This window comes from Megalobrama amblycephala, linkage group LG24 (assembly GCF_018812025.1).
Source record: "Megalobrama amblycephala isolate DHTTF-2021 linkage group LG24, ASM1881202v1, whole genome shotgun sequence".
In the NCBI taxonomy this organism is placed as follows: Eukaryota; Metazoa; Chordata; class Actinopteri; order Cypriniformes; family Xenocyprididae; genus Megalobrama; species Megalobrama amblycephala.
Window position 1 is genome coordinate 25,428,166 of NC_063067.1, and position 57,378 is coordinate 25,485,543.

General features: G+C 37.0%; 4 protein-coding genes and 1 long non-coding RNA gene across 8 annotated transcripts in view; 3 read left to right on the forward strand and 2 right to left on the reverse strand.

Moving 5' to 3' along the window:
- LOC125260621 (ubiquitin-conjugating enzyme E2 T) overlaps positions 1–3,861 on the reverse strand; it is a 6,397-nt gene extending 2,536 nt beyond the window's left edge. Inside the window, exons 1-3 of the mRNA XM_048179092.1 lie at positions 3,729–3,861; positions 3,408–3,525; positions 3,238–3,307 (exon numbers count right to left, since the gene is read on the reverse strand). Coding sequence (XP_048035049.1) covers positions 3,238–3,307; positions 3,408–3,516 — 179 coding nt within the window. The 5' untranslated portion in view covers positions 3,517–3,525; positions 3,729–3,861. The remainder of the gene's footprint in view (positions 1–3,237; positions 3,308–3,407; positions 3,526–3,728) is intronic.
- A 7,425-nt stretch (positions 3,862–11,286) lies between these two features.
- etv7 (ETS variant transcription factor 7) lies at positions 11,287–20,885 on the forward strand. 3 transcript variants are annotated; one of them, XM_048178863.1, is made up of 9 exons: positions 11,287–11,576; positions 12,148–12,274; positions 14,366–14,530; positions 14,618–14,737; positions 15,478–15,555; positions 18,331–18,495; positions 18,651–18,793; positions 18,878–18,978; positions 20,127–20,885. In XM_048178863.1, exons 1-9 carry the CDS (start codon positions 11,541–11,543, stop codon positions 20,308–20,310), a joined length of 1,119 nt encoding a protein of 372 aa, XP_048034820.1. In that variant the 5' UTR covers positions 11,287–11,540; the 3' UTR covers positions 20,311–20,885. The 3 variants fall into 3 exon arrangements, with proteins under 3 accessions (XP_048034820.1, XP_048034818.1, XP_048034819.1); XM_048178861.1 differs by having other exon boundaries at positions 11,291–11,576; positions 15,409–15,555; positions 20,127–20,883; XM_048178862.1 differs by having other exon boundaries at positions 11,293–11,576; positions 12,154–12,274; positions 15,409–15,555; positions 20,127–20,883.
- Positions 20,886–21,339: 454 nt separating this feature from the next.
- Positions 21,340–30,276, forward strand: pnpla1 (patatin-like phospholipase domain containing 1). Its single transcript, XM_048178860.1, has 9 exons — positions 21,340–22,602; positions 23,298–23,530; positions 25,885–25,950; positions 26,072–26,281; positions 26,367–26,427; positions 27,007–27,237; positions 27,318–27,450; positions 29,496–29,618; positions 29,698–30,276. Exons 1-9 carry the CDS (start codon positions 22,398–22,400, stop codon positions 29,960–29,962), a joined length of 1,527 nt encoding a protein of 508 aa, XP_048034817.1. The 5' UTR covers positions 21,340–22,397; the 3' UTR covers positions 29,963–30,276.
- A 3,217-nt stretch (positions 30,277–33,493) lies between these two features.
- On the reverse strand, positions 33,494–44,441 carry LOC125260459. 2 transcript variants are annotated; one of them, XM_048178839.1, is made up of 6 exons: positions 43,676–44,422; positions 40,803–41,379; positions 39,486–39,626; positions 39,257–39,320; positions 35,198–35,464; positions 33,494–34,702 (listed from the first exon to the last, which is right to left on the reverse strand). In XM_048178839.1, exons 2-5 carry the CDS (start codon positions 41,368–41,370, stop codon positions 35,422–35,424), a joined length of 816 nt encoding a protein of 271 aa, XP_048034796.1. In that variant the 5' UTR covers positions 41,371–41,379; positions 43,676–44,422; the 3' UTR covers positions 33,494–34,702; positions 35,198–35,421. The 2 variants fall into 2 exon arrangements, with proteins under 2 accessions (XP_048034796.1, XP_048034797.1); XM_048178840.1 differs by lacking the exon at positions 39,257–39,320 and having other exon boundaries at positions 43,676–44,441.
- On the forward strand, positions 39,098–39,802 carry LOC125260460. Its single transcript, XR_007183048.1, has 3 exons — positions 39,098–39,334; positions 39,476–39,600; positions 39,688–39,802. It is a non-coding gene; the product is annotated as an uncharacterized LOC125260460 (long non-coding RNA).
- Positions 44,442–57,378: the final 12,937 nt, after the last annotated feature.

The following is a 57,378-nucleotide window of genomic DNA, read 5'->3' on the forward strand; positions in this document are numbered from 1 at the left end:
GTTTTATTGGAGTCTTACACACATGATGTACAGATGTCTATGCCGTACATGCATTTGTGCATTTGAAAGCACAGGAGATGCAGATAACTTGATCTTGACCCTTAAGAAACTTTAATTAATGCTGTCAAATATGCTTCAAAGGTAAATTAGTTGCTAATTACAACATTGAAATAAAAAATTGCCTGTTCAAATACTAGAAATTGTGAACATAGCCTAAATAATTTGGTAATCATGTATAAAAAAAAAAAAAAAAAAAAAAAAAAAAGTGTGCGCACATTTCATTTATCTATTATAAATGAAATGTCGTTCTTCTGTCATTTATTCGCTTGGCTGTTTCCTTATCTAATGTCTAGAAATTCATCAAGTTTTTAGTCAGGTGTCTTTTCTCATTCTATGATGTCATTACGTTGCCGTCTTGACTCCAGCCAATTGCTGCATTGCTGATCGTGGTTTCGTGTATCGATACATCTGCCCTTTTCATGGAACACGAGAACACGCAGTAACCTTAGACAACTTAATCCAGATATTTTAATCCAATCTGCAAATTCGTTTGAAGAACCAAATTAGCCAGAGTTCAGTTATCACGATTAGAAGATCTGGCATCAGTCAAATCATCTCAGATGTATTAAGCGAGGTACGAAGAATATGCCCCTGCAGCTCTTGTGGGGTGTTCCTGGTCTGCAGTGGTCAGTATCTATCAAAAGTGGTCCAAAGAAGGAACAGTGGTGAACCAGCGACAGGGTCATGGGCGGACAAGGCTCTTTGATTCACGTGGGGAGTGAAGGCTGGCCCGTGTGGTCCGATCCAACAGACAAGATACTGTAGCTCAAATTGCTCAAGAAGTTAATGCTGGTTCTGATAGAAAGGTGTCAGAATACACAGTGCATCACAGTTTGTTGCGTATGGGGCTGCAGAGCTGCAGACCAGTCAGAGTGCCCATGCTGACCCCTGTCCACCGCTGAAAGCACCAACAGTGGGGATGTGAGCATCAGAACTGGACCACGGAGCAATGGAAGAAGGTAGCCTGGTCTGATAAATGACGTTTTCTTTTACTTCACGTGGACGGCCGGGTGCGTGTGCGTCACTTACCTGGGGAACACATGGCACCAGGATGCACTATGGGAAGAAGGCAAGCCGCCGGAGGCAGTGTGATGCTTTGGGTCCTTCCATCCATGTGGATGTTACTTTGACACGTACCACCTACCTAGCCATTGTTCAGTCCCTCCAGGATTCCGCAATTCTGCGATTGCAGAATTTACCACAAAATCAAGCAAACTCCGCAAAATTCGGAGGGGCTCGCAATTTTTCTAAATTGCCGCATATTTTCTGCATATTTTGAGCCTAAACACGTCATGTGACGCCATCACAACGTACATTCAGCCAAAGGAAAGCCCACTTCGAAGTAGACTACATGCATTGAACTTGAATCGATCGATAAACAACTGTTTGCGGCATTGCTTCGGCTATGCATCTGTCAGTCAGTCAACCACCGCAACAACCCCGCTCCCGCTGTAAGCGCGCATCTCTCTCTCTCTCTCTCTCTCTCTCTCTCTCACACTCACACACACTCTGAGTGACATCGTTTCCATCAATCAGTTCAGTTTATCAACAGTGTCTGTATGTTGCCTAAGTTCACACACTCTGTAAACAGCCCCAAAATGGACAAGGAGCAAGACGGAACAAGTGAAGGAGACGCTGAATGAAAATGTATCCGATAATATTTCCAGGGTCACCCCCAAAAACAGCAGGCAACTACTTCACCTTTCTGACACCGTTTGTCTACTGATTGTTTTCATTCGAACTATATAGTTATGTTCTTTTGCACTTTGCTGCAAATTGCAGTTTGCTGCAGTTATTTATGTAAATCAATGAGATCTGTATAACAGTACAGCAGACTACTTTCATAAAATGCATATAAATATAATTTGTCACTCTATATCTCTTACAATATGTCTTGGTAAGAAGATATGCTTAGTTTTATGATGAAAGCTCTATAATTTTTATTGTAGGGGACAAAACACAATGCAATGCAATGCAAATGCATGCAATGATGATTGAGAGATGAACAAATAAATGTTGCTCAAAGCCTGTTGTATCATATTTGATATATAAAATATACAAAACCTTCTAAATGACAAACATGCCCCCATAGTTTCACAAAATCCTTTAGGAAACACTGCAATGTAACATTTCATATATATATTTTTTTGTTTTATTTGGTGTTACAAATGAAATAAAATGTTGAAATTATATTTTAAGTTATTATCAGTGTTCTCCTTTTCAAAATTACAAAGCCCAGTGGTTCTTGAGCTCAGAAAAGTAATAAAAATGTTAGATGTTAAAAATGTTAAATATTTTGAGAAATGCCACAGCAAAATCAGTCATTTTAGGCTCCAGAATTCAGAAAAAAGTCCCGCGAAATCCTGGAGGGGCTGATTGTTACAGATCATGTACACCCTTTCATGGAAATGGTATTCCCAGGTGTTGACTTGGCCTCCAACCCAGATCTCAATCCAATCGAGCATCTGTGAGATACTTGGGTAAAGTTGGTTTTATATTCGCACATTCGGACTTCAGACTTTCCAATAAATGTGCAATAAATTAATGTTTGCGAATTTTAAGCAGCAACATGATATTGACAACTAACAATTGTCAACTTACAACATTTTTCACAGTCGATCAAAATAGGCAAGTATTGTTTTAATGGCATATTTACTTGTGAATGTCCACTGAATGTCCAATGTTGTGTGATTAACAAGGCTATGAATACGGATGTCCGAATGTGCGAATATAAAACCAACTTTACCCAAGTCTGTGAGATGTGCTGAACAAACGATCTATGGAGGCCCCACCTCGCAACTTACAGGACTTAAAGGATCTGCTGCTAACATTTTGGTGCCAGATACCACAGCACACCTTCAGGGGTCTAGTGGAGCCCATGCCTCGACGGGTCAGGGCTGTTTTGGCAGCAAAAGAGGGACCAACACAATATTAGGAAGGTGGTCATAATGTTATGCCTGATCGGTGTAAATGCATCTAGTAGTTATTTTATATAGAAATAAATCATGCCTTTTTTTTTAGAGGTGAATACCATTTACTATCATGAAATCAGCTTAAAATATAAAATAATACAAAACAAAATAGAATTGAACTAAAATATAGTACAACGCTTCCATTAAAAAATGTTGCACATATTGCCTTGACCATCAGGATCACAAGTGTGTACAATAGTCTCACCTCTCAGGTATGTTGATTTCCAGTGTGAACACGCCTCCTTCATATGGAGTATTTGCACCTCCAACAATCTCTATATCAAAAACAGGAGTAATGCAGGGGAGAGGATGCTGTCAGTATTTAAGGTTTACTTTGATATTGCATATTTTAATGTCATATGAAGGCAGACTGACGGGCTTGTAGTTCATCCACTCGTTCCTCAATCTGCCAGCACGAGACTCCCGGAGGAGGTTCAGCACTGAGAAGCTGCATCTCCCTCTTCAGACGACTGATTCTCTGCATAACGAGTGTCTGAATGAACACGACACAGTTATTAAGCGAACAGTATTTTAGCACTTCGCCATTTTCACAATACACATACTGACACATTCCCCTTAACCAGCAGCCCAATGTTAATCTATGAAGACTGCGAGTTTTGTCGAGATGTTATATAAAACGTCTATATAAAGCAAATTGTTTCATTGGCCATTACATGAGATGATATCTTGACTTACTAGTGTTGTTACTGCCGAGTTTTGCTTGTTGACTGAACAGTAAACAGCCCCTGAGTGAGTGTGGTTTTGAGTCCTCCCGCTAAATGTTCATACGTCATTGTGCGACCGACGCGCGGTTTTACCTCCAGGTGCATTATGGGTATTGCAGTTTCTTGCGTGTTCACTTTTCATAGTTTTATCGTCTTTTTTGCTCCAGCTGAATCAATCCTCGTTTAAAATGTTCTGTCATAGCTACAGTCTTAAAATGCCAGTATGGATGTGAGAGATTAAATGTTTTGTACCTTTTATTGAAATGTTTTGTAAAATAAGCGCACCTCATTTCTAAATTAAGCTATACAGTGCATAATGTCAACCATTGGAAATATTTACTCCTGCTTGCTGGATTTCTTGTATTTTAAACACAATCCTGAGAAAGTGTGGAAGGGCATAAAGCATATCATATCATCACAGCAGTAGCAAAGCTTGAAAAGCAACGCAAATAAAAGTTTTTCTCTTTTATGCGACTGCAGTGCTTCCATACTGACCTCAGGGTGCCATTTGTCTCTAGTGAGAACTTTCATAGAAGCTTCTTTTGATAACACTGTCTAGTCTGAGAGTTGTAATCATTATTCCACCTGGAGAGACAGAAAAAAAAAAATATGTTCAACATTAATAAAAATGACATATATGGGTCCAATAATCTGAGACCACATTTTCATTCTCAAATCATGCTGGATGATATGGTTCATGTTGAACTTGTGGAGTTCATGAGTAAATATTAAATACTAAATATTGAATACTAAATATTGTACATAAAAAAGAATCCAAATCCACTCAAATGATGCTGATAATAAAAATAAAAATAATAATATCAAATTAGAAAAAGAAAACTTAAACATTTTCATTATTTCTCTCAGACTGCTACCGACTGCTCTAATTGTCAAAAAAACAAAACAAAACAACAACTGCTTAATTTAAATAGCTATAAAATTTCTTATATAAAGTTTCCCCATCTTAAATACAATATCATAAATGTTGGCTCTGACACTTCTTTGAAATGCTCAAGATCTCATGATCTCAAAATAAAATGACCAAAGTAGTGAATGGCAAGATATCAAACAGCAAACTTTTGATTAAAAAATAAAAATAATAATAATTCACAAAGTTCTTTAGGCAATAAAAAGTTCTTACCCCGATAACACACGTACATATGTGCCGTACACAATGGCAAAAGTTACGAACTGCAGCTTTAACCCTTATGCACTGTTCAATTTCTGATCCGGGTCAAATTGACACTTATTGGATTCAATACAATTCCCCAAAAATCACACGATGAAAAAAAACATACAGTCATGTACAAATAATTAACTTTTAATATCAATACTTTTAACACATTACAAAGAATAAATATAAAATGTTTTTAACCACTATTTTTAAGACTGCACCTTCCCCCACCAATGGGATATTTACCATATTATACATTTAAAACAAGAATATCTTAGTCTAAACCAAAAGTAATCTTAACAAACTATATATCATTTGAAAGCTAGTTTTCATAATTATTTTCAAAAGAAATGACGGAGCAATAAATATATACCAAACTATAACACATAGGGATGTAACGATTCACTCAACTCACGATTCGATACGATTCACGATACTGGTTTCACGATTCGATTTTCTCACGATTTTTTTTTAACAAAATGAGATTTAAATGAGAAAGTGTCTTTTTATTATTTCTCAGACAAAATGCTGTATATTTCTTTGTGAAATTGAAATATCTTTATAACAACTAAATTGAAATTTTAAAACAAATCCTAAATCAAATAAATAAATAAATAATACAAATAAAAGAAATCTCTTCATATGAGTACATGAACAAGACGTTTATTTGCTCTATTACAGGCTGAACTATCTGTAGCCATTTAAAATTAGAGGCAACCACTGCATTTTAATCACAATCCCAACAAAGATGCTGTTTGAGCAGTTTTTAATTTAAATTAGATTGTATAATTTTTAACATCTGAAGCAAAAACAGAATGTTCAGACTTTAGCTTTGTGAAATTATGCTACATAAAACTTCATAAGAGCAGAAGGGCTGCATGAGAACGCAAATTCACTGTCTGACAGCAGGTGTATGGCGTTATTTTACTGTCAATTGTCGAGAGCACATTATTGTGACGCGAGAGCATATCAATGTAATGCGCGAGCGCAAATCTGTCCGCTCCCGCGCGGATTTCCTCTGCTCTCGCGCAAATCTGTCCGCTCGCGCGCGGATTTCCTTTGCTCTCGCGCAAATCTGGACGCGCGCGCTCAAATATACAGTGCTCTCTTATGAACTGCCTCTCCTCTCGCTCAGATATTGCGTGTGCACGCTCAAACTGTTTCCTGCGTGCTCAAACGTGTCCTGCGCGCTCAAACTGCACATGTGCTCACGAATCTCTCCGTGCTCTTGCAGAAATTAATTTGCTTTTGGATTAAATGCTGTCAAAAGTTATAAACCAATCAGAAGAGACGACTGATCCATGAAAATGCTACATGGAATCTTATTGGCTGAGAGTGAACTGTGCCTGGAATTCTTTCGACAAAAATATATATTTATTTCTTTACAATTTAATAATATTTTTAAATGTAACCTAGTCTAACTGCATCACATTACAGGTCAAACCCCTATTTATCTAAACAAACAAACAAAAAATGTTTCTTAAAGTTATTGTGGTCATACGTTTTGTGTTGAAATTAAAAAAAAAAAAAATAAATAGGTAACATTTTACAATATGGTTTTTATTTGTTAACATTAGTTAATGTATTATCTAACATGAACTAACAATGTGCAATACATTACTGTAATTATTAATCTTTGTTAACGTTAAAAATACAGCTGTTTGTTGGTTGTTTACTTCACAGTGCATTTAATAATGTTAACAAATACAACATTTGATTTTAATAACGTATTAGTAAATGTTGAAATTAACATTAACAAATATTAATAAATACTGAAGAAGAGCAATTCATTATTAGTTAATGTTAACTAATGCAGTTAAATAATGTTAACGCAACCTTATTGTAAAGTATTACCAACAAACATCTTCTGATTTAAGACCGAACAAGATCAGGGTCAAATCGTCATTCCCTTAATACTTAATGTGGAGATCACATACCACCATAGTCAATTTCTTTTGAGGTCTGGTATAAACATGACATACAAAAATACCTAAGCTCTTGTGTATGCACGATTAAGCAAAAGAACGCGATCTTATTCCTAAATGACAACGATTCGGTTATGTCTATTAAACCTTTTGAAATTACAATCATACCAGAATATTTAAACCTGCTTTTGCATTGCTGCTGAAAGCAGTGGTCATGTAAGCTATATGTTTTAAACAGCTTCACAAAGTGTTTTCAACAACATACTATTGCTACATCTGTGTTGCAAACATTAAATAATAATGCAAGTATTGCAATAACAATTTATAGTCTGAATATACACTGATTTCAGCAATTAAAATAAGTAGCTAAATGAATGTTGAAACTAATGTTGTTACACTGTTCTGCCAGTAGGTGGTGACCAGTGACTGTTAAAATGTATTTGATGTATCAGAATGTATTTGATGTATCAGAATCATTAATTCCAGACCTCAAAAGAAATTGACTATGGTGGTATATGTGATCTCCACATTAAGTATTAAGGGAATGACGATTTGACCCTGATCTTGTTCGGTCTTAAATCAGAAGATGTTTGTTGGTAATACTTTACAATAAGGTTGCGTTAACATTATTTAACTGCATTAGTTAACATTAACTAATAATGAATTGCTCTTCTTCAGCATTTATTAATATTTGTTAATGTTAATTTCAACATTTACTAATACGTTATTAAAATCAAATGTTGTATTTGTTAACATTATTAAATGCACTGTGAAGTAAACAACCAACAAACAGCTGTATTTTTAACGTTAACAAAGATTAATAATTACAGTAATGTATTGCACATTGTTAGTTCATGTTAGATAATACATTAACTAATGTTAACAAATAAAAACCTTATTGTAAAATGTTACCTATTTTTTTTTTTTAAATTTCAACACAAAACGTATGACCACAATAACTTTAAGAAACATTTTTTGTTTGTTTGTTTAGATAAATAGGGGTTTGACCTGTAATGTGATGCAGTTAGACTAGGTTACATTTGATAAATATTATTAAATTGTAAAGAAATAAAATATATATTTTTGTCGAAAGAATTCCAGCCGCAGTTCACTCTCAGCCAATAAGATTCCACGTAGCATTTTCATGGATCAGTCGTCTCTTCTGATTGGTTTATAACTTTTGACAGCATTTAATCCAAAAGCAAATTAATTTCTGCAAGAGCACGGAGAGATTCGTGAGCGCACATGTGCAGTTTGAGCGCGCAGGACACGTTTGAGCACGCAGGAAACAGTTTGAGCGTGCACACGCAATATCTGAGCGAGAGGAGAGGCAGTTCATAAGAGAGTACTGTATATTTGAGCGCGCGCGTCCAGATTTGCGCGAGAGCAAAGGAAATCCGCGCGCGAGCGGACAGATTTGCGCGAGAGCAGAGGAAATCCGCGCGCGAGCGGACAGATTTGCGCTCGCGCATTACATTGATATGCTCTCGCGTCACAATAATGTGCTCTCGACAATTGACAGTAAAATAATGCCATACAGGTGGCGCTTATGGAACAGCGGCAATACAGCGCTTCCATGGTTACCGCTCTAAACAAACAGCGCTGTGCGCTAAAACTATTTTAAAAGCCATTGTATGGAAGTTAGATGAAAAGAAAATACCATCTAAACTTTTCTGAACACAGTCAGTTCTCCTCAGCTATACATTCATATAACCCCCCGCCCCCAAATGTATCGCGATTCATTTAGCATCTCAACCGACTTGAATCGTCACATATTTTAATCGATTTTCAACCGGTTCCAGATGCATCGTTACATCCCTAATAACACACACTCTGATTCTTTCCGGATGTTTTTTTATATGTGTTTTAGTGACTGAATTCAAATAAAATATTAACATTACTGCCCAAACTTCTTCTGAATATGATGTCTACTTCATATATATTTCGAAAAGTATGGAAAAATATGGTTCAGATCACTAACCATATATGGAAATCAGTGGCGATTTCTTTAAGACTGCAAGGGAAGCTCGGCTTAATGTCACAAAATTAATGGTCAAATATGTACTATTGTATTAACATTTTATTGACTAAAAATGCGTTAGAAAACGTTCATCTCAAAGACGAGTTCGTTCAGAATCAGTTACATATAGCAGGTCGGCTGACTCGATTTCCTTCTCATACATTCCCGCAGCGTCACAGTGCATTTCCCTATTGAAGCCCAGCGTCCATTGACTTCAATGGGGCTGCTTTGAACGGTTTTTTTCAGCGCTTCGAAACTAGACGGTCATTGGATAAACGCTGCGATTATGTCCCGCCCACGGACGCGCAGCGTCTCTGGGGGTGAATGGGGAGTGGGCTGGCCCGGACTCCGAGCTTCTGCGTGATGATTGGAGGGTCTGTCGAAAGACTGCATCTCCTTTTGACTGACAGCGATTCTGTACTATAAGGAATTACTGAAGCTATTCGCGCTCAGTCCCATCGCGGATTTCTCAAGTTCAGTCGAAATAAAAACTGCTGCAACCTATTTCTTTGATATTTGCTTGGCGAAATTGCTTGATTTTCATCATACATTTCACACAATTATACACCACATTCCTTGTTTCAGTTTTACAGAGTTTAATATTTTTTTTTTAGATCGTTCATTCATTCATTCCTTCATTCATTCATTCATTCATTCATTCATATAACATTAGTAGGCTAGGCTAGCGTCGTGGGTGAAACTGCGCACGATGGCAGACGGTGCTAATATTGTCGACCTGATTTTGGCGAAGCCATTTGAAAGTGTTCCTTACGAGGAAAAACTTAGAATTAAACAGCAGGGCAGATCAACACCTAAGATTGATTTAGTGCTTCTCCTGTTTAAAGCGACTCAAGTCCTACACCCGAAACACAATGGGCCAAGGCCGTTTAAGCAGCCTAGCTCTGCTGGCCATTGAGAGGACACTGGTCAAGTCACTTGAAAAGACTCCTAGTTGGTACGACAGGGTCACAGACCATTTTCTTGAAAAGGAACGTAGGGCAGAATTTACTTTTAAATAAATAGACAATTTTATGATGTAGGCCGAAAATGAGCTTCCCCTCTCTGACAGACCAGTAGCCGCCACTATGGTCACTGGTGGAGTCTGGATATCGTCTAGTGAAAAAGTTTGGTACTGTGCACAAAATTTTTTACTGAAAGTTCTTTTTTTGAGATATCAACCTAAAACTTGGCACAGAACTTGTTCAGATATTTAGCTTTCAGCAAGACACTGGCACTTCAGGACAAGAGTTGAAGAGCTCTAACATACAACACAGAATTGTTTTGTATTTTGTGTCTGTGGTTGCATTTGAATTTCTGTCTATATGGGTCAAACTGACCCATGAACAGTATGAACGTATAAAATCTCTGTATGTACATTTGACAACACATCAGTGTGTTGAAACTTTGCATGCATGTTTATGACCCTAAATGAGAAAAAGTCACAAAATTTCAAGAAAAACAATTGTATTTCAGATAGACTGAAAAAAGAAATGATAGCTAATTTTTAATTTATGTGGCTGTAAGGATCAATGTGGAAGCGACGTGGTGAAGTGAAAAAATTACCTTAGAAAAAAAACTTTCGCCGATATCTTTGGACTGGAGAACTGCATGTACTTCAAATTTCCCACGATCGAAGAGGGCGCTAATACGCATGTGCTAAGCAAATTTCACTGATCAGACTTGTTGCATACGCAAGTTAAGTTGTTTCAACTGTACCCCTGAACCAACTGTACCTCTGAACCAACTGTACCTGGTCTACCATACATGAGGGTTAATAAAATACTAATAGGCCTACTGAAACTGAGAGCAGGCTATGAACTTCAAACTTACCTGGGCCATTTTATAACATCAACTGACAAACCCTAGGCTACACTAAACAATTACCATTATTGTTATTTAATTTATATTTTCTTTCATTTCATAATTGTATTATTTTGTAATGTTCACTTTAGCTTATTGTTAAGACACTGAATCCATCCATCTTCTAAACTACTTGTCAGGGGATGATAGAGTCTGTCCCAGAAGACGCTAAAGTCTAATTCATATTTTTAATAAAATGTAGGCTAATAGCTGAATGAACGTTTTCCTCACGTTTCTAGGGCTCTCAATTACAAGTAGCCTATAGATTGCGTAAGACGCACCTCAACAGAAAAAATGCTGACAGAAATTGATAAATACAATGATAAACAAAACTTAAAGTAGAAAACTTAAACATGAACACACACAGATACTTTTCTGGTTCTCGTAGAATCATTTTGTTATAGTTTGCATTGTTGTTTTAAAGTTTCTTTTTCAGGTTTAAAGTTTAACCACTGTGCATATTTTCCACACACTTCACATTAATAATCGTTCTGGTATTTCAGGAAACACCAGACGGGCTATTTGAGAGTCATTCACAAACAGGGCCGATCTTTTCCCTACAGTGTTTGTGAGATTTAAGTGCACACAGCCCCTGGCAGATCCGCTCTATTTCGTCTCTTTCGTTTTCATTTCCCGGAAGGATTCTAAATATTGCAGGCGATCCGCATAAGAAAAAGACAAACTCTGCTGTGTCAGACTACGACTCAAATGCTTTCTTCGGTGTATATATCGACCAGCTGTTGATATTTTAATCAGTTATTGATATAATTAGAAGAGTCTGTCAAGTCTTGAAGGTTGAAGAACATGAGTGACGCCTCCTCACCGCCACCTTTAATAAAGGTAAGAGCTTCAGTAGACACAGCACTCACTCACGAAAATATAAGTGTATTGTAGACCTACTGTTAATGAATTATATGAATGAGTAATCAACGTTTTATTTGTGCCTCAATAAACAACAAAGGAAAGTAATTGAATCACGCAAAAAATCACTTGAAACTGCTCACTTTAAGCAAATGTTATATTAAACTAGCTGTTTTGTTACCCTGCAAACCTTCTCAAATGTCAAAACATGAAAGTAAAATTATTATTGTAGATTTGTGATGCAAATCTATTTTATTAACAATTTAGGTGGCAGTGTAAAACTGAAAATAAAAACTGTGCGCCTCAAATTTACTTTCACTTTTGCTGTGTGAGATCTCAGTTTGTTTTCATTCAGCAAAATATGAGTCATTATCTAGTTTCTTTCCTTCCTGATTCATTCATATAAATGCATTATTATATATCCCTAAAAGGTAAACATGAAAGGGAATTAAGGCTTATATATATATATATATATATATATATATATATATTATATATATATATATATATATTTTTTTTTTAAATGTTTCTTTCTGCTTTCCCTTCCAAGCTTCAGCAGAGTTGTAGTGGGAAGGAACCCCAAGTTTGCACGCCCATTCTGCCCAACCCTCAAAATGGACCTCCCTCCATGTATGAGGCTATGCCTGATGAACTGTGCAAGCTACCTGGAAGACTACGTATGTTCCCACATAAAACCTCCACTGCTGTGATTACTTTAAAAGCATAGACCACAACACCTAAACATGTTTTAGGTGCATTAAAGGATGTACTCAACATCATGCCGTTTAAAACATATCTTCCATAGAACACAATAATTGTTTAGATGCATATATTTCCACACAGCCAGTGGGCTTCAAAAGGTCAAAAAGCACCATGACAGTAGCTACCATAAAACATCTGTCTTCATATATTTATCTTGTAGTCTAAAGTATAGAAGCTTGTTTTCACCATGGAATAATAATTAAAAAAAGGATAATTGCGACTTTTTATGTTACAATTCTGCCTTTTTTTCTTACAATTGCGAGTATACATCTAGCAATTATGACTTTTTTTCTCAAAATTGATATGAAGTAGCAATTGTGAGTTATAAAGTCATAACTGTATGATATAAGTTGCAATTGCATGTTAAAAAGTCAGAATTGCATGTTAAAAAGTTGTAATTGCGAGTTGTGCAATTCTGACTTATTTTCAGTTTTGAGATATAAACTCGCAATTGTGAGTTATTAAGGGAAATTTTGAGGGAAAAAAAATCACAATTCTGACTTAATATCTCACAATTCTTGCTTTATATCTCACAATTGTGACTTTATAATTTGCAGTTGTGACTTTTATCTTGCAATTCTGACTTTATAACTCACAATTCTGACATTTTATCACGCGATTCTGACTTTATAAATTGCAATTCTGACTTTATATCACGTAATTCTGAGTTATATCTCGCAATTCTGAAATTATAACTTGCAATTCTGACTTTATATCTCGCAATTCTGACTTTATAACTCAAAATTCTGACTTATCTCCCAATTCTGACTTTATAACTTGCAATTCTGACCTTATGACGTGCAATTCTGACTTTATATCTCGCAGTTCTGACTTTATAACTCACAATTCTGACTTTTATCTCACAATTCTGACTTTTATCTCATAATTCTTGCTTTATATCTCACAATTGTGACTTTATAATTTGCAGTTGTGACTTTTATCTTGCAATTCTGACTTTATAACTCACAATTCTGACATTTTATCACGCGATTCTGACTTTATAAATTGCAATTCTGACTTTATATCACGTAATTCTGAGTTATATCTCGCAATTCTGACATTATATCACGCGATTCTGAAATTATAACTTGCAATTCTGACTTTATATCTCGCAATTCTGACTTTATAACTCAAAATTCTGACTTATCTCCCAATTCTGACTTTATAACTTGCAATTCTGACCTTATGACGTGCAATTCTGACTTTATATCTCGCAATTCTGACTTTATAACTCACAATTCTGACTTTTATCTCACAATTCTGACTTTATAACTGCACAATTCTGACTTTTATCTCACAATTCTGACTTTATAACTCACAATTCAAATGTGCACTTAATATCTCGCAATTCTGACTTTATAACTTGCTATTGCGATGTTATGTCATTTAATTCTGACCTTATAACTCGAAATTGCGAGTTTATATCACACAATCCTAAGAAAAAAAGTCAGAATTTCAAGATGTAAACTTGCAATTGTGAGAAAAAAAGTAAGAATTGTGAGATAACAAGTCGTAATTGCCTGTTTTATTTTTATTCAGTGGCGAAAAACAAGCTTCCATACCTAAAGCCATACAAAAGTTTTGTAAGAGGAATAGATTGAAAATATTCCCTCAATTTATTCTCAAATCACATTCAAATATTCAAACCTTGCATCTCCAGATACATCACATCAGGTTTAAATATATACACATTTACATTTACAAGCTGCGACACACGGAAGGGATTTTCATCAAATTATGATATCAATTTTGGTCTGTTCCAAATACAAACTGGACAAGGAATATAGCAAAAGACTACTTTTTACATGTTTATATGTTTTTTTTTGTTTGTTTTTTTTTGTTTGTTTTTTTATTGGAAATTTGTAGCCACTTCACACTATCTGCTTTCATTATTGGACATTATGCACAAAATGTTTCTCAAAAAAAAAAAAAAAAAAAAAATCATACAGATTTGGCATGACACAAGGGTGAGTAAATGTCCTTTATTTTATGGTTGTAATGTACAGGGATCAATCCTTCTTTGTGGGATAAAGAGGATGTGAATCTCTGGCTGCGCTGGGCTCAGAGGGAATATTCTTTGCGACGTGCGGACCACCAAAGATTTGAGATGAACGGAAAGGCACTTTGTCTTCTCACCAAGGAGGACTTCCGTCTCCGCTGTCCCAGCTCTGGTGTGTGATATTAAATCTATTAGGTTATAGTTATCAGTTTTGTCCATACCGTTTATGATAACCTTGGATGGCAACTGCTGTGAACAGGTGATGTTCTGTATGAACTCCTTCAACATGTGAAGCAGCAAAGGAGATGTGCAATCTTCAGTCCGCTGTCGAACTCCAACACGCAGTCACAACAGATGCTTGACGTGCATGGGACAACAGGTGATCTATCTATCTATCTATCTATCTATCTATCTATCTATCTATCTATCTATCTATCTATCTATCTATCTATCTATCTATCTATCTATCTTATGATTTATTTGGTTGTTTGAATTTCAAGGCAAGGTAAAGTAACAAGCTAAGAGGACCCTTGTTCACTCTGTTCTTCTGTAATTCTCCTATTGTAGTCATATTGATAAATGTCTAACTTCCTACTTGAACAAGTGCCAGAGAATAAATGAAGTGGCTTGCCAAAGCTTGTAGCAAACACATTGTGGAAGGAACTGAGCCACTGTTTTTGCTCAAATATGCTTCTCAGCCCTAAAGAGAAGCATACTGCATATCATACTTAGTGAACGTTTTATATCAGTTTTGTATTTTAGCAAGTACTTTCTAATTGATTCTAAATGGAAACACTGATTCATTTGTAAAACATGGGGTTATATAACACCCATTCCTTTATGCAGGAGGGAATTTCCTGGTTGCAAAACTAGAGCTGTTGCCAATAGGTGTGGCTAAATCAGCCTTAACTCCATTCAAACAATATTACACATTTTTTTCTTTTCATATTTGCCTTTTTGTTTCAGACTTGACCCTGTAATGTTATGAATAAAATGTTAATTTGCTTTGCAATTACAGTTGTAAATAGCACTTGATAAATGGTCTTGCAGGTCCTTGTGTTCCCTCTAACAGAAGTGTTCCTGTTTGTCCTGTGAATCCAAATTCTCGGGTGTTAACAGCTGGATGCAGCACAGATCAGAGCCAGGAGGGGAAACCCTTATCTGCTTACCCTGAGCATCCACAAGCCATGCAAACTGGTCAGTGTTTAAACCATTAATCGTGTATATATATATATATATATATATATATATATATATATATATATATATATATATATATATATACAGTGGGTACGGAAAGTATTCAGACCCCCTTAAATTTTTCACTCTTTGTTATATTGCAGCCATTTGCTAAAATCATTTGAGTTCATTTTTTTTCCTCATTAATGTACACACAGCACCCCATATTGACAGAAAAACACAGAATTGTTGACATTTTTGCAGATTTATTAAAAAAGAAAAACTGAAATATCACATGGTCCTAAGTATTCAGACCCTTTGCTGTGACACTCATATATTTAACTCAGTGCTGTCCATTTCTTCTGATCATCCTTGAGATGGTTCTACACCTTAATTTGAGTCCAACTGTGTTTGATTATACTGATTCGGACTTGATTAGGAAAGCCACACACCTGCCTATATAAGACCTTACAGCTCACAGTGCATGTCAGAGCAAATGAGAATCATGAGGTCAAAGGAACCACCTGAAGAGCTCAGAGACAGAATTGTGGCAAGGCACAGATCTGGTCAAGGTTACAAAAAAATTTCTGCTGCACTTAAGGTTCCTAAGAGCTCAGTGGCCTCCATAATCCTTAAATGGAAGACGTTTGGGACGACCAGAACCCTTCCTAGAGCTGGCCGTCCGGCCAAACTGAGCTATCAGGGGAGAAGAGCCTTGGTGAGAGAGGTAAAGAAGAACCCAAAGTGGCCCGACGGAAGCCTCTCCTCAGTGCAAGACACATGGAAGCCCGCATAGAGTTTGCCAAGATGGTGAGAAATAAGATTCTCTGGTCTGATGAGACCAAGATAGAACTTTATGGCCTTAATTCTAAGCGGTATGTGTGGAGAAAACCAGGCACTGCTCATCACCTGTCCAATACAGTCCCAACAGTGAAGCATGGTGGTGGCAGCATCATGCTGTGGGGGTGTTTTTCAGCTGCAGGGACAGGACGACTGGTTGCAATCGAGGGAAAGATGAATGCGGCCAAGTACAGGGATATCCTGTACGAAAACCTTTTCCAGAGTGCTCAGGACCTCAGACTGGGCCGAAGGTTTACCTTCCAACAAGACAATGACCCTAAGCACACAGCTAAAATAACGAAGGAGTGGCTTCACAACAACTCTGTGACTGTTCTTGAATGGCCCAGCCAGAGCCCTGACTTAAACCCAATTGAGCATCTCTGGAGAGACCTAAAAATGGCTGTCCACCAACGTTTACCATCCAACCTGACAGAACTGGAGAGAATCTGCAAGGATGAATGGCAGAGGATCCCCAAATCCAGGTGTGAAAAACTTGTTGCATCTTTCCCAAAAAGACTCATGGCTGTATTAGATCAAAAGGGTGCTTCTACTAAATACTGAGCAAAGGGTCTGAATACTTAGGACCATGTGATATTTCAGTTTTTCTTTTTTAATAAATCTGCAAAAATGTCAACAATTCTGTGTTTTTCTGTCAATATGGGGTGCCGTGTGTACATTAATGAGAAAAAAAATTAACTTAAATGATTTTCGCAAATCGCTGCAATATAACAAAGAGTGAAAAATTTAAGGGGGTCTGAATACTTTCCGTACCCACTGTATATATGACATCCCTATACATACATACATACATACATACATATACATACATATAAATTATAACATATATAAATTTGTGTGTGTGTGTGTGTGTGTGTGTGTGGACACCATATATATATAATATGTAAGCAATAAGGTACTTGGTTACCACCAGTAAGTATGAAAACTAAAAATTTATATATTAATGTTACTTTTTAAAAGTAAATTCATTAAATGCAATCCTTCCACTAAAAAAATATTTATAGGAACTGTTCTCATCGGCTGTGTCATTTATTTTTTTTAACACCATATATGATATTTCCTCTTACACATACATCATCTTTCCGCACTTCGGAAACTGTGGGCTTCCACTCAGACACTCGCACATATCAAAATATCTCCCTTATGAGAAGATTCTTTGACAGTGGGAAGGGTGTGGCCTAAAAGTGAATGATGCAACATAACGCCAGCAGGGGTCACTCGTAATTCATTACATAAATAATATATAAACAGTTAATTTTGCTTAAATACATAATACATTGAACTATATTGATTTTTTTATGTTGCTAAGGGTGTTGCAGTGATACACTATTGACCAATCAGAATCAAGGACTGGAACTAACCATTTTATAAATAAATATAATAATATATATACACGCACACATATATTATGTAAACACAAACTTTTATGTTAGATGCGATTAATCAATTTGACAGCACTAGTATTTAACCGTTCCAGCCCAATAAGGCAGCAAAAAGTACTCAGTGCAGTACTCAAACGCTGTATGAGCAACGGCTTCATGTGTGCGCGTCTCTCAAACAGGCTCAGAAACAGTCTCTCACGCAGCACGCGCATATTGCGAAATGAGTTCTCTCTTGCTGCTTATTGCGTTTCAGTGGTTTAAAATTACTTGTTTTTAAACCGAAATGCTTAAAAATCTTCAGCTTTCGTGAACAGCACTCTCTTCCACTCTCATTACCCACAAGTAAAGTGCCCTTGAGCAAGACACCTAACCCCCAATCACTCCCCCAGCACTGCAGCAAAAACGACTGCCCACTGCTATGGGTGTGTGTTCATGGTGTGTGTGTGTGTGTGTGTGTGTGTGCACTTGGATGGATGAAATGCAGAGCACATATTCTGGGTATGGGACACCATACTTGGCTACATGTCACTTCACTTCCACTTTCATTTTGCAGAGCTTCCTCAAAATTCTCCTAAGGAAAAAATGCAACAGACATCTCCAGACAAAACCAGACAACCTTCTAATGTTAACTGTACAGATGAACCTCTCAACCTGTCCAATAAACCTGAAAGACCTGGAAACACCACACACACCACTGAGGCCAATGGAAAGATTGCAGGTGCAAAGATTGCATATTCTTGCAGACATTAACTATGGCTGCTATATCATTTAATAATTACCAATCCCTGGAAATGAAGAAAAAAAGAGTAAAAAATGACTGTATGTCAAAAACCATAAAGTAATATGCTTTTGACCATTCCGTCTTTTCATTAGACTGCAAACTCTTATGGGACTATGTGTACCACCTGCTGTCGGACAGTAGGTATGAGGCCTTCATACGCTGGGAGGATTCAGACGCCATGATCTTCAGAGTGGTGGATCCCAATGGACTGGCACGACTCTGGGGCAACCACAAGGTGCTGTAACAGGAGAGACCCACTCTCTTCTGCTTTGTTTGAGTGTTATTGATAATAATCAGGTCTGTTTGTTTGTTATTGCAGAACAGGGCCAATATGACCTATGAGAAAATGTCTAGAGCATTACGTCATTACTACAAGCTCAACATTATCAAAAAAGAGACAGGGCAGAGGCTGCTCTTCCGGTAAGTGGAGACATTTGTATTTGTCATTATTCAAATGTCGGAGTTGACTTGTATGGGTTTTCAGTTGTTAGTTGATGGTGATGCTGATAAAATTCCTATATAATTCCATGTAATAATGGTAAATGAGACACACCCTTTGTAACAAAGACGTGTAATTGTATTGTATGTGCATTTGCAGTGTACTTCAAGTATATTTTTAAAGTCACCATGAATTAAAAAATTGACAATTCTTATTTTTTTATGGAATATTTCAGTGTTTATTATAAATTATTTATCGGTGCAAATCATCATTTAAAAAAATAAAAATAAAATAATGTCCCTCATAATCTTTAATACTGAGAATACACTTTATTGACTCTTAACACACTTAAGCACACTTTTAAAAAAGTGCACTTTATAATAATGTCAAATTAAAAGTTTTAATAATCTGATATCATGCTTTAAAGAAGTACACTTATTTTGATCTGTGGATATTACTTCTGTATCTGTCATTTCATACTATAATCACTTTACTGTTATTCTAAAATGTGGAAATAGTACAAAATCAGAATGAGTAAATGTCCCTAAACTTTGTGAATTAAAAAAAAAATTCAAGTAAAAATTTTTAGACAAAATGTATTAGAAATTCACAAAAATATTTGAAAACCGAATTTTTATTCACTGACAAGGAGTTAGTAGATTTTTAAACTCACACAAGGGGGAGCTAAAACTGTTAAATCTGATAAACTGGGCATGATGATCTCAAAAAGGAAATAACATGGAACAACATTTTCAGATAAGAATGTTGTTCCAGGATCAACAAAATATGTTGACCCAAGAACAACATTCTTGTCTGAAAATTAAGTCCTATCCATATTCCTACACCTAAACCTAACCCTACCCATTACTTATTCCTAAAATCAGAAGGAAATGATAGGTAAATAACACTGATGTAGAAGCACCTAACCCTGGTTGTAAGCCTAAACTTGACATAAACTGTAAACTTGTCCCTCAAATCTGATTGATTGTTAGGAATGTTGTTCCAGAATCAACAAAGATGTTGATCCAGGATCATGTTGCACTTGGTGAAATCAGCTTCTGCGTTCTGGCCCATATGTTTCTCAATCCCTACTTAAATGTCTTTAAAACTGTCCCTCGTTCTGCTGCAGGTTCCTGAAGACCCCTGAGGAAATAATGCAAGGCAGATCAGAGCGTGCAGAACCTTTAGAGTCTCCTGATAGTCCTGCATCCCCTGACTACAGAGAAGATGCTCTGGAAGTATCACCTGTATCGACCCCTACTACCCCGAGCCCCAGCTCTGATCACAACTTCAGCATATCCCCAATCCCATGACACTCACTTCTACATCCTGACCCAGGGTCAGCCTTAGTAACCAATTAACCTGACCTTTTAAAATGGGAAACCCCAGAGCTGAACATCCGATACAGTATGGTAAGGAGATAAGGACTGCCGTCTACAGCTCCAGAGATTGTTGATATTCTGTGGCAGAACCAATGGAATATTTTTGGAGATGCTCTGTTGAAGTTTACATTTGACTCAGGGTGGTTTATGCAGTTGTTTGCTGTGAGTATGCGTTGAAAGCTAAACGACACTAATTAATCAACGCAACAATTATAATTTGATTCTCATAGTCTTGTTGTTTGGAGTTGATATGAAATGTTCTCTCAGGTTGTAAAATTGTGCAATGTTTTTTTTTTTTTTCTTTACATTTTTTGCATATTTTTGGACTGCACTGCATTAATCAAGTAACATTATTAATATGTACACTGAAATCTGTTTTCAATAATTGCCTAATAACTGTATAAAAGTAATTGACAAATTAGATGCTCGTGAACTTTTTTTTTATATATATTTTACGTTAAAATAGATTATGAATGTATAAGGGAAAGTTTATATTTTATTAAATTTTATTTGATTTTTAAGGCTTTTTGCAGTCAAAAGTAAATAATTAAATAGTTTATATGTTTTTTTTTTAAATAGTTAAGTAAATGTTTCATTTTTTGTCTCATAAAATCTAGTACAATAATTATAAAATAATTTGAAAAATAATAATATAAAATAATATAATAATAATATAAAATAATTTGAAAAATGTTGATAAATGGGTCAATGAAATGAAATACCATCTAAAGCAGTGTTCTAAACCAGGGGTCCTCAGTATGACTTAAAATATGACAAAACAGGCATTAAAATAAGCCTAAACAACTAAAGATCAATATATTTCTTACAACCCGAATTCTGGAAAAGTTGGGACGTTTTATAAATTTGAATAAAATGAAGTAAAAATGGGCAGAGGCTCTCCAATCTGTGAAAGAGTCCGTAAAAAGATTGTGGAATACTTTAAAAACAATGTTCCTCAATGTCAAATTGCAAAGGCTTTGCAAATCTCATCATCTACAGTGCATAACATCATCAAAAGATTCAGAGAAACCGGAGAAATCTTTGTGCGTAAGGGACAAGGCCGAAGACCTTTATTGGATGCCTGTGGTCTTCGGCCCTCAGACGACAATGCATCACTCATCGGCATGATTGTGTCAAATGACATTACTAAAAATCATTTTATTCAAATTTAAAAAACGTCCCAACAATTCGGGTTGTATTTTAATTTCTTTGTAGAACCAGGATTCCCAGTGTCTTGGAAAAACCTTTATAACCTAATTTTCAAAGTGTGATTTCTAGACCTGGAAAAGTCATGTAAATTAATAAAATCTTATAATCTTGAAATAAACAGATTTTTCTACTTATGCCAAGCTCTAAAATCTTTTATCCGATAGAAAGTTTGAGTAAAAAAAAATAAATAAATAAATAAAAAATCATTATCCTTATTTTTATCTAATAAATTATGAACAACTGGAAAAGTCATTGAGCCTTTGAATATTGTTGGGGCCAATAAGGGGCCTTTGAGTCAAAAAGGTTGAGAACCCCAGTTCAGCTCTGGGGAAGTGACATTACTGGCTTATTGCTCATGGCAAATCAACTAACTGTGTCAATTGTATTGATTCAGTTCTTCTATGATCCATTCTCCCTCTTGGTGGATGTGCTTGTAACCCACGCCTGGTTTCGCTTATCTCTATCTAATCTAGTCATATGCTCATTTTAAGACATTTACTAAATGTCAAGTAATTCGTATTGCTCTGAAGATGACAATAATGTAGACATGTGAACATTGTGGCAGACACACATATAATAGGCCTAATTCTGACATCATGAAGTGAGGAATTGATTTGAGATCATTCATGGGATCCTAGAGGGGAAGGAGGAACTTTTCCTGATTTTTTTTTTTTTTTTACATTTTTTTTTTATTTTAACAACACCGTGACCGTCTGTTTTAATGTGTTGCTCGGATTGTCCTTGACTTGAGTTAGAGTTACAGACCTGAAGAACTGATACCATTCAACTACGAGAGGATTTTTCCAGTCATGTCATCACCGTTATGCATTCTGTCTAAAAATGAGAACCTCTCAGTGTCTTTCTGTGGATCTGGCTTTCTAGCAACTTATCAACTCGGTGCTGCACAGAGTCTTTTGGATAATGCAGCCTGGATCCTGCAAGGAGCACCAAGAGTGTATGGCGCATCTGCTGGCTCTCTCGTGGCTGCAGCAGTTGTGTGTGGGTCCAATCTAGGTAATTGGAGATGTTTCTATTCATATTCACCTTCATTTATTGACTATAGTGTTGTACTTGTAAAGGTTTTAGGTTCAAACTCCATCCAAAAATGATCAGGTTGTTCCAGGGTTTAGTGTGCTGTAAGCAGTGTTGGGTGTAATGCATTACTAAATAATTCATTGCTGTAATTGAATTAATTTTCCCTTGAAAATGTAAGGGATTACTACTTTTTTTTTTTTGTAATTGAATTACAGTTACTCATGATGTACTTGCATTAAATATCGTATAAACTATACAGAACAAATCTATATGGATTTAACATCAAAAATTAACGTCTAATGTTAAAATGTATGTTTTTAATGTATTCTTCTCCCTTTAAATACCTTGGTCAGTTCAAGAATAATTTATGCAGTTGTATATTATTTATTTGAAAGAATTAAAAGAGCAATTTCATGTCTATCCATGTATTGTTTAACTGGTCGAGGTTGATTTAGAAAGTAATTATTACCTGTAATAAGTAATGCAACACTTTTTAGAAAGAGTAATTAGCAAAGTAATCTAATTACACTGTTGAAGATGTAATTAGTAGCTATAATTAATTACTTTTGTAGAGTAACTGAATGCAAAAGTTGCTGTAAGTCACTTGGATAAAAGAATCAGGACCTAAAATTAACTGTTAAATAAGTCATTAAATCCACATTTTCTTCTCACAGGACGTGTGCGAGACCAGCTTTTGGAATTTGCGAGATTTACCAAACAACACCCGCTCGGTCTTCTCAATCCCACAGTGGATATTTTCAGGTGGCTGGAGGTCACACTGCAGCGCTGTCTGCCTGATAATGCCCACACTCTGGCCACCGGCCGCCTGCATATTTCCATGACTCGCATGTCTGATGGAAAAAATGTTTTGATGTCGGAATTTCTTTCCAATGATGACCTTATAAAAGTAAGCATGATTTTTTTGCCATCTCGTTTAAAAATGTGTATGTATTCTATATGTAAATCTATCAAAATATTAAGTATTGATATACAGTATTGACTGGATTTCGCACCCTGTGAAAATTCACCCAACAACAGTAAATGTCAACGCACATTTATTACTTGGGAAGTTGTAAGATTGAATGTGGGTAACACAATAAACAAGTAAAATAAATAAATAATATTAATCTATTGTATATCAAATTAAAGCACACCTAAAACTAGTAAAAAGCATTGTTTTAATACTTGTGTGGCAGCTGTCAGTTATGTTCATTTTTAACCAAAAACGAGATAAATTATATTAGTTTGGATTCAAAAGCATCAAAACTTTAGAAAAGATATTGCACATAGGCTACCATAGTAATATCTATAATATCGGCTTTTGTTGGAAAATTCTAACAAAGACAAACACAACTCTTTTTAAGAAGAGGAAAATCTAAATAACAATCATCACTTTGGTTTAAATGTAGTGTTCTCCCAACTTTATAATACAGGTTAAATGTGCAGTAAGCGATTTCTGAGAAACGCTGTTGAAAGTGGATTGGACCGAGCAGGGGTGCGTTTCCCGAACAACGATGTAACTCGCTGCTGAACTACCATAGTACGACGCAACGTTGAACAAATCAAGTAGCTAGTCACGACTGTTTCCCGAAACCGTGGGTGCTTCTCAATTCTTATTTGTGCATCCTCGTTTCCTTTCCTTGCGTCTTAGCTCCACCCCTCCAGGATGCGAGGGAAGGACGCAAGGAAAAGACGAGAGGACGGAGGAATTGAATCAAGTGAAATGATAAATCCTCGCTCCCTTTAGCGTCACTTCAAAGCGTCATCAGCTGCGCTCGAGGGATCTACCCACATGTTGTTAAAGTTTGTTTATTTAAAAAAAATATATATATATATATATTAATAAAGCAAGATGCCTAGTTGAAATATATGAGATATAAAGTTTATTTAATCTGTAAAAGTAAAGCGTACATTTAAATTATTGTGACAGATAAGAAGGGGGAGGAGAATTTATGCGTGCGTCACGTTTCTCAATGAGAAAGACTTCCGCAAAGGATGCACCTGTGTATCCTTGCTCATAACTCCTCAGGAAGCTTCCTCACTCCTCGATCCTCGCCTCCTCGCGGTGCAGTTAGAGAATTGATATGTCCTTCAAGATGGCTGAGCTCGATTGTTTTCCGGGTCATAGGATGGAGGACGGAGGAGTGAGGAGACGAGGAGGGATATTGAGAAGCACCCAGTATTGTCGCAAACTTGTGGTTCAACCACGTTGGTGAATGATGTCACGCAGGTGGTGGAGTAATAACTTATTTAAATGAATCCGTTTGAGATCGAATTAATGCTAGAATTTCTGCTATAAATTATGGATGGACTAATTCTCATTTTCTCAGTTATTTTCCTTTATTTCCAGATTTAATCAAATGCTTGTTCTGACGTACTAGAGCACGTATGTACATGCGCACTCTCCTAAACGGTGCTTTAAATCTCTTGACAAACTAAAATATATAAATGCCATTTGTATATATTCGAAATAAAAGATATACATTGTACTTAATGTCAGCTTGCTTATTTTGCTCAAGATAAGGATTTATTAAGTCCACGTCATAAAAACAGGAAACTATGCTTCTAACTATACAGCTCGAGATCTGTCGTTCCAACCACACAAGTTTGCGATGCAGTTTGCGAATGTTCGTTTGAACTATGGTTTCGGGAAACACCAAATCGTTGAACTATGTAAGTAACGACAGAACTTGCGATGTTAGTTGGCTAATGATGCTTTTGAGAAACGCACCCCAGTACAACACACTTGTAGCCAATCAGCAGTAGGGGGCATGTCCACTCTTGATGGGGGAGAAGAGTGAGCCAATCAGAATTAGGGGGCGTGTCCACTCATGATGGGGGAGGAGAGACTGAGTGAGCCAATCAGCAGTTGTGGGCGTGTCTACTCATGATGGGGGAGGGGAGAGAGAGAGTGAGCCAATCAGCAGTAGTGGGCATGTCCACTCATGAGGGGGAAGGAGACAGCAGGAGGGAAATTTGAAGAAAGACTGTAGAAAGAGAGATGGCTGAGAGACATTACAAAAGAGAAAATGTAGCTTTAGTACATGTGTTTAACGATTCTCAAAAATCACTAACTGCACCTTTAAATTCTAAATGAAATAACGTAGGCTAACTTTTTTGACCATGGTAAAATTTGTATTATTAAAATCTGTCAGGTTCAAATGACAATGTGCTGAAATGGCTTCCAACAATATTTCAGTACTTAAAACTGTGCGGTACTTTCACTTTTGCTTTAAGTGGTCTCTTTCCGTCCTCTTTAAGGCTCTTTTGTGCAGCTGTTTTGTTCCTGTATACTCTGGCGTGATCCCACCACAGTATAAAGGCGAGGTGAGTAAAAGTGTTTGTACTTTAAGCACTCTGCGCAACATGCCTCAGAACTACAGAAATACACTAAACCAACATGCTGCTTAAAACAAGCTAAAAATATAACACCTCTATACTTTCCCAGCACTATATGGATGGAGGTTTCACAAACATCCAGCCCTTAGAGGATTTCTCTCCCACCCTCACGATCTCCCCGTTTGCTGGAAACATGGACATCTGTCCCTCCGATACCTCCACCATCCTCTGTGACGCCATCATCCAGCAGCTCTCCTTCCAGTGCTCCCTCACCAACTTCATCAGACTGGTAGATGCTATGTTCCCTCGAGACTGGAGGGTGAGTTCTGTAACTATGGTTCCGACACAGGTACTTTTAACTTCATTTTTACATTCCTTTAACTTCATTTATTGCTAATTGTCAGGTTTTGAAGAAGGCTTTCTACAGTGGATACCAAGATACCGTATACTTTCTGCAGCAGAGCAGTAAGTTTTACTGTAAATATATTATTTATCGGAAGTATTCATAGAAATATGTAAAGTGTAAAATGTACTTTTTTACATTTGGTAAGACAGTAATAAATGCAATGTTAACGTATGCACAGCTTTTAAAATATAAAACCTTAGGTCAACATAATTTGTTGATTCTGGAACAACATTCCAGTTTGAAAATTTAGTTCAAACCCTATCGCTACCTCTAAACCAACTCTACCTAGAAGTTATCCCTAAAATCAGAGGGAAATGATAGGTGAATAAAACTGATGTAGAGGCACCTAACCCTGGTTGTAAGCCTAAACTTGACTTGAACTGTAAACTTGTCCCTCAAATCTGATTGGTTGATTGGAATGTTGTTCCTGGATCAACATCTTTGATAGTCTTGGAACATGTTGAACTTGGTGAAATCAGTTTCTGAATAAAATTTTAGAGATGCATGTAAATCTTTTGTCCTCTTTCGAAAGACTAATCGGACAAATTGGAACCTTTGTGATTTCAAAATCAATCTTAAAAAGCTGAAACAACTCCATGAAGCGCTGTCATTCATAAGTGTCTCACACACCTCGACAGACGCTTTGCCATTGTACCCTCAACGGAGAAAGGAGTCTGATGCATCTGATGATTCACTGAGCTCAGATCACTGGATGCTGACACAGGCTGATGGTGCTGAGGAAGAGGAATCGCAGCAGAACTCCCCCAAACAACCTGAGGAGAAGACCATCAATGGGGTTTGTTCATCCGTGAGTCCATCCCATCAAGAGCTGACAGTACATAAGAACTCTCCAGAAAAGGTTCAGGAAGGTACTGTAGTGTCCTGTTTGCATTTCCGATTATGGCAGATTTGATACAGAAGAGAGACAGTTTGCTATTCTCTGTTTTAGTGCTGCTGTGTAATATCATGGGGCAGCTGGAGATTCTGAGTAATCCGGATGTCTCTTTATCTCAACGGACGCTCTCATACCTGCTCTTGCTGTTCACACTGCCAATGTGGAGTGCCACAACCTTATGGGAAAGGTACTGAACTAGGGCTGCACGATTAATCGCATGCTTTTGTCATGCGTGTCTCGTCAGTAAAGCCGGTTCTGTGATTAGCGGTAAATGTCCATCACCTGCTTTCAAATGGAGCGGCACTTAATATACAGAGCCGTAGTTCGCGGACAAGCTACGCAATATCGCGTTCGTAATCGAAAGCGATTCATCTGCGATTATGAACACGATATTGCGTAGCTTGTCCGCGAACTACGGCTCTGTATATTAAGTGCCACTCCATTTGAAAGCAGGTGATGGACATTTACCGCTAATCACAGAACCGGCTTTACTGATGAGACACGCATGACAATCTCGTGCAATTAATCGTGCAGCCCTATACTGAACTAATTGTAGTTTATTTCAAAACATTTTTTTTTTTTGTGAAAATATTCCCAAAACAGTTTTTGAGGGCTGAAATCATTGACCTAAACAGCAATGTTCAAATTCGGCATGAAACGCAAGTTGTAATAGTCTTTTCTTCCCTATTGTGACATATATCCAAGTGAAACGTAGGGTGGGACTTTTTTGTCCGTGAGGAATTGGTTGGATGGTTGTGGTTTGCTATTGGTCAATCTAATGTGAGTGACAGGGTGTACCACTCTCATTCCTCTTTACAGGGAATGTAAAAGTTTAGCGAGAGAATCAAAATTTCTCAGGGGAACGCAAAAGTTTTGCGAAATAATACAAAGTTTCTCTGGGAACGCAAAAGTTTTGCGAAATAATACAAAGTTTCTCTGGGAATGCAAGACTTTTGTGAGAGAATGCAAAATTTCTCTGGGAAACGTAAACGTTTTGTGAGAGAATGCAAAGTTTCTTGGGAACGCAAAAGTTTTGTGAGAGAATGCAAAGTTTCTCAGGGAATGCAAAACTTTTGTGAGAACACTATTTCTCAGGGGAACACTAAAGTTTTGTGAGTGAAAGCAAAGTTTCTCAGGGGAACGCAAAAGTTTTGTGTGATAATGCAAAGTTTCTTTGGGAATGCAAAACTTTTGTGAGAAAACGCAACATTTCTCAGGGGAACACAAAAGTGTTGTGAAGCAACGCAAAATTTCTCTGGGAAACGTAAAAGTTTTGTGAGAGAATGCAAAGTTTCTCAGGGAATGCAAAACTTTTGTGAGAACACTATTTCTCAGGGGAACACAAAAGTTTTGTGAGTGAATGCAAAGTTTCTCAGGGGAACGCAAAAGTTTTGTGTGATAATGCAAAGTTTCTTTGGGAATGCAAAACTTTTGTGAGAGAACATTAAATTTAACAGGAACGCAAAAGTTTTGCAAATTTTCTCAGGGGAACACAAAACTTTTGCAAGAGAATGCAAAAGCATTGAAATATATTTTTTCCTCCAATCTCATATTTGTTTCCCCCATCACCTTTTGGGGCTCTGTCTTGATGTATGAACAAAACTTCACTACACACATTGTAGTTCACCTACCATCAAATAATCTACCCATCTAAAAAATAAACCTTTGTGTTCTTTGCGAGCTAAAGCAAAGTTCCTCGGGGGAACACAAAACATTTGCTAGAAAACGCAAAAGCATTGACAAATATTTTTTTCGTCACATCTCATATTTTTTCCTTTATGTCCCTTTAGGGGCTCTGTAGAAATGAAAAACTCTCAGCTTTTAAATTCTGTCAATTTTATTAAGAAATTCAAGCAATAAATACCATTTTGGCAATCTTTTTTGTGGCGTGACAGATCACTGCTTCAGTTCAAGCAGCAGTAAACCGATCATCTCTCCCTCTTTATTACAAGTTACAGCACAAAATAAACATGAAATAACATCAGAAGGTATGTTGAAAGAAACATTTAAATAAAAAAACTGCCTTATGCACAATTTAAATGTTTATGTACAACTAAATAGATTAACATTTTCGGTGAATAAAAGTAATTTCAGTGCATCAACAATTTTCATTAAACACATAAAAGTGACGTAATTTAATCTAAAAAAGTTACCTAAAAGGTTTTCATTTAAAAGGCAATATTTGGATGCTGTTCATAAGCACTCATGATGTTTGGATATGCTGTTTCACAGGTATCAGAAATGGATCACTAATGCTATGACTGTGGCATACTGGCTCTGGCATGGGGTCAAGCTATTAATGATCTTTATGCTCAACATCTTTATGTCCACTATGAGGAAAGGCCTTGGAGACATGTAAGTACACAACAAAAACATTTTCTGCTGTTAATTGTTAACACAGCCACTGAGGAAGTATCTTCTGTCTTATGCAAAGGATGCTGAGTCTGATGAGTTTCATACCTGCACAAGTGCACGATGAGCACCATAGGCCCAGAGAGTCTGCTGAGAGACACATGGCGTCCTCTAATCTGAATGGGCACGTCTCTTCTCTTTTACCGGAGAGTCCCTCTGTGGCACAGACCCTGCCAAACCTCTACAAACTCCTGTTTTCACTAGAGATAGAGAGCAAGTGGAGGAGACGCAAGATAGAGGTGCAACACACGTTACAACAACACGTGGCTGATGTGAAACGAAATTAAAAACATGCAAGCAGTGCAGGATGGTTAATGTTACTCAACACAGAGTAAAGTTGATGTATCGCTCTGTGCTATTTCATGTTTTTAAATAGGTAAATACTGAATACATATTGCTAACATGGGACTAGCATTGGGACAATGCTCTAGTCTTTTCCTTCATAAAGATCCTATAAAAATTTGTGGTAACACTTTACTATAAAGGTTTGATTTCTTAACTTTAGTTAACTAACATTGGTGACATTTATTTTACAGTGTCCTTGTTACATGTTACATGTAGTAACTGTAGTAATTACTATAAATTGTGCATAATTACATGCAACTAACCCTAAACCAAACCCTAATCTTAACCCTATAGTAAGTACATGTTTTTAATTATTATTAGGCCTACTACTTAAATGTATAATTACACTGTAACACAGACACCTTAAAAATAAAGGGTTACACTTTATTTTAAGGTGTCAGTTTTAAAGTGTAAATATATATTAAAGTACAGTGTAATAGTAAATAACTGCATGTACTTACAATAGGATGAGGGTTTGGTTTAGTGTTAGTTGCATGTAATTATGCATGTTTTCTAGTTGTTACTACAGTTACTACATGTAAGATGTAACAATGACACTGTAAAATAAAGTGTTACCAAATAATATGTAACCAAAACATTTATAATCTTAGTCAATGTTAATTTCAGCATTTACTAATACATTATTAAAATCAAAAGTTGTATTTGTTTATATTATTTAATGGGACATTGTTGTAAAGTGCTACCAATTAAGTGATTGCCCATTTTTATGCTGGTGAAACTCTTAAAAAAAGAAGATACAAATTAGAGATAAATAAAGGATTTTACTAAATGTATTGGTAACATTTATATTGGTAGTGTATTGATCAATTATAAACATTTTAAGAAACTCTTAATACTAATTAATGTCCAATAAAGGTTGGTGTAAAGCACTTAATGTCATTTTCTGATTTTCAGTGACCTAATTTAATTTGTTAAAGGATTATCTAACTCTTTACATATGAGCTAATTAAACAATAATAATTTGTCAATTACAGTGACAATGAATGAAGAACTCACTGTTTATATAGTCTATTAATGTTTTAACTACAGTTTATAAACTATTAATTAAAAGGCACAATCTGTATTTTTCGCTGCTAGGGGTCGCTAAACTCTTCAAAAACAATAACAAAGGTGTAGATTGTTGACAGTGAACAAGTGTTGAATTATGGAACTTGTCATGCTGATGGATTTAATAATGTTTATAGGGAAATAATGTTTATGGATGCATGAATGCATTCATGTTTATGAAGCAGGGCGTGGCCGAGAATCGCGGGCGCAATTGCTAATGAGAGACAGATATCAGTGCCACACGTGAGTCCCAGGGGATATAAGGAATGAGGACATTTCATTCTACCGAACTACCCGCAAGTGCTGAAATACTACTCATACAGATCAGTTTATTTGATGAATTAAAATTGTGTGGCAACACAGTGCTGTTTCACTTGGTCTAATGTTACACTATCATACTAAACTGCATTTGAGCATGTGAAAGTTGTAATGTTATTCTATGTAATAGTTTGTTGACTGTATGAGACTAACAGTAAGCTAGATCAACATTAGAATATCATACTGATGATATTTTAACATTTCATCGTGTTGAGCTATATAACATTGATTCGTCTTATGTAGCCTACCTTTGCTTACCTGTCTAATAACGTGCAAGAGCAGCGTCTCTGTCAAGTCGAAGTTTGTCACAAAGCTCTCGCCATCTCGAAAACACCACGTCGATATTGATCCTCGTTTTATTTCTCCTTTTGTTCCAAAGTTTGCTTGCCATGGTCCATAATGTTTGAACGAAACAACAACAGCGTGCCGCTAGACGTTACACAGCTGTCCGCGTCTGTTGCCATGGTTACTGTGCAATACAAACGGAAACCAGGGATAACACAGATATTACATCATTGGCAGGTGACAAGGGACGGGCACTATTTAAAATTGTGAATTTCTCTGAATTTACAAATTCTTGGAAACATTTAGGATAATCTAAGAAGATCAGAGAAAAATTGCAAAGAGTTTGAAGTTATCATCATCTACAGTGCATAATATCATCCAAAGATTCAGAGAATCTGGAACGATCTCTGTGCGTAAGGGTCAAGGCCGGAAAACCATACTGGATGCCCGTGATCTTCGGGCCCTTAGACGGCACTGCATCACATACAGGAATGCTACTGTAATGGAAATCACAACATGGGCTCAGGAATACTTCCAGAAAACATTGTCGGTGAACACAATCCACCGTGCCATTTCACCATTGCCGACTAAATCTCTATAGGTCAAAAAAGAAGCCATATCTAAACATGATCCAGAAGCGCAGGCGTTTTCTCTGGGCCAAGGCTCATTTAAAATGGACTGTGGCAAAGTGGAAAACTGTTTGACGTTCGACTGAAATTTGACGTTCTTTTTGGAAAACTGGGACACCATGTCATCCGGACTAAAGAGGACAAGGACAACCCAAGTTGTTATCAGCGCTCAGTTCAGAAGCCTGCATCTCTGATGGTATGGGGTTGCATGAGTGCGTGTGGCATGGGCAGCTTACACATCTGGAAAGGCACCATCAATGCTGAAAGGTATATCCAAGTTCTAGAACAACATATGCTCCCATCCAGACGTCGTCTCTTTCAGGGGGAAGACCTTACATTTTCCAACATGACAATTCCAGACCACATACTGCATCAATTACAACATCATGGCTGCGTAGAAGAAGGATCCGGGTACTGAAATGGCCAGCCTGCAGTCCAGATATTTCACCCATAGAAAACATTTGGCACATCATAAAGAGGAAGATGCGACAAAGAAGACCTAAGACAGTTGAGCAACTAGAAGCCTGTATTAGACAAGAATGGGACAACATTCCTATTCCTAAACTTGAGCAACTTGTCTCCTCAGTCCCCAGATGTTATAAAAAGAAGAGGGGATGCCACACAGTGGTAAACATGGCCTAGTTCAACTTTTTTAAGATGTGTTGATGCCATGACATTTCCTGAAATCAACTTATTTTTCCCTTAAAATGATACATTTTATCAGTTTAAACATTTGATATGTCATCTATGTTGTATTCTGAATAAAATATTGAAATTTGAAACTTCCACATCATTGCATTCTGTTTTTATTCACAATTTGTACAGTGTCCCAACTTTTTTGGAATCGGGTTTGTATAAACTAATAGTTTGCAAATGATTTTAAATACTTTATTACTATATAAAGTGTTACCAATGTATTTTAACGCTAAGTTAACATATTTATAATATATTATTGAAATTGTTTAAAAAAAAAAAAAAAAAAACCTTTCACATTGACCAAGTGTTATAATATTACCATTTCATTCTTGTTTTATTTTATTGATAGCACTAGTTTTTAACAGCAAAGTTTTGTGGGGGAAAAAGTTTTGTGTGTTAATCTCAGATATGCTTTTAACTTTTCCAGAAAACATTTTAACTTTTGCTTTAGTATTATGAAAATATAACAGTCAATAGTTTAATTTTGTTGACTGTTTAATATCACAATATTTTTCTTACACAATATAATAGGTTTTTAAACATGAAAATATACAGCTGCCTGGACATCAAAAGGGTGAAGACCCATGTCCTGGGAAATTATAAATTTTACTGTTTATTATTTCATCTAGCATCAATTAGAATTATGATGATTTGTGTTAAATAAGTTCAGTTCAGAGAATATAGGACACCTGTGATGGGCCACGGCTGACTATAATGATTAGGTGGTTAGATCACAGGACCCTGCTTACATCAAGGCCAAACTCCATGAATCATTTGAGATTGATTAGCAATGGTGCTCAATGCAGTATGTGTTTATACAGGATGCACTGAAATGTCAAGGGTGGCTAATGGAGTTCCAGACACCACACAATCACATCCAGAAACAAATACTGCCATTATTTTATGCCAACCATTAATAAAGACATAAGCCTGATCATGCAGTTGTACAATACGTCATCTACCACCTTCAGAACAAACATCTACTGGTCCTTCCATAGACACCACCTCCTCAATTAAAACGCATGACGAATTACCTTTTAAAAATTGCATAATATCCAAAGAGATGCTCAGTCTGATCTAGCCAAATAAAAATCACATGACAGTTGATCCATATCTTACATTTTATACCCAAGTGTAATGTTGTTTACCATAAACATCAGTTCTGAAATTAGGTTACACGCAGCATGAGGTCCCGATAAACTATTTAAATGTCACAGTGCAGAATATTTCTAACATATACAACTGTTCAAAAGGTTGGGGTCGGTAAGATTAGGATATTTTTGAAAGAAGTCTCACCAAAGCTTAATTTATTTGAATGTTATTACAATTTAATGTTATTACAATAAATGTTATCACGATTTAAAATAACAGTGAATTTATTTTAAAATGTAATTCAAGTTGAATTTTCAGCATCATTACTCCAGTCTTCAGTGTCACATGATCCTTCAGAGATTTGGCACTCAAGAAACATTTCTTATTCACAGCTTCAACATCAGGTTCAGTCCTTGTAATACTACTACATACTACTACATTTGGCTTGTTCACAAAAGCAGCTACACATATATCACAGTTTTCGTTTTGTTTTTCCCGAATTTACCCTATTGCATTGTTTGGCGTTTTTTACTTCACAGTAATACGCTGTCAGTCTGGATCACAGGTATTCTGTTCTTCCAAATCTTCAGGCACCTACCAGGAAATGAAACATGATATGAGAAATGACCTGAGAAATGAACTGCACACTTACAATAAACCAACCTGAAACCATCTATAAGAAAGAGGAAACAAAATGAGGAACTAACTAACTATTTTATTAACTATCTTAATGACTAACTTTGTTGTAAGAGTTTGATTTCTCATGAACATCCTGAAATTTTAAAACTCAAAACTTCCTCCTCAGTGGAAAAAAAAGCAGCAATTTTTGAAACTAAGCTGCAAAAACAACTTCTATCACTGTTATAAACGCATGACCACATTACACATCACCCATCCATTTGAACAGGAACTTGGCTCAGTCACAGTGCTATTGTTTATCAACATCAGAAGAGTTAATGATTAAGTGGGAAAATACGCCAAACCTTCCTGGTGGCGTTTAGCACGTTACTCCGCAAGACCCAAATGTGCTCCTCTACTTTAATGCAAACAATTACACACATTTGCTTTTGCTGTCTGGTCTGTTTTTACCTGTCTATGGGCCGCACACATTTGTGTGAAGGAATCCTGGAGGTATTGATAACCAAACCCCATGATTCGACCGACCGTCTGGCTGCACAGTCCAGCCACTTTGGCAGTAAAGTCCAGGGTGAAGGCGAGTTTGACCAGCTCAGGGGAGGCGTCTGTGGTCTCGGGAAGAGGACTAGGGATCTCGGCTACGTAGTAATCTGCCAGCTGCTGGAATGAGCTGTACGTCAGTTTCTGGAGGAAGTCTTGGACACTCTTGTTCTTGCTGATCTAGAATAAGAATACAAGGGGATCTAGTAGGGGTGTAATGGAACAAGTATTCATCCCGAACAGTCACGGTTCGGTGCATACAGTCAATGACAAATACAGTCAGTCACAGACGAACCACACTCCAATCCAGAAGGGGGCACGCGGTAATGCAACACTGTTTGCTAACCGCCACAACAGGAAAAATGAGCAGAAGAAGAAGAGACGATCTATGCACCAACCCAAAACAAGAGTTCAGATGGCACGTAAGAGCTTGCTAGTAGCCTATACGCTGGAGTTTCGATTAATTTTTGGGATGTGCTCCACAAACTTCACGGAAAAGAAACCAGAACCATTTTTTTACAAAAACACATTTTCAAATTATGTCTTACACCAGGTTCATACATACTTTTTCTGTGCCCATGCTAACAGTTTAGAGTGTTCACACTGTATGTGGATCTAGTCCGGCAAAGCATTCTAGAAGCGGCTGAATTAAAGTGACAGTGCATTGTTCGCATAAAAATAAACACAGACTGATACAAAAATGTAGTCATTTCACCATTAATATAATTGACCCTTCGCAGAGACCCGCCCCCCTTAGTTACTGTTGCTTTGTCCGACAAGCCATGGCGCTCTCACGCCACACGCAGTGAAAAATACATTGCGGAGCAAAGAGGACACTGACTACACGTCGACAAACAAGACAGAGCAGGTTACTTATGATATTAAACAAAGTCCCAGCTTTCAAATTAAGCAATTTTTTTTACAGATTGCTGTAGTGCCTCAGCTCAAACGGCTCGTGAACCAATCATCGCTTCCTACTAGTTCATTTATAGCATCAAATAAACATGAATGAACATGAGAAGGAATGTTGTTTCAAACGCAGAAAGACGTAAATACACACCATTTTTTTATAGTTCAAGTCCACCGAGGTTAATCTTCTAACTCCTGACTGCTTTGTCGGACAAAATGGCGGATTCGGCGTTATGATTGGTTAGATCGCTTGTCAATCAAACTCCCGGCGAAGGGTCAATTAAACTCTACTGTGTTTCACAGTCAACATATGCTTTTTTTGCCCAGGGTAAAGGAAGGAAATCTACAACTTACATCACATTTAGATACTATAAACAAGGTGATATACTGGATGACACTTGTCTCTTTGTGGAGGTGGAAAAACAAAGCTCTTTACGACCCACAGGATTTCTTGAATTTCTTCTATAGTGGGCAGATGACATCATCCAGATGTGCCAATCACTGGAGACTACAGGAGTGCAAAAACTAATCCCTGCATAAGTTTTATTTTTGGTTATTCTATTTATTTTGTACTTTTATAACACAAGCCATGCTTTTCAGTTTTGTAGCTTATTGTGACTAAATAACTTTTTTTTTTTTTTTTTCTCTAAAAAAAAAAAAAAAAAAAAAAAAAAAAACAACAAAAAAAAAACAACCAAGTTGGATTGAAAATTGACAAACCCAGGTGATTGGGTTGTTTTAACCCAGCAGTTGGGTAAAATGTTTGCTCAGCCTGCTAGGTAGTTTTATTTAACTCAACTATTGTTTAAAATTACGGTATTTCTTGCTTAAAATGAACCCAAAATATGTTGGAAATTAACATTTATTAAATTGCTTATTAATAAATTGTTCACATTTTGATTATTATTGTTGCCTCTAGTAATTGTGTGTCTTATTTTTAATTTCCAACCTATTTTGGGTTCATTTTAAGCCAGCCATATAGTAACTTTCAAACAATAGTTGGGTTAAATAAAACTGGGCAAACATTTAACCCAACCACTGGGTTAAAACAACCGAATCGCTGGGTTTGACCATTTTCAACCCAACTTAGGTTGTTTTTAACCCAGCATTTCTTAGAGTGTACCTAGGGCTGCACAATTATGACAAAAATCATAATTGTCGATTATTCCCTTGAAATTGTAATTGCGATTATTAATTACAATTATCACAATTTACATGAAATAATGTTTTGAATAGCTTTATACCATTGTTTGAAGCAATAATATTTTTTTTTACTTGGTCTGCTTGATTTCAAATGGTAAATTGAATTTAAAAAAAATTAACAGTAATAAAATAAGAAAAAAATAACAAATTACTAACAATAGCACAAATAAATACAATAGAATAAAGATAGAAATTAAATAGACTGCTTTCTTTTTTTCAGGTAGGTCTAGTGATCAGGTAAGAAACTGAATAAAGAAACAAAGTAGTCAAATGTAAAATAACATTGGATAATCTTCATTGTAAAATTAAATACAGATTAATCAATTAAAGTAACAGAAGTTAATCAGCCAAGAGCAGTAAGTGACTTTTTTTGTTGTTTGATTAACAATTTAGAGCGCGGCATATTTATTCGGCTACTGTCCCTTTAAGATTTGACAGACACATTCTTCCTGAACTGTTTTACGATACTCACCAGAGCCATGGGCATTGTAGTATTGTTTCTGAGTGTATTTGAACATTAATCTTGAACATAAAGGCGGCTTTATTATGTGTGTCTGCGCTTCGTGTGAGCGCGAAATATGCGGGAATTAATACAGTTATGCGCAATCCCGCGCCGAAATTCAGACCCGGTCACACCAACACTATTAAACCGGAGAGCATGCATGAGACGATGAAAAGAGCGCGTGCGTCTCAACTCGCTGTCAGAGAGGAGAGCAAGAACGCGCAGCTGGCATCGGTGTATCGATACTGCAGAAAGGAGTATTGGTATCCTTTCTGATATTTCAGTATAGATACATATCGAAATATAGATATTTTTGACAGCACTAGGCTGTGTGCACGGCTTTTTGAAAATGGCGCTTCCTGTTGTTTCGCTTTTTTCCCCCGGTGTTTCGTGTGCGTTCGACATATCAGCGCACACCTACGTCACTGGTATCTCCTTTTGTGCTGGGCTGGACCTTTTACACTCTGAAGTAGTCATGATTCGCCTCTCACAACATGACCAACTAATAACACAACTCTTAAACATGATATGTTTTCCTTGTAATCGCGCCTTTGAACGATTACGAAATCGTGGCATCCGTAATCGTAATCGCGATTAGAGATTCGATTAATTGTGCAGCCCTAAGTGTACCATTACACTGTACTGGTACACTTAGGGCTGCACAATTTACACCCCTAGGATCTAGCTGTTTCCTAATATGTAAATGACTATGAGCATTCAGCTGGTCATTATGTCAAAAACCACAGAATGCTATAATTGACCAGTCAGAATACAGTATCCTAAAGAGTCTTGTAATGTGATAAATATGGATTGGTTATTTCCTTAAAATAACTTCTGTATATAGTTATATATATATTCTGTATATAGTTCTATATATAGTTGATAAGAGTCAAATGACTGAACCTTATGTCAAAGGATAATACTCAAACATCAGTTAAGATTCTTTAAAGTTGGCATGAAATCAAAATTGACCCTATTTACTTTATTAGCGCATATTACTAGTCTTGTGGTGAACAATTAATCTGTGCAGGTTAATACACAGAAAAAAAATTGTTTGTCACGGTAATCTTTAATCAAAATCTGAAAAGTTACTTCCGGTCTGGAATGGCGTTCCTTCCGGTCTGGAGTTACTTCCGGTCTGGAATGGCGTTCCTTGAAAACGCTTAAACCACTCCCCTCCAACCGTTAATCTGCTATGAGCGAGAGATGGAGAGAGGAGGAACTCTAAAGTAAAACCCTGCCCTCTATTCAACATTCCGTTTCACTTGGAAATACGTCACAACATTGGAGAAATGTCGTTTGCAATTTCCGGTTCACGGGGACTTTAAATTAAATGAACCAAAGTTTAAAATGCTAACTTTTTGATCAATAATATCTCCATATGTTTCAGCAAGCTGATAATCCTCTCTGTAGTGTCATCACCTGAGGAGACACAAGTGTGTACATTTACAGTTTGTAATATGAACTTGTGATACATGTTTTGAATAAATAAATAAAATCTCCCAGAGTATTCTGTGGAATTTATTCTGCTCTAAAACATGAATTGACTGAATCTCCAGCTAGTCATGTTTCATTAGAGAGGGTCACCTGCAGAGCTGAAATCTTCTCCACGAGCAGCAGAGGGCAGTGGAGCAGGATCATCTTTCGGACTAAACTGAATCTTCTTCACAATCAACTCCAATTCTTCTGACACCGTCTCAAAGTATGTATTACTGGAGCCCACACTCACTACATAGAGAGGAAGGGAAACAAGAAATCATTCACATTTTTTTTTTTTTTCCTTTTCCAGATTTACTAGATATGGACCAACAATACAGTGGCATTCAAGTATGAAGGCCTGTTCACACCAGAATTAATATTTGGCACAAAAACACAAATTTATATGGAAATACTGCAGTTATCCAAGTAACCTTATCATGGAGAAAACGGAAGTCAAACATTATTTACATATTGAGATTTTTGTATTTGCTATTGTGTTCATCAAACAACACCAAATACAAGAGTACAGAGCCAGTTCCAGATTCTTCCTCTGCTATTCAGTGTGGTGATGGGTCACTGACATACAACAAATAGTAATAAATACAACATTTAAAAATACACAATCCAATACTCCATTTTCTTGCAATGCTGCAAACCAGCAGCTTAAAATTCTTTCAGAAAAGTTCTTTCTGTTGTCGAGAAACTTTCTCTTAAATCTCTGTTGTCGAGAAACTTTCTCTTAAATCTCTGTCTGACTGATGTGAAGTATTGGATGGCTAAAGGGATGTAACAAGGATGTTAAAGATCACCTGGGGTTGCTTCCAGGAAAAAAAAAAAAAAAAAAATATATATATATATATATATATATATATATATATATATATATATATATATATATATATATATATATATATATATTACAGTGAAAAAGTTAAAGTCTATCCTCTCTGTTGAGGACTTGGAGAAATTTGTGCATGCCTGTGTTTCATCCTGTTAAGCCTGGGACACACCAAGTCGACGTCTAAGAACTAACGGCGACGAAAGCTGACTGTGACTGATAATGAGCTTTTGTGCCACTTCTGAAGTTTTAAATAGATTCGTTGATACAGATTTTATATTATTCTAATTGAATTTGATTAAATTTGACATAAAATCTAATTCAATAAGGTTAGAAAAAACCCTTATTAAAAAATAAAAATGCTCCTGGAAATCAATTTAAGGTGGCAGATATTGCTCCTTAATGTCAACATTCATTTCTGTCTCCACAACAGAATTTGAAGAACATGATATGCTTCGGGAGACAGACAGGCCTTAAACAACCAAGGTACCAGCACAAAAACACTAAAAATACTAAAGATAATACAAAAGATTTTTTGTCAATATTGCACACCCCTACAGACAACACTCATCAACTTCAAAACTCACCATGTGAAAGCTGTTCCTCATCGGCAGGAACAGGAGTGAAGTCTGTTTGTAATGACTCTCTCTGCTCAACCTTTTGATTTCTGAACAAGATCTTTTTCAGAGAGTGCTTTTTTCTCAAACTCTTAGTGTGGTCAATCCCCCGTTCTATAATAGATTGTCCACAATCTGTTTCTGAAACTCCTTCTCCATTCACCTTCAGGTCAGACTTCTTCTTAGAGAAGAGGTTGAGAAAGCCTCTGACGAGAGAACGCCTTTTGGTCTTGCTTGGACCTTTCGGGCTCTCACAACGTAAATCAGATGCTGATGTTGTGCATTCAGTGCACTTGCTGATCTTCAGATGCTTCTCTACGGACAGGCGGTGGGTGGAGGTGTCACTGGATGCCCGTCTGGCCTGGCTTTCTCGTTCATCCCTTCTCACCCTGTTGAGTTGTTTCCGCCGATGTTTCCTGCATCCTTCATTCAGACTGAGGCTCCGCTTGACGTACGTCTCTAACAGACATTTAGCACACTTCTGATCCAACAACAGCAGCTGAGAGGAAGCAGACTTGAACATGTTTGTTCTCTGCATTCACAATGCCTATATAATGAAACAATATAACACTGTTAGAATCAAAACACACACACTATATTTTCATAGCATTTTATCTATCCCAAACACACACAATTAAACAACTTTTCCAGTTCCACATTAAAGGATTAGTTCACCCAAAAATGAAAATAATGTCATTTATTACCCTCATGTCGTTCTACACCCGTACAACCTTCGTTCATCTTCGGAACACAAATTAAGATATTTTTGATTAAATCCGATGGCTCAAGAGTGGTACCGATGGTACTTCATCTCTCAAGATCCATAAAGGTACTAAAAACATATTTAAAACAGTACATGTGAGTTCAGTGGTTCTACCTTAAAATTATAAAGCGACGAGAATACTTTTTGTGTGCCAAAAAAACAAAAAAAAACAAATGACGACATTTTAACAATATAGTGATGGGCGTTTTCAAAACACTGTTTCAGAGCTTTATGAATCGAATTAGTGATTTGGATCTCCTATCAAACTGCTAAACTGCTGAAATCACGTGACTTTGGCGCTCCGAATCACCGATGTGTTTTGAAATTGGCCCATCACTATATAGAGGGTATGCATAGAAGTCACTTTCCCGCCGGAACGCGCTTCCTCATCTGGACCGAGTGGCAAAAGAACCTGCTGCATTACTGGATTTTATAGGGGAAACTGCGAAAACAGCGAGTAAAGCAAACACTAAATGTTGGGCTCGAAAGTGTTCCTTATGACATGTCAAAGAAACATAATCCATGGATACCGACATGCAGCCAGGAGTCGTGTTTCCTGACATTTATATGTGCCTGATTTCGACGCTGGGGAAATACATAAAGCAAATCTGCCTGTGAATATTTTATATAACTACAATATAGTTAGGTCTGAATTGGAGTAATTACGTATATCAATGTTATATATTTCATCATATCGTCAAGCCCTAAAACTTGTATACAGTAGTTTGTGTCAGTGTTTATATAAAACACCCAATTATGCAGAATAAGATGGTAAATATTTAATTGATGAGTTGTCAACACAATATATAACAATACAATATATAGGGTATGATTTTACCCCAAAATCCAACATTTTGACACAAAATGATAACTGCAAAACATGTTTCTCTGCCTGGAGTCCAGCTGTTTCTGTGAATTGCAGCAACCTATTTTCTTTTCTTTTTTTTCTGTAGCTTTCAGCAGTCTGTAAAAATATACCTCAGATTTCGTGTCAAAGCTATTTGTACAGTCAGTCGCAAACCTCTTTCCCGTTTTGGATGTGTTTTTTTGCGGCATTCACGCTGAAAACCAATGCTGCTATTCAGTCTTTTGCCACTCAGTGGGCGTGACCGCAATCATAACGGTTGAGGTTGCATACCCTCTATTGTTGAAAAGTCATTATTTTGTTTTTTTGGTGCACAAAAAGTATTCTTGTCGCTTTATAATATTAAGGTAGAACCACTAAACTCACACAAACTGTCTTTAGTACCTTTATGGATCTTGAGAGAGGAAGTACCATTGCTGTGAATTCAGGCCTCACTGAGCCATCGGATTTCATCAACAACATCTTAATTTGTGTTCGGAAGATGAACGAAGGTCTTACGGATGTGGAACGACATGAGGGTCAGAAATAAATTACATTATTTTCATTTTTGGGTGAACTAACCCTTTAAGCATTTGCTCAATTTGACCAGAAGTGATTTTTCAACTTGGTTTTGAGTTTTTTATTTTCTTATTTTTGTCTTCTGTGACCTTGGTAAACATTTGTTTTGATAACCAATGGCTGTGGTGAAAATGATCCTACAACGATATCATTTTTTATTTACAGGCATCATTTTTATTTATTTATTCACACAATAAATATCGAAACTATTTATAATTATTTCACAGTTTTTAGATTATTATATTTTTTCACTCTGATGAAGGCATATATATTACATATAACTACCTAAACTGCCATAGTTTTAATTAAATGAAGAAGATGTTTTGAGCAAATCTAAACAGTTAAAATTAATTATAGCCTATCCTATGTGAACCTGTCAACACGGAAGTTGCTTTCCGCTGTGTCTAACCTAGTGATCTGCCTACTTAGATATTTTTGGGCATCATAGGCTATCTACGACTATGATTGCTTTAAATGCTTCATTAAGTAGGCAGCTCACTAAGTTTTGAGACACAACTTTTACCTTCGTAATCTCCCATTTTGTAGACCTACATAAAACAACTTTTCATTTGTTGATACAGACAGACGCGCTGTCCCATTCATTAAACTTATCACGACATCACTGGTTTAAGTAACGTTAGGCCAATAAAACCTCACCTTTTTGGATGTAGACCACCTTTGGACGTAGAGATCAAATAACGGTAACCTCACATTGGAAAAGTGCTTGCAGAAGTGACGCTACAACTTCCCTGCAAGTTAACAACAATATAGAATCACGTGACATTCATGGCCCACCTACCTCATGAATATTCATTAGCATCATACATAATTATTACATATTGTAGCAGTTAATTAAACTGCAACTAGTAGTTCTGTAAAACACAATTTTATTTTGTAGTCATTAGAAAATAAAAAAGAAGCACTCTACATGTTAGCTACTACATGATGTAATTTTAAACTGTCCGCATGATGGCGCTATATTCAAAGTTAATTCTATTTATATTCCTTATAAAAGAAAATACTCAAATAGTTTCCTCTCTTGCATTATTGAGGCATTTCAATGTCTGCCATTAACAAACAAAATTTATTAACAAAAAATTTATTTTCCTTGAGCCTAATGTGTAATAGCATTACATTATTTCATGTTGCATATAATCTTTTTGTATCTCTCCAACTAAACTGACATTATACCCTCTACATGTTCATATAGGCCTCTCTATTTTCTCTTTATAAACTGCCTTAAGTTAAAATATTTGGGTATTTCCTTCTCTTTGAGCTCAATAAACCAAACAACCTTAATCATCAGGCTCTTCTTCAGGCTCAGCTTTGCATAATCAGTATCGCAGTGCCTCCTTTAAAACACACTAAAACTAATTGGAAATAATCAATGAAATATTTACAGTGTAAACTGGTCTATTCGCCAGACTAGGCTCGGTTAGTTCCTGACCATCCTTTAAATTGACAAACTGTCGGACACCTTATTTACTTATTCCGTTCCATTCCGATAACATCAAAAGACTTGACAACTTGATGAGTGCAGAAGCCTATCACACCAGAATTCAATCTGGCTGGCGAAACATAACCTGTGCTTACATAGACCACAGCGAAGCAGATATTCAACTTAAATTCCCTTAAGAGACCATACGCAAGTCAAAATAGGGTTTATCATGAGATCCTGTGTCTTTTTTTTGGCATCTTTCAAACAGATTTAGGTCAGGAAACACCATGTTACCTCTAAGTCACCCAAGTGAATAATTCACATGAGTTTAACTCAACTCCAGTAGTTTAATTATTCAGAAGTAGGTTAACACTAATGTTAGATTTGCTTGATGTTGGGCAGCCAGGGAGCTAAAGGGGGTATCCTGCCTTCTGTATTTAAATCAATAAACAATAATATATATCATTCTAAATGACAATGTAGCAACTTTTAAGTGCATGTAATGAAGATTCAGAAGGCTTTCTATAATAATGAGAATTGTGTTATAGATTTTGCAGTGTGATTTGTTTCCTTAAACAAAAGTGAAAGTCCCTTGTGAAAATGAAGTGCATTTTATCATACTTTAAAAAGAGTATTTCTTACACAAATAATAAACCTTAATGAATGAATGAATGAATATACTTAAGCGTGAACTGAATGTAATGTTTTTGGAAACTTAATTGCATGTTATTTGCAATTAAATGAAAATGTATTATAGTTTTTTTTTTTTTAATTATTGTTATTAAATGCAATAGTTGAACTTAAGAGTGCTGTTTGACCCACTTAAGTAGAACTTAAGTACATCTTTATATGTAATTTCAGAATTACTTGTATTTGAAATCTTTGAAATATGGATACTGCTGAATGTACTGACAAAAATGTATGGTAAACTAAAATATACTTTAATGTAATTTCTATTGAAACTTGTCAACCATGCCAACCTCGTGAAAAAGAAGTGTATTGAATTGAATGTGCAATCGTAACATACTTCAAATCTTGGTCACTTAAGTGCACTTAAAGAGAGTTCACGTTCATGTTTCTTAACAAACTTAAGTACACTTTTAAAAAGTGCATGTTGTAATAATATCAAATGAAAAGATTTACATTTAAGTACATTTTATATCATTATGTTTTAATAGTCTTATGTAATGCTTTAAAGAAGTAACACTTATTTTGATGTGTTGACTAACATACTAAAGCACATGAAAAGTTGATTATATTATATGTACTTGATTATAATTTAACTTTAGTGTGTTATTTGATACTACATTAAACTTTGATATATTTTAAATGTACTAAATTGCAATTTCATCATTACAAATGTGTAATTACAAATATATTAAATACATGACAATAAAGTTTTAATAGAAGTGACATTATATATTTTAGTTTACTATATTGCTTGTCAGTACATTCAGCAGTACACTTTAACCGTAGTTAATCGAAGTAATTATGAAATTGCAAATGAGAATGTACAAAAAAGCACTTTTAAGTTCAACTAATTGCATTTAATATCAATTTTAAATAAATATATTTTCATTTGATTGTATCACAGGGAATTAAGTGTCCGAAAACATCACATTCAATTCATACTTAAGTGTATTGTTTTAAAGTGTATTATTTAAAGTGTATTATTTTCATAATAAATGTATAACATATAAATGTGTAACATATAGTTTTTTTTTTTTTTTTTTGCATACTGTGTTGAAGGAAAAGTATGCATATTTGGATACGGGAATGCATCTTAGTGGGCATTATAATTAAGATACCTACCTTTTAGAACAGTATTTATGTCTATAATTGCATAAAATTGATGCTTTTGGACTGAGCATATGGTTGGGTTCAAATGGCACGAGCTGGGCATCTTTCATGCTGTTAGGAAAGGCAAAGAAAAGAGAAAATGGTGAAATGACAATAGAAAGCTATTGAACTGTATTGATTGGGCAGGTGTGGAATATGGGACAGATTGAGAAAATATGGAGCAAAAAAGAAAGAGAGGAGAGAGAAAGATGAGCTTTAGAATGATGAATGGTGCATCTGGGGCTGCAGATGCAGTGGAAACAGATGAACGGTAACACACAAACCCAGATGTACAGTTAGATGAGCAAAACACATAGGTGGTTGTCATGTGAAAAAAAAAAAAAGTGACAAAGTGGAGAGCTATAAAATGTTAAGCAGCCATGACTCATTGCTGTCCCTGTCTTAGATGTGCCCTGATGGTTAAGAATACATGAGAACAGGTAAGTAGAAGTGAAGATTTAAAAAGATTGAGTTCACTCTTTGTTTTCTCGTGTTCCCACTTTCATGTGACAAAGACTGTACATGGATGGCATGTACGCTGGCTGCAGTAAGGAGAGTAGAGGCAGGATCTAATCACAGTTGTCACGTTTATTCACAAATTATATACACAAAGTGAAGAGAGAAAACAAGGAACAGGTGAAGATAATCAATTAAGAAAATAAATAACCATGGCAACAGATGAACATGGACAAAGGAAACAGGAACTAACACAGGAAAACTAGGAAGTACAAACTAAAACCGAAACCTCATGTTACATTGCGCCGTAAACAAAAACATCCCTGAAGTGGAGGTGGAAGTGAGTGGACTCTGGGGATGGGAAGGAGGGCTAAACAAAAATACAAGCCCATGGGGGAAGAGTCAATGGGGAAGTAGGCAGAGACCATGGGATGACCCCGATCAGGGACAGGAGGAGGATGACCCACAGTGGAACTGATGGAGGGAGGAGCCAGGATGGAGTCATGAGTCTGACCAACAGAGGTAAAGCCGGGAGAGGTGGAGACCCAGTCTGATGGAAAGAGAGGCCGAGCAACATCGGAGGACCAGGAGGGCAAGGCAGAGCCATGGTGACGAGAGCCCGAGGTGGGCTGAGGCGGAGCTGGTTGGAGTGAAGACTGAGGCGGAGGCCTGGAAGTCGGTGATGGAGGCAGAGCGGCAACTGACTAAGGCAGAGCTGGAGGTGACGAGGGAGCCCAGGGGACATCGCAGGTGGAGACACGGGAGTGAGGAGCCAAGGTAGAGCCGACTGGTCGGTGGAGTAATGGGCTCAGAAGCCTGAGGCAGAGCCAGGGGATCAACACACCAAGGTGGACCAGTGGAGCCAACACAGAGGAACTGGAAGGATTTGTAGAAGGAGGATGGAGTGTGCTGCTGGGTGGGAACAGCGGTGACAAGGAGCCTCGGAAGCCGGGAGAAACTGGCAGAGATCAGGAGACTTGGAAGCTGCACAGGACCAGCAGAGATGAGGAGACATGGAGCCTGGAGGAACTGGCTGAGATCAGGAGACCTGGAAGCTTCGCAGGACCAGCTGAGATTAGGAGACTTGGAGGCTTGAAGGGACTGGAGGACATCAGGAAACTTGGAAGCTGCGCAGGACCAGCTGAAATTAGGAGACTTGGAGGCTTGGAGGGACTGGAGGACATCAGGAAACTTGGAAGCTGTGCAGGACCAGGGGAGATGAGGAGACTTGGAAGCCGGGAGGCACTGGCGGAGATCAGGAGACTTGGAATCTGCGTGGGACCAGCGGAGATGAGGAGTCGTTGAAGCCGGCAGGACCAGTGGAGAACAAAGATAGTTGGATGCTGAACTAGCTAGGTACTAGCTGAGGAGGAAGGGCTTTGGAACAGCAGAAAATCAGTGCATCAGTTACTCCAAACGGTGGAAAACAGATCTCCAGTGCTAGTGGATGGGCCAACTCCACCAATATTCCCACTGGGAATGAAATAGCAACCACCTGGTCAGACTTAGCAGTGGGCTTTGCCTCCAGGGTAAATGTGGCTGCAGACTCTGGCTCTGTAGCAGGCATTGGCTCTGGCTTTGGGTCCGTGGCGGTTATTGGCTCAGGCTCTGAGTCTGTGGTGGGCTCAGTGTCATAATAAGTGGAATGAGGGTGCTGGTGGATTTAGATCCTCCTCGCTCTCATGGATGGTGAAGGGGGATCCACATTGAAATAGCACCAAGTCCATATATTCTGTAAATGTCCCTCAAGGAGCAGGTGTGCATTCATTTGAGGATTGAGTCCTGCCTGGAAAAACACACAGAGGCTGTCATCAGGGTAGTGATCGAGATGAGCAAGATCTACAAAACTCTGTGTGTGCTCCTCAAGGGAGTGATCCTCCTATGAGTGCTCACATTTATATTGCCTTCTTATTTGATAAACATGGTTCTAATATTTCTTCTACAAAGACTCTTTGCTCAGTTAATTTCTTCTAACACTCAAAATGAAACAAATACCAGCCTCAACCTGCCTTAAAACATACATAATAATGACAATATATCAAATAGACAGCATTGACCAGCATTGACACCTTGTATTAGCTTAACCAAACATATTAAATGTGCACACTTAAGAGTTACTTTCCCCTCATATTAAGTGTACTTGTTTTTCTTGATTAAATTTCAAAATTACAGCAATATAATGTCATCAGTTTTATTCACTTGACATGGAACTGCAAGTCAAGTGTCTTTAAACATTAACGTGGTGAGACTAAGTTTAGCAGAAAGAAACAAGAAAGAATTTCAGCTGGGTCTCTTGTCTGCTTGATTACAATCTCTGTGTATCACATTGCTTCCAGTGACCAGTCAACAAGTCAAAGTCCAAGAGTCCAGAGCCATGGACAAAATCTTGCTGTTCCTTACAGACAGTAATCACTAAGACAATCTCACATGCCCAGACCTTCGCATCGCAGCCAGAAGTTCTTCTTCCAGAGTTCTTTTACTGGAAAGACCTCTGTGGAAGCCTCATGATTTGAATTATTGAGTGTTATTGAGCAAATGTCATAGTTCATGGCAGTGTTATTTTAGTATCAGTATATATATTATTACTGTATAAATACTGTATACATTTAATATTTTGAATCAGGTTTTATATATTATCCGTTTTCACTCATTTTGGTAGTTTTTTTTTTTAATATATATATATTTTATTTTATTTTATTAACACTTATTTTGTAAGTTTTAGTTAATGATAATAACTTTGGTTCATGGTACTGGTCAATGCACCATCATGGCGATTTACATTTTAGTGAAATGGTGGTGAATTTGTATATGAATTTGTACATCCTCATTCATATTTTTTCGTATGATAAGTTTAGTGGTGAGGTAAGAGGTGCACCTTTTTTTCCTAATAAAATCCTTTTTCTTATAATATTTTACTTATCGGGCCTGGGGGAGACCAAATGAATTTAAGCAACAGCCCCACACTGAACATCCCAGTTATGGATTTAGTTCTGATGTAAACTGTGAAAGTGTGTTCCAGTTCATTGTGAAATGCTGAAAATGCTGTACAGCTCTTTTGCCATTAATGCAAGTTCATTAAGGAATAAGGCTGGGATTACAAACTATACATTTTTAGACAATCCTGGCCATTATCAGCCATGATGATGTGAGTTTGAAGAGATTATTTTGTGAAAGGAAAATCCCTACCCCATCTGACCTTGATGTTTGGATATGTGTGATGAAATAAACCAAACCTACATGTACTCTGTCAGACAAGTTCATTCTGGGCATTATATTATGTTATATTATATTCTATTATATTATATTATATTGTGGCCGGTCAGGTAGTACTTGACCATCAGCGGACAATTGTCTCTCTTTTAGGTGTCTTTTTATTTTAGTCCATTCCTCAGAATACTATATTCTTCTGTGAGTCACAGAAATGTAATAATTACTTTTTAATGTACCTTTTTAGCAACTATATTTTATTTGACTTAATTTCAGTGCCTAGTTTAGTGCCTGCTCAGATGGTTCAGAGGATTTTTTCCTGACTCATTAATCTTTCATGAGTTCACTCCATCTTTAACGAGTCTCTTTGATGGAAAGTTCCGTGTATCTACAGACCAGTGCATTGAGCTGGTTTGGTTTCTTGCAAAGGAAGGTATTGGTTATTTTTGGCTAGGTTAGAGGAGCAGACATAGTAACAGAGGACAAAATCATCAGTCTTTTGCTCTGTGCACAGACTTCACACTTTGCAAAGACAGAACACTTGAGTCAAGAGGACACAGTAACTCATTTGTCATCTTTCCCTGCGTTCATATGGGCAAGTTTAGTTGTTTGAAATGCACACTGTCTCTGTATAAGATCATAGGAAGATGGGAAGGTTTTCTGAGTTGCTGAGGAAGTCTGTTCTTTTAAAGCAAGAATGCCTCACTAAAATGTCACTGTTTTAAATTGATTTTAAACTAACAACCCTCACATAAATAATATGCAAATGTACTGCTGTCATGTTTAGTTTTGGTTTCTGTTCCTATGTTTAGTTCCTGTGTCTTTTGTTCCTTTCTTCTTCTTCTTCTTCTTTTGAGGTTTTATGGCAGTTGGCAAACTAACATTAGGTGCACCTACTGGTCCTTTGTTACATTAGGGTAAGTTTACGGATCTGCGAAAAGGACTAAAACACTGTATTATTCATGCCAGGCCAGTAGTTGGCGTTGTCACTTTTTAAAAAAGAAACACTAGACTGAACACATAATACACATGCGCATGACATCACTGTTTTCACAGATTCAAGTTTTTGATTACATGGAGACAATAACAGTATCATTTTCAAAAACTTGCACTTTGAAACCCTTTTTCAAAAGTTTGCACTTTCAGGCCCCCAAAGCTCAGTTGTCATGTAAATGAATGACCAAAATGCATAAAAAGTTTTCTGTTTTTAGGTGTTGTGTAAACAGCTCCCTAGTTTCCTCTGCTAGTTTGTTTCCATGGGTTCTGATTTAATAATTGATTACGCTCACCTGTTTCTTGTTTAGTTTGTTGTTTTTCTCTGTATTTAATACCCTCTGTTCCTTTGTCGAATATTGTCTTTGGTTTTCAAGCAAAGCTGTTCTTTTTTTGTGTGTCTAGTGGACCATCAAAACTAAGTGTTACCCTAAATTAAGTTTAGTCTTAAGCAAAATATTAAAGGTCCCGTTTTTCGCGTTTTTTTGAAGCTTTGATTGTGTTTATAGTGTGCAATATAACGTGTTCATGTTTCGCGTGTAAAAAAAAACAGTATTTTTCACATAATTTACTTATCTGTATACCGCTGTTTCCACTGTCATAAAAACGGGCTGATGACTTCCTTGTTCTATGAAGTCCCTCCTTCAGAAATACGTAACGAGTTCTGATTGTGCCAGCGGTTCCTGTGTTGTGATTCGACAGCTCTGAGCGCACCGTGCCCGGAAAAGTCACGCCTCTTAGCATAACGTAGAGATGCACGCGCTCAGTGTTATTGTAAACATGTCTTTAATTTTACCCTATCAATTTGAGCCGGAATCAGACCCGGTGATTGGACTGCGGGATGAAAATAACAGCGTTTCGACGACATGGCGACAAACACACTCTACAAACGCAACTCTTGTGTATTCCTGTGGGCGGAGGTTAGTCAAAAAACTGTTTTAGTGACGTCATTAAAGAAGGAAGTAGAGGGATGTAGTCCAAACTGGCCGTTCGATGTAGGCGACTTCTGTTAAATAAAATATCTTGCTTGGCATTGAACTTTGAGCTTTAAAATTTTACAGATTTTATTTATACTCTAACAACAACATTACACACTAACTAAAGTTTGAAACATGGGATCACGAAGAACGGGACCTTTAACACTTTACAATAAGGTTCATTAGTTAACATTATTTAACTACATTAGTTAACATGAACTAATAATGAACTGCACTTATGCAGCATTTAATAATCTTTGTTAATGTTAATTTCAACATTTACTAATAAGTTATTAAAATTGTGATAACATTAATTAATACACTGTGATGATCTGTAACATGATCAAACAATGAACAACTGTATTTTCATTAACTAACATTAACAAAGATTAGTAAATACAGTAACAAATGTATTGTTCATGGTTAGTTCATGTTAGTTAATACATTAACTAATGTTTAACTAATGAACCTTATTGTAAAGTGTTAACAAATATTCTATTATCTTGAGGTTGAAGTGTTCGGACAGACTGTGTTCAGATAGAATGTGAAGTAATTTTCGAAGAGCTAAAATTAAATTGCTTCCAAATCACCTTTTTATTCGTCTTTAATCTTCAAAGACCTGGATTAAAACACCAAATCTCCCAACTGAATTAAATGCATTCATTCCAAACTAAGCATTAAGCTTTCCCTGCTGAGAAAAAAAGTGTTTAAAGCATAGATGTGGTGAGAACAAGCTGTCTGCGGTACAGAACTGTGCTGCGGGTCAGAAATGCAGAGCAGTCACCTCCATGTGTGGGCCATATGTCATATTTAGAGCCCATGCAGCCACGAGGAACCGGAATTGGAAGCATCATCACTGGGAAGAACAACAAAGATGTCAACACATAGCCTGTTATAATATATGAACATCCTACTGATGTTGATACATGCAATGTAATCATTTTTAGAACAAACTAAATATAATGTGGAATGTTTGTCTTATTGAGGACAGAAAAAAATCCTGAGCATTGTTGTTATTTAGAGAGAAGGAAATCTAAAATGATACATATAAAGAAGATTTATTTTATCATTATGCATGCAGGTCACACTGGCTCCACCAGAAGTGATACAAAGGTTCAAAAGCTAAATTAAAGATGGGCATCACATAAATTCTGGATCTCAGATAAAACATTAATTATAGTTTCTACTTAGGATCTGTCCATTATTTTTTTCTATGTGCAAAACAAAATACACTTTAGCACAATTAATAGCATCTAACCTAGAAAATGGCAATTTAATATATATATTTTTTTTATCTTATACATTTTCTTATCCTATAAATACACTATATCAGTGGTTCTCAAACCTGTCCTGGGGACCCCCCACCACTGCACATTTTGCATGTCACCCTCATCTAACACACCTGATTCAAGTCATCAGCTAATTAGTAGAGACTGCAAGAGTTGAATTGGGTGTGTTAGATGAGAGAGACATGCAAAATGTGCAGTGGTGGGGGGTCCCCAGGACAGGTTTGAGAACCACTGCACTATATTATCAAAAGTTCTGGGACGCCTGCCTTTACGTGCACATGAACTTTAATGACATCCCATTCTTAATCCATAGGGTTTAATATGGAGTTAGCTCACCCTTTGCAGCTATAACAGCCTCAACTCTTCAGGAAGGGCTTGTGTTTATGGTAATTTTTGCATATTCTTCTAGAAGCACATTTGTGAGGTCAGGCAGTGATGTTGGCGAGAAAGCCTGGCTCACACTCTCCGCTCTAATTCATCCCAAAGGTGTTCTGTCTGGTAGAGGTCAGGACTCTGTGCAGGCCAGTCAAGTTCATCCACACCAAACTCGCTCATCCATGTCTTTATGGACCTTGCTTTGTGCGCTGGTGCGCAGTCATGTTGGAACAGGAAGAGGCCATCCCCAAAGTGATCCTACAAAGTTGGGAGCATGAAATTGTCCAAAATGTCTTGGTATGCTGAAACATTAAGTGTTCCTTTCACTGGAACTAAGGGGCCATGCCCAACCCCTGAAAAACAACCCAAACTCCACCAAACTTTACACTTGGCACAATGCAGTCAGGCAAGTACCGTTCTCCTGGCAACCGCCAAATCCAGACTCATCCATCAGATTGCCAGACAGAGAAGCGTGATTCGTCAATCCAGAGAACACGTCTTCAATGATTTGAAGGGGCGTCCCAATACTTTTGGCAATATAGTGTATGTTCAAAGTATATATAATTCTACCTCTGCTTGTATAGCATGCATGAAGGGAATAAAAAGTGCAAGTGAGTTGGTGTATGAGAGTAGAAATAAAGTGTTTAAAATTGAACCAATACTGGTAACTAACTACTCAAACTGAAACCTGCTAGTGTTCGGGACATTAAAAGCACTGATGGTGACAGACAGATGACCAGGGTGATACGGTTAGGCTAGAGAGCCTCCAGGATGGCAGCAGTAATACAGGGAACCATTGGGGTGCTGGAAGTTCTGGGAGTTTGGGAGGTGTCAGTGACTCAGAGAACCAGGGAGGTGCAGATAGCTCAGGGGCCCAAGGTAGTGCAGAGTCAGAAACAACTATCGTGGCCATGATGAGGGAGCTGGACACACCGGAATCAGGAACGTCCACCGTTGCCACGACGAGGAGACTGGTGACAATCACTGTAACCATAACAAAGGAGATCAGCCTCCGTGGCCAAGATGCATCCCCACACTTGACTCAGGGATAAGAATATACTCTGAACTGAGCTCTGGGGCGAGAACAGGCACTCAGGGACGTGAATGGGCTCCTGGTTGAACTCAGGGGCTGGAGCCAACACTGGACTGGGCTCAGGGGCTGGAGATGCAAGAGGACTGTTTCCTCTTCCTCAGCCTCCTCCTTTGGGATGCCGTTAAAGTAAATCTTGGGCTGAATGCTGAGGCTAGAGCGAACTCTGGACATGAGGACTAAGGAATGTAGAACTTCCCTAAAGCCTCTCGGACAGAAATGATGGAGTGGTCCGCTAACTTTGCCATCAGGTCCGCACTGTTAGACACAGCCATTCGTGCTGGGGCAAAGGCTGGAGATGTTGAATAGTCCGGCCATGATGATCGCTGGTGCAGAGTCTGTGGAAGGTTCGGGCACAGGCTTGGGATGAGCTGAAGCACCCAAATTCTTTCTGGATGTGACTGAATGATAGCTTACGTTGTCCTGCTTTTATTTCCTCAACAAAAAAATCTGAACCATTTAGCCAGAGGACCTGATTTTTGAAAGCAGCTAAGGGTATATAACAATGACCAGGAGAAAGGAAATGAATAACTTGTCATCCAATCCCATCCAAAAGCATGCAGTGAGCATTGAATCGCTCCAGCTGAGATGAGACAACACCATGAATTCCTCCACGTATAGCTCCAAGTGGCTGGCTGTGCTGCTGGATGTTAAGCAGGCTATCCTCTGTCAGTTTATGTTTCTCAGCCAGTTCCATTTTAGGTCTGGTGTTCTGTCACGGTACTGCTGTGTAGAACTCACTTCCAAAGATACAGGAGGCAAGAATCCGAGGAAGGTCATCTTTAATCCACAAACTGAGATGCAAATAGTCACAGGAGAACACAATAGCATACCAACTAAACACAACTAACACCAAACTAGAACATGGCAAGGAAACCAAATCAAACTGAAATACAAACAATAAAGATGACTAAAACAAACTCAGAATATGACAAGTAACAACTATTGACTAAAAAGAGATTTTGATTAACAAATTAGTAAGTAATGGCCGCTCAGTTGAATGAAGGTAGCTCACTATAGCTAATCAGTAACTACTTTTTTTTCATACCTCCAAGAGGACTACTAAATACAGGTTTCATAATTAATGTGAGGTAAGGTATATTAAGGACTGAAGTCACTGTAAGCTTTTTTCCCTCCCGTTTTGGATAGTAATGACTCAAGTGTTATTATTCTAAAGGAATTACTAATTACTTGGATCAGTATTCTAAAGTGAAGATCATGGTAACCCACTAGTTATGACTCAAGTGATACCAAATCCATCAGAAGGCAGAACCTTAAAAAACCTCAAACGCTTACAATGGCTTCAGTCATTGCTAGAGAGCTATCATCCTTTTCACTTTAGAATGCTAGCAACATTAAATACTGTTCAACTCATATGGGATAATCATTTCTATTACAAGTGGCACCAGTAACTGAAAAAAGAGCATTTTTGTGATGCTGCATCCACACCACCAGGTGTCAGTAAAGGTTCAAGGCAACTGCTTACAGTTGTCATAGCAAAATAAATGTTGAGCAACATATATATCACTTTTATAGGCTACATATATATCATATATATAGCCTATAAAAACCTGAATGCAGCTTTAAATAACATCATGTTCATGTGCTCTTCACAATGTGATTTCAGTGTGCTGTCAGCAGAATCCAAAATGAACATCTGCTAATGGTGGGTAAATGTACTAGCCTTAAATACCATAAAACTTGTTTGCATTTTAAAAATACATATGCAGGCAATGTAATTATGACAATTCAATTATTCAGCTGTTTTTTTTCTTTTAAATTTGCTTCAGACAGCACAGATCACTGTGTGTCACTCACAGTATAATTTACAATCCTTTAAAATAGCACATTTGAAACATCAAATCCCATGTGAATTTGTTTTTCTTAATTTTGTTTAGTGTTCTCAATGGCAAGAATAAGCAATACCAGAAACAGGACAGCAAGATGTAAGTTTCAAGCCTAATGATGCACTATACACTTTGCACTTATACACTATGTACTTATGCACTATGTACTCAATCGTGTAGTGTGTGAATTTTATAAGGTTATTTTGTCATTGAACATCAGAGTCTAATAGCATCAGAGTCTCTGTCATGGAAAATAGCATGTATAAACCTTAACTAAACTATTTATTAATCAATTAAAAAGAAATTTATGATATTACGCTGGACCAGCAGTTTGGAAAACTGATGGATGGATGATTTAGCTGCGGGATGTAAGAGTGCACTCCACTTTCGGACACCACTACAAATGGCTGTCCCCTCAAATTGATTTAAGGGTACAGGGGTGAATTTGGACAATTTTTAACAATGATAGACAGGAAAAGGTTGGAATCTTGTTTGGAAACAGCCATTATTTTTGGAGGTGCGTTTGGTGACATTATAAGCACAGAAATCACACATTTTACCTTTAAACAATGCATTATGTTGCGATTCTTAAAAATATTACTGGCCAATTGGCCAGAGACAGTTTTTCAATTCTGTGAATTACATTTTTTTCCTTGTATTTGGTGCTTGGCGAGTGTTAAAGGTGAACCCTGGAAACCATTATGTAGTGCAAATGGGGTCACTCAGTTTGGTCTGTTTACAGTACATAAATATTGCATTGGTTTTGTGAGTGCGTATGTAGGAGGCAGGTGTCATGTCATCCTGTTAAATGAAAAACAAGAACTAACTCCCCACAAACACAGTCACGCA

Excerpts from the sequence above, each read along its gene's own strand:
- etv7 (XM_048178861.1), top strand. The coding sequence starts at position 11,541 with ATGAGTGACGCCTCCTCACCGCCACCTTTAATAAAG. Across the intron at positions 12,275-14,365 it reads CAAGCTACCTGGAAGACTAC|GGATCAATCCTTCTTTGTGG; the intron begins GTATGTTCCCAC and ends TGTAATGTACAG. Across the intron at positions 18,794-18,877 it reads GACTCTGGGGCAACCACAAG|AACAGGGCCAATATGACCTA; the intron begins GTGCTGTAACAG and ends TTGTTATTGCAG.
- pnpla1 (XM_048178860.1), top strand. The coding sequence starts at position 22,398 with ATGTCATCACCGTTATGCATTCTGTCTAAAAATGAGAACCTCTCAGTG. Across the intron at positions 26,282-26,366 it reads TGTTCCCTCGAGACTGGAGG|GTTTTGAAGAAGGCTTTCTA; the intron begins GTGAGTTCTGTA and ends GCTAATTGTCAG. Across the intron at positions 27,451-29,495 it reads GCCACAACCTTATGGGAAAG|GTATCAGAAATGGATCACTA; the intron begins GTACTGAACTAG and ends GCTGTTTCACAG.
- LOC125260459 (XM_048178839.1), bottom strand. The coding sequence starts at position 41,370 with ATGCAGAGAACAAACATGTTCAAGTCTGCTTCCTCTCAGCTGCTGTTG. Across the intron at positions 39,627-40,802 it reads TGAGGAACAGCTTTCACATG|TGAGTGTGGGCTCCAGTAAT; the intron begins GTGAGTTTTGAA and ends CTCTCTATGTAG. Across the intron at positions 39,321-39,485 it reads AGAAGATTTCAGCTCTGCAG|GTGATGACACTACAGAGAGG; the intron begins GTGACCCTCTCT and ends GTGTCTCCTCAG.